This window comes from Pinus tabuliformis, chromosome 5_2 (assembly GCF_031772625.1).
Source record: "Pinus tabuliformis cultivar Carrire ecotype Pingquan chromosome 5_2, CPIR1, whole genome shotgun sequence".
Classification (NCBI taxonomy): domain Eukaryota; kingdom Viridiplantae; phylum Streptophyta; class Pinopsida; order Pinales; family Pinaceae; genus Pinus; species Pinus tabuliformis.
Genome location: NC_142306.1, coordinates 405,431,184 through 405,503,272, shown reverse-complemented (window position 1 = coordinate 405,503,272; position 72,089 = coordinate 405,431,184).

Here is a 72,089-nt window from a genome sequence, read left to right as displayed (position 1 = left end):
CAAGGGGAAATGAGACAACAAACTTAAATAGAAGGTGAGCAAATTGTTTGGGACTTTTGACAATTTTACTTTTGAACCTAAGTGTTTGCTTTAACTGTTCAACTGGGTGAAAAAGTTTTGTTTACCACCAAAGATTCCAAACGGAAATCTCAGCTCTTGCTTCGGTGGACCTAAAGTGCCACCCTAGGGAAGTCAATTACCAATTTGGGGGCTTTTCTGAAGTAGGGAATTGGAGGCTTTTCTCACTATTGTGCAGTACAGGACGCTGGAGGAGAAATTCATACCACTTGTGGGCTTCACATGTGAGCAACTTCATTTCCGGGTATTTTGAGGCTGATTTTGCATATAATTTGCAGGAATTTTGAGGAAGTTTGGTGGGTTGGAATTGAGGGAGTTTACTGGAGGAAACTCTCACATTATAGGGCCTGCGTAGTTCCTGGGCAAGCAATTCGTGGGAATTTTAGGCAACACACTTGGTGGGGTTTGGAGGTTGGAGAAATTTTGGGGAGGATTTGTGAGGAATTAGTAACAATTTTGGGAGTTCCATTGGAGGATTGGAGTTACAAAAGAAAAATTCCAAGCAGTGCGTGGAGCCAGCTGGGTAGGAAATTTGCACTTTTGGTGGGTTTTTCAATGGAAAGGCTTGCGACCAATCCCTTTCTGGGTCCTGTGGCTACATCAACAATTTCAGGCCATTCCGACCATACCAATGGGAGATTCGAACCATTCTCTGATAGAAATAGTTGCCCAATTTTTGGTTCAGCGCAGAGGCAATCTGGGGTCGAAGTTGTTACTCATTGGTGGAATTTCTCTCACCCAGGTTTCCTTCAAATTGCTTATGCAAGCCCAGGTGCACTTATTCCTTTCTATTGTACTCCCATATATTCTAGATTTTTAATAAAATGGCTCAGCTGTTGTTCTGAAATAATGTTGGGTGTTTTGTGCTTGTATTGTTTATAATTTCTCTATCATTGTCTAGTGCAAGCTTTTGTTATTCACTGCATAATTCCATTAGGAATATTACAATGGTATCAAAGCATGTTCTTAGCCAGTGTGGGGTGACAGGAGCAGGTGATTCCACCCAGGTACCAAGGAGTTGTCTTTCAGAGAGACCATGGGAGAGGAAGAGGTAGTGGTCATGGTAGAGAAGGAGTACAAGAACCATTTTTAGATACAGAGTTGGAGAACATCAGAGGGGGCATGGAGAACCAAGAAAACCAAGAGGACAATGAACAACTCAGATAGGGAGGAAAAAATCAAATCCCACAGGAGTTTTTGAGGACAAAGCAATAGGTGTTGAGACAAGGGCAGCTTATGATGGAGACGATGCAACAGGTGATGGGATTACAGGTAAATGGGAGGCCAAAGGTAGAACCCTAAGGTGATGGGGGTTCTAGAGCTGGGAAAGTCGTACATTTCATCCCCCTCACACCCCTCTATGTGGCTAGACAGACCATCCTACAATGCCTCATTTTGTGGACGAGCCAGAGCAGAAGAGGGAGCCTGACCCAGCTGCAGATTTGGTCAGCTCATTTGCCTCAGGTATTGATGAATATGAGGGACTAGACCCTAGGATTAGGAGAGCGATGTCCATTGGGAGTACATTCACCTCAAGGAGAGGCGTGCTACTGGGGCTGGGACTCACTACAAAGGGAGCAGTCTAGTCAAGAGATGCAGAAGATAGCAGGGAAGGTTACACTTCCCAATTATGATGGGTCGGCTAAGAGCTCAACCAGGGCATGGGTTTAGAAGCTAGACACTTACTTCCACCTGAACCCCATGCGAGAGATAAATGTTATCTGATTGGCCATGCTCCATCTAGAGGGGGACACACAATAGTGGTGGTACCACTGTCTGATCACACTAGGGCATATCCACATTACATCCTACACCAAGTTCACCAAGCGATTGAATGAACAGTTTGATTGGAAAGACCCAGAGCTACATTTCACGGAGTTGGCCCATTTGAGACGGGCAAGCAACGCAAAGGCCTTCATCTCCAAAGTTCAAAGGTTGGTCGTGATGGTATAAGACATTTCAGAGGCCCAACTGATTATGTTGTTTGTAGAGGGGTTAGTTGAGCCCTTGCGTGGTTGGGTGAGGGCCTACAAGCCCACTACTCCGCTAGATGTTATTTCGAGGGCCCTATTACCGCTCAAACTAGTAAGGGTCCTAGGAGGTGATCCTAAAGGGAAGCTACTAGGTCAAGGGCAAAAATGGAGCGATAACTCACTCTCACCTCAGCTAAGGCTCCTTGCTCTTTACAGACTTTCATCGATGGGAGGAGACCCAGTATAAAGGGGAATCACTATATGAGTAGGTTAATGAGAGGATAAGGAGTGTTTCCTAAGGCCTATTCACAAGAAAGACTCAATTGAATGGTTTTCTTGCTCGGGAAGCAAGGTGATAGGCTCTCTAGGAAGGGATAAAAGGGTTCTAGAGGTTAGGGTTTGAGAGTATATCTTGTAAAGATGATTCCCAAGCCTAGAAATCCTTATGGAGAATTGGTTTTTGTATGATCTTTATGGGATTAGAGTTTTTAGGTTATGGGACCACATGAGACCAAGTGGCCCAAAATTAGGTCAAGGAAGTGGAATTGATCACTTAAGAAGGGGATTGACCTAATTTTGGAAGATAAGAGGATCAATGGACAAATATTCTTGGAATAAAGTGCAATGATTCAAGTGAGGTCACTAGCCAAGGGAAACCTAGGGTATGAAACGATCCTTGAGCTAGGGCTTCCAATATCTCGAGATCCTTTCGTCGGAATTTCGTGAAATTTAGAGTGCCTCTAGAGAAAACCCCAGCTCAGTAGTGGGAAAGAGATCGAAGTCTTTTGATGGATAGCATGTGAGATAATTGATTCCCTAGATGACCTATGGAGGCTAGGACTACAAAAATGAGAGGTGAGAAAAATAAGCTTTGAATGTGACCACCTACGGAGGATTAGTGCCTTGTCCTTTGGGAGAGATGGAGTCGAGGATAATTTATTATTCGGAAAGAATTCACCAAATCAAGGAGGCCGACAAGCAACTTCGCATGGCATTAGGGCACGAGAGCAGCTACTTTAAGGACTTTATACTTCGATTTGCAATAATTGATGACTTATCGAGATGTATTTAGTATAAATTATCTCTAGGAACATTCACCCATTCATACATGGCCCATGACATGATGCAATGCTATAAAAGATCAAAATTTCCACCCATTCATATAAGAAAGCAACAAATTTCAAACTTGTATAGCGAAAATCCCATCAACATTCATGTGACAATGTAAATAACAAGAATAAGCATGAAAAGAGCACTTACATGTACAAAAGAGTATATCTAATCATCATATTATGCCAATAATGAAGCTCCAAGACAAGATAGAGATCCAAACATCAAAATTCATCTATATCCTCCAAACTCATCCTCCAAAAGGGATAGTGAAAATCTCACAAGAGCTAATAACCCAATCCAAGCGATGATGATGAAAATGAATCACCTCACTTGTATTTATACAATCTCTAATGACTTTGAATGGCCTAATCTGAACTAATGATGCCCCTAAAATAAAATAACGTGCATAATAACAATACTTTTGGTGACAAGTCTGTTACCGCTCAAACTAGCAGGGGACCTAAGGGGGATCCCTAAAGGGAAAATGCTAGGCCAAGGGCAACAAATGGAGACTTAGCCCATTGTCACCTTAGCTAAGGCTCCCTTCTATTTACGGACTTTCACCGATGTAAGGCTCCCTTCTATTTACGGACTTTCACCAATGGGAGGAGACTCGATATGTATATGAATGATAAGTCAATGGATATGAGTGACCCAAACAGACCCTTTCCCAAAAAAGTTTGAAAGATGGAGCTTGCTTGCTCACTAAGCAAGGTATTATGTATTCTAGGGAAAGGAAGAGAGGATTTTGAGGGTTAGGCTTATGGGAATAGGCTTGTGAAATAGTTCCCCAATCACTAAAATCCTTGTTAGAATTAGTATCCCGGATGGTTCTTGAAGAATGATATTTTTAAAGGAGCGGGACCATACGAGGCCAGGTGGACCCAGTTTAGGGTATAAGGAAAGTATGTAGCAACCAATGATATTCTTACCCTAGACAAGGTGGGAAGAGATCAAAGAAAGTATTTTCACTCAAAGATATAGTTTTGACCCTGTGAGGTACTAGCCTTGGGGATGGCAGGGCAAGTTTGATCTCGGAGCTAGGGCTTGTATTTACTCCCAACTCTACCATCTCAATGTCTTCAAAATTGGAGGGCTACAAGAAAGGCTAGCATAGGAGACCCTAGGAGAATGAATTCTTTTGATGGCTAGCTTGTCGGGAAATTGATGCCCTAGGTACCCCAATGTGGCTAGTCCTGGAAGGATGTGAGAGATTATGAGTTTTAGAGACCACCCATGGTAGATCAGTGTCTTAATCTTTGGTAGAATGGAGTCTATGTTGAGTATGAGTCATATTTCTTGGTTCCCAGTCAATGAGGCCTCAAGATTACATTGTTTGCCTTCTAGGTCAAAAAGAAGAAACCTTGCAGCTTTTATACTTCGATGTGCAAGAAAAATCGCTTTTCAAGGTCAAATTTTACCCCTAGGAGATTTCGCTCACATTACATGGCCCATACATTGAAGGAATGCTATAATAGAGACAAATTCTACAATATTAAGCGGTAAATGCATGCATCAATTAGCCCTAGAACAACGAAAATCCTAGTCCAACATATATGACAAAAGTAAACAAGAATAACATCAAAAGTACATACTTACATGTAATAGAGTATATCCAACCATTCACAATTGACAATAAAGAAGCTCCAAGAGAAGATAAACCAATATCCATACATCAAAACTCATCCATAAAGCTCCAATTCATCTTTAGAAAAAGTGTGAAAAGCTCAAGAGAGATAAGAGATCCCAACCAAAGTGATGATGAAAAAATGAGCTTATCTCACTTGTATTTATACACAACTTAGGAGTTCGATTTAGCTTCCTTGGCCTACATAAGCCCCAAAAATAAAATAATGTTCTAATAATACAACTTTTGGTGACAAGCCCACCAAATTAGCTCATAAATGAAAAAGTAAGCCTCTTAAGAGGTCAAATAATAATCTATGCATGTTTCTTGATTTGAGGTAGCATCAGATGTGCTATAGCCATGAAAATTGGTGGAGAGGCTAAAGCACATGAGATCTCCAAGACCCAGAAATGGTTTGGCAGATTCTAACCGGTTTGGGAGATATTAAAATAATTAATATTTTTAATGGAGTTTCTAAGTCTAAACTTGGGAAAAATAAAATATTAATGGGTATTAATGTAAAACTGGGTTAGAAGGATCCAAAAGTCATGGATCAAGCCAAACCTAATCTTAGCCGTTGATTAGAGATTTAATTTCGGCTGTTGAAGGACTAACATGAAAAGTATAAGAAGAGGCTTGAGGGTCAGTTGGAGAACACACTGAGGGAGACCAGTCAATTCAATTTCTGGAGCAGGGTTAGCTGAGAAATTCGAACTAGTGATCTGGAGAGCAGCAGAAGGCAACAAGTATGGAATAGAGAGTCGGGAACAACCCCAGGAGAACAACGCAGAGGTTGGAGAGGCAGACACAGAGGTCGTAGATTGCACAGTCACTGGAGGGCTTGCGTGGGTGACGCAGAGAGGCCCAGTGCTGACGCAGAGAGGCAGGGGTTGACGCAGAGGGCCTGGGAGCTACACAAAGGTCAGCGAGGCTGATGCTGAGACTGGGGGAAGTGCTGAAGAATTTTCTTTTTGTTGGGTAAGCCAGAGTGGCACCCAATTGTACTGAAGAATTGCTGAATAATAAAATCCTCCCTTGCTGCACTGTTTTCCCACATTGGGTTTTTTCGGGGACTGATTGTCCAAAATATTTGTGTCGATGTGTTAATTCTTGTTCATGTGTTTGTTTCTGTATTATGATGTGATATCTGCAGCAGAATTTATTTTAATGTTCACTGAAGGATTTTCATAAATAACTTATCGGAAAATAAGTAGGTAAAATAAATCAGTTGTTGTAGAGATAGAATTTTCACATGGTATCAAAGAAAGTAATCAGAGACAGAAAGGGAAAATCAATTATGGGTCGAGACCATGATACAGAGGCATCTACGTCAGGAGACTCGCACATATTTTTAGAAAATTGCACAAGAGAAAGTGATTTCAATTTCTCTATGTTGGCTTCTAGGCTGAAAGAAGAAGTGGCTTGTGTGACTAGCTCTGCATCATCAGAGGTATGGTATTAGACAGTGGGGCCTCTTGGCATATGACGGGAATCCAGGAATGTTTCTCAGATTATCAGGAGGAGAAGATGAACTTTTAAATCACCCTGGGGAACAAGGCAAAATGTACTCCAGTAGGGAGAGGTACCATAGTTTTTCAAACAGAAACGGGAGAGCGGTTCCGTGCTACCAATGTGCTGCATGTACCAGGATTGGGGATGAACTTACTTTCCGTGTCGCAACTTCAAGGCAAAGGCTATGACATTTTCCACATTAAGGAGAAAGTATACGTCATACCCCCGAGTTGGAAAAAGAAAGGGAAGATCGGGATCAAAAGTAACAAGGTGTACAGACTACAACTAGAATCACCAATGGCACTAATAGGCAGTCATGGAGACAAGGATTTGAACGAACTATGGCACAGAAGAATGGGAAATTTGCACCATGGGGCTCTGAGAATTCTTAGAAGCACTGTAACAGGAGTTCCGGATCTTAGTACGGAACGAGATGATGTATGTAGAAGATGTGCTCTAGGAAAGTATGCCAAGGCAACATTTCCTAGAAGTAAAAACAGGGCCAAGAGTGTACTAGGATTGATACACTCAGATATCTGTGGACCCATGTCCACTAAAGCTCTTAGTGGTGTCGAGTACTTCCTTACCTTCATTGATGACCACTCAAGGAAAACTTGGATTTATTTTCTGAAAACTAAGGACGAGGTTTTTTGTCGATTCAAATAGTCGATGCTCTGGTGGAGAATCTGTCTGGGAAGAAAATAAAAGTTTTGAGCTTAGATAATGGTGGAGAATATGTCGATAAGGACTTCACTAATTTTTGCACTAAGGAGGGCATCAAAAGAGAGTGGACAGCTCCATACAATCCGAAGCAGAATGGAATGGCAAAAAGAAAGAACAAGGATCCCAGTCCTCTAGCAGGCCCTGTGTTGCCTCTATGCAGTCCCTGCGTCAGCCCCTCAAGGCACTGCGTCACCCAGCCAACTAATAAATTCGCTGCCTGGAGTCACTACTCTCAGCCTCCTGGTCACAAACCCCGGTTCCTGGCTTCTCAAACTGACTCTACTGCAAAATTTCAGACTCTCCCTCACCCTTTGCGCAGCCTCTGCGTGGCCCTGCGTCAGCCTCTGCGTGAGAGTTGTTGCATCACTCTCTGCATCTTTCTGCTGCTGATTATCTGGCTGAGAAAATCTCTCTCTTTCCAGATGCCATCTTTGCCCCTCAACTACAAGAAATCTACTCGATCAAAATTTCCTCTTGAGAACTTCTCACTTCAAAAATTCGATCTCTTGATCTCTCGGTGTGTTTTCCAAATGACCCTCAAGCTTCCTTAAATAATCTTCTCGTTGACATTCAACAACCCAGATTAAAAATTAATCCATGGCTAAGATCATTTTGGCTTGATCCTCGTCTTCTTCTAGAAGTTACACCCACAATTAAATTAATACCCATTAATATTTTTAACTTCCTAAGTTTAGACACAGGGGCTCATTAAAAAATATTAATTATTTTAATAAAATTGTTTATGGGTGGAATTTCCCAAAACGCTTTCCGGGTTCTTTGGAATACATGTGCCTAAGCCTCCCCGCAAAATTTTAGGCCTAGATCACATCTGATGCTACCCCAAATCAACAATTTTGTCCTGCTAGAGGCAGCAGCGTAGAGATTCAGCGTGAGGTAACAGCTGGTAGGACGCAATTTTCCAGTAGGCAGATTGTTGGGCTGAAAATCGTCAGAAGAGAGAGAAGAAGCATAGTGAGGGAATTTTTTCCTCAGTAGACTTCCCGCCAAGAAGTTTGTTTTCTTATTGCTTGAGTAGCAGTAGTAAGACAGAGAGGAGCAGTTTAACATTTTTCGTGGCAGAGATGGTAGCCAATGGACTGAGAGATCAGGATAGGTTGGATGGGCCATCCAACTATGTGATCTGGAAGGCAAGGATGTCATGTCTTCTAGATGAGCATTTTTTTAAGGTCTATGTTGACAGCGTGGTGGTTGAGCCTATGGATCCAGATCAGTTGAAGTACAAGAGAGAAATAGCGAAGGCCAAGAGGATGATCCTTGATGGAGTAAAGGATCATGTAGTGTGTCACATCGCTAGCAGAGGGACTGCTAAGGAGATGTGCGATGCCTTGGAAACGTTGTATCAAGGATCTTCCGAGTAGTGCAAGATGTACTTAGAGTAGAAACTGAGATCTGCATAGTTACATAAGGGAGAGCGCACTGATCCGTTCCTCATGAAGCTTTAGGAGATTCGAGATGAGTCGGTCACTGTGGGGTCTACACCTCAATGTTCCCAGATGGTGAGACTGGCCCTAAACTCAATCTCATAAGAGTGGCAAGTCTTTGTACAGAGTATCTTGGGCAGGGCAGCGTTGCTATACTAGGATAGTATATGGGCAGCTCTCAAGCAGGAAGAGCTGAGGAGAGATCTAGTCAAGTGTAATCTTGACGGAAGTAGCAGCAGTGGGTCGAAGCCCAAGGAGGAAGAGAATGTAACCATTGCATCCAAGGCGCAGTAGGAGCAGCAAAGGTGGAAGAAGGATGTCTCGAAGATAAAATGCTTCAGGTGTGGTGAAATGGGTCACTACGCAACGCAGTGTCCTCTCAGGAAGAAGCACAAAGATGAGAAGCAAGATGCAAAGGTTGCACCCGCGAAGATCGAGGAGGAGTTTGCCATGACAGCCGAGATACCTCCAGGAGGGAGGTGGGCTGATTTAGAGTTGTAGTTTGAAAGAGCTACAGATGGGCAGGTTCCTTGGGGAGCCCACCTCTCGGATCAATCCTTTGCTACGGGAGCCCAAATCAAAAGTAGCAAGATAGACCAATGTCGGTTGGTGCAGAGGAGTATTGGAGCAACAGATGTAGTGGCCAGAACGCCAAGTCTAAGCAAGGTAGTGCAGAGTTGCAGCAATGCAGGGAGGCACAATGTAGTAGCAACAACAACAAATTGGCTTCAGAGGGATAGTGTGGGACTAGCAGCAGTCATATCTTCAGCATCAAGATGCATCATACTGAACACCAGTTCAGTGATTTGGGATTCTTTTCTGTTGTTGAGACAGTAGAAGCAGCATTTTGTAGTGCAGTGGCAGTACCAGCAGCAACATAGATGCAGAAATTAAAAGGGAGTTGTAGTACGGATGCAGTGTTTACAGTGGCAGTGTCAGTAGTAGTACAGTTGTAGCAGCAACTCAGTAGTTGGTGGACAGCATGTCAGACATTAGCAACGCAGAGGACGATGTTATGAAGTCAGGGTGATGCTTGAGTTGGACATTGCTAGAGCACATTCCTCACAAAGAGGGAGTGTTGATTTCTGGTAGCAGCAGATGTGCTCTAAGTCTCAAATTTTGCAGGGAGGCTTGGGCACATGTATTCCAAAGAACCCAAAAAGTGTTTTGGGAAATTCCATCCAGAGACAATTTTATTCAAATAATTAATTATTTTTATTGGATCCCTAAGTCTAAACTTAGGAAATTAAAATAATTAATTGGTATTAATCTAATTGTGGGTGTAACTTCTAGACGAAGACGAGGATCAAGCAGAAATGATCTTAGCCATTGACTAGCTTCAATTCTTGGTTGTTGAATGTCATTGAGAATATTATTTAAGAAGGCTTGAGGGCCATTTGGAAAAAGCATCGAGAGAGATCAAGAGGATCGGATTTCTTAGAGAGGGCGGCGCAACAGTTCCTAGAGGAGTGATCGAAGTGATCTTTTGTAGTGAGGGGCGGAGATAGTATCTATAAGAGTTGAGCAGTCCTGGGCCGGAGAGTACAAGGCAGAGAGGGCAGAACGACGTCTGGAGAGAGGCAGGCGCTGGCCCACGTAGAGCTGACGCAGTGGCAGCATAGGCCTTAGAGGGAGATCGAATTCCTGTTGAGGAAATCAAGTTTCAGAAGCCAGGAGCCGAGGGGTGAGACCAGGAGGCAGAAATTCGGAATTTCCAGCTAGCAAAGGATCCGAAGGAGGAGTAATGTGATTCCCAGCAGGGGTGACGCAGAGACTGCGTGACGCTTACATAGTTCTACATAGAGGCCACTTAGAGGGGACGGAAAGGCTCCAGTCCAGCGTGATCAAACTCAGATTCTTCCAGTGACAGGGTGAAGGCATATCACTATTTATTTTGTCCAGTTTCTCTCTGTATCAGAGTGCTAGTTGAGCATCCAATGAATTGTACTCAGAATTACTACTGCATAATAATAAAACCCTCAAATCAGTTGCACCGGCTTTCTCACATTGGGTTTTTCCAGGGACATTTGTCCAAAAATAACGGTGTCAATGTGTTGTACCTTCTATTTCCTGTTTAGTTTCTTGTTTCTGCATATTATTTTAAATAGTGATTTATGCAGTTGTATTTACTTCGTTATTTACTGTAGAGCATAGTAAATAACTTGTATGGATTAACAAGTAGAACTAACATCAATTTGTTGCAGTAGCAATTCTGCGTTTAGGAATTTTCACATAATCCTGGTTGTTGAAGCCTCAACGAGAGATTATAAGAAGAACTTCGATGGGGGTAGGACAATACACTTGAGACACCAAGGAATTCGATTTTGCTGGGAAATCAATCTTCAGAGTAGCAACAGTGTGTTGTCGGAGGCGATTCAATAAGATCGAAGCAGTGAGAGAGGGGCAGGGATAGTAAGGTTAGAGGAAGATTTTCCAGTCCGGTGAGTGCATAGCAGAGAGACAATGTACTCCACAGAGAGACTGACGCAGTGCAGAGAAGCAGCGCAAAGCTTTATAGGGAGATCCGGATTTGCTGAGGAGAGGTCAAGTTTCAGAGCCAGGAGCTGGAGTGGGAGCCCGCGAGCCATAAGATCGAGTTTCCAGAGCAACAGCTAATCAACAGAGTGAGAGAGACGCTGGTCCTAGCAGGGCGACGCAGAGGTAGCGCAAAGGCAGCTCATCTTGAGCTAAGGTCAGTGTCGGATCACCGGTGGACCTGAGATTTTTCTCACTAGACATTTGTCAATCATTTTCTCTATATGGAAAGCTAGATTTGAACTTCCATAGATTTGTACTCAGATTTATCACTGCATAATAATCAAACCCTCAGCTGCTACACCGGTTTTCCCAAGTTGGGTTTTTCCAAGGACATTTGTCCAAAAATAACTGTCTATATGTGTGTGTGCATCTATTCTTCAACGTTATTTTTCTTCTGCATTATTTTTTATTTGTGAAGACTGCAATGTATGTATTTCGATATTTGTCGTAGAAAACTGCAAATAATTTGTTCGAGTAATTTAACAAATAGGAGAAACATTATCAATTGTTACAGTAGGAATCGCTATCACCGAATTTTCACATGGTATGAGAGCACAGATCGTAAGCCGAAGAGCTTAGTAGTAGAAGGGAGGAGGAATTTTGAATCTCTACAGATGGCAGTAGTTTGAAACCCTCAGAAGCAGCGCAGTCCCTTGGGCTAGGAGGGTCAGTTTCTGAAGAAAATTTATTTCTCTGAGAGAGTTGACAGAGAATATATTTTCCAGATCAGAGGTTACCAAAGGCAGAGGGAGACGCAGTATTTTTCCTTGTAGAGAAGATATTAAGCTAGGACGCAATTATTTTGCAGCAGTTTTCTAGTGCAAAATAACGTCAAAGGAAGGAAGAGCACACACTGAGGGAATTCTTTCCTCAGGGAACTTCTAATCTAGAAGTTCGATTTCTCCTAGCAAAGCCACAGTAGTTGTCAGCAGATATTCCCACTCTAGCAGGGAGTGCGTAGAGCCAATTAGCAGTTGCGCAGATGAGAAGAAGGAATTCGACATTTTGTAGAGATGGCTACAGATGGGTAGGATCCATGGAAGAGTAGTAGATTAGATCCGGTTGCTGCAAATTTCTCACATGGATCAATATCCTTGCTACGGGAGCCCAACAGAATTAGTAGCAAGAGGATCATAGTGTCAGCAGATGTAGCTAGTCATTCAAATGACAATTGCATAGCTAGTTGCAGTGACACAGGCAGTGTGAATTGCCCAGTTGCAGTATGTAAGTGCAGTTCCAGCCAAGAGATTCCCAGCGTAGAGCTTCGCAATCCAGTTTCGAATGCAGGAGGACTGTGTGAGCTATCAAGAGGGAGTAGAGAGATTTCCCATAGGTAGATCAAGACTCAGAGGGAGTCTAGTTTCAAAGGGAGCAGCCCTATGGAAGCTAGTACTTCATGAAGAAAACTAATAAACAAATAATACACACTCACACTCATAAAATAAATATCAGACATATAGAAAAACCAGACATGGCAGAAAAGGCATGAGAAACTTTCCTGTAGTCTCTCATTCTCATGAATTTCATTATTAAAATAATGTTTATGATACATATAAATACGTGAGGAAGTTGTTTCAAGATAGTGCATCTATCTTGAGCAAACTTGGTTGAGAAAATATCTCAACAACACACTAATCTAGGAGCCTAACTAGTTGGAGAGAATCTCTCAACCAACTAAGCCTAAACTGACTCCTAACCATGAGGAACAAACTCAATCTAGAAAGGTAGGATTAAATCCTAACTTCCATGATTTTAATTAATTTAATTATTTGGACTTAGAATTGTTTTTAATGTGAGAGTGAGACTAACACTTCAGGATCTGGGGAGATCAGACTCATTATTGCAGTAGTTGCAGCAGCATTGCAAAAGCATCAGTAGAGCAATAACAACAACAATATGAGTAGATCAGATTTCGCGATGATGAAAACAATACCTTCAGGAGTGAGGTGGGGTGATTTGGTTTTGTAGCCCTAGAGAGCTACAAGATGGGCAAGATTCTTGAGGAGGTCCACCTCATGAATCAATACCTTGTTACAGGAGCCCAAAACATACAGTAGCAGGATGGACCAGCGGCGGATAGTGTAGTTGGCATAGAGAAGAGTCAACAAAAGTGCAGAGGCTTCAGTGACAGCGCAAAGTCTAGCAGTAGTCAAGACTCAGGTGACATATGCATCATACTGACTACAATTGGTTCAGTATTTTGGATGCTTTTTCATTGTAGTTGCAGCAACAACAGATGCAGAGGGAATTGTAGTGAAGATGAAGTGTTGGCAGTAGTTCAGCAAGGCCACCAGCAGCACAGATGCAACGTTTATCAGAATTGCGCATTAGTTGGTGGGCAACAACAGCCAGACATCAATAGCATAACAGGAGGTGGTGCAAAGATAGGGTGTTGCTTCAGTGGATTGTAGCGTTAGAACACATTTCCCGCCAAAAGGGAGTGTTCATTTTTGTAGCATCGACTGTGTTCTAGCCACAAAATTTGGTGGAGAGGCTAGACTACATGTATTCTCCACCAGAAATTGTATATGGAAATTCCACCTAGAGACGACTTAATTAAAATAATTCATCTTTTTTTAAAGGTGCCTAAGTCTAAACTTAGGAAAACTGATTAACTAAAGGGTATTAATTACGTCATGGTGAAATCTTCTAGAAGAAGACATGGATCGAGTTCTAGTTAATCTTAGACACCGATTATGTTTTAATCTTTGCCGTTGAAGCCTCAACGAGAGATTCTAAGAAGAATTTCGATGGGGGTAGGAGAACACACTTGAGACACCAAGGAATTTGATTTTGTTGGGAAATCGATCTTCAGCGTAGCAGCAGTGTGTTGCCAGAGGTGATTCAGTAAGATCGAAGCAGTGAGAGAGGGGCAGGGATAGTAAGGCCGGAGGGATATTTTCCAGTCCGGTGAGTGCATAGAAAAGAGACAATGTACTCCACAGAGAGACTGACGCAGTGCAAAGAGGCAGCGCAAAGTTTCAAAGGGAGATCTGTATTTGCTGAGGAGAAGTCGAGTTTGTAACATCCCTAGTGAAAATTTCATGTAATAAGAGTTAATGAAGGCAAAATAAGACCATAGTTAAGAGACACTTATTCGAAGCTGAATGTTGGGCAAAGATATCCTAGTGTGCATCACTGGATGTGTGTTTTGGCTAAGGAAATTTGGCAAAAGCTCAAGAAAAGGCATTAAAAGGCAAAAGGGCATTTTTAGCACATTTATTTATGAAAATAAAGGAAATTAGGAGAAAAATAAAGTGAAAGGTCACAGGTTGCATGTGAGGAAGAAACTGAAGGAAAATAATGGAAAATGAAGAAAATAGAGGCCTCACTAATAAAAAGGCTTTTGAGGATCAGTTGGTAACCTTTTGTCAATTCAAATTTGAAGCTCTCTCATTATACTCTCTCTCTCTCTCTCTCTCTCTCTCTCTTGGTCACTTAGAGTTTTCTTGGAGCACTCTAGCTTTGGAGCAAGGAAGGAAAAGCAAGCAAAGGGAAAGGAAGGAAAGCAAGGAGCAAGGAAGGAAAAGTAGGATCAAGCAGTTTCAGCAAGAATACTTGCAGGTAGCCTTTGCATGTGTGAATTCCTAGCTGGTTTGGACATGCATGGCTTTGCATGTTGGTGTATGGTTCTTTTGTTTCAAGTGGCATGATTTTGTCGGGTTATGACAGTGGTTTTCAGCCTAGCCTTTATTTTTTCCAGATGCCATGGTATGTTGGGATGTTTATCTTAGTTTTGAGCTTTGGTTTCCAAGATGGATTTTAGAATTCGGGACAGAGGTGGTCTCAAGTTTCATTCCCAAAGGCCTTGGAATCCCTTGACCGATTTGGCACTTGCAGATGATGATGACTCAGGGCTGGAAGGAAATGTAGATGAACTGTTAATTAGCGCCATTGAAGAAAATGAAAAACTACAGAACAAACTCATTTATCTCAAAGTGGAAAACGAGGAAATAAGAAGGAGAGAAGATTTCTTGGAAGCAAAGCTTAAAGAAAAAGAAGAGACTTGTGAAGAACGTGAGGCCAAAATAGTGTCTCTGAGAAAGGAGTTGGAGCAAATTAAAAAGGGCTATAAAAGCTCTCAAATACTTGAAACTATTATGAAAAATCAAAAACCTCAACATGACAAGTCTGGAATAGGTTTTGAAGGAGAATCCTCAAGCATTAAGAATAGTGCGAAAAGCTATGTCGATGCACTTTCCTGCAATCCAAAAGATGAAAATGTATGTTATCAAAAGTGCATCCCAGATCCCAAGAATGAAGAGAGAATTACTCCAAAGAAGAATGTGGAGTCGAATCATGGACACTGTAGCAAATACAAACCTGTACTCCACCAAGGGCCCATCGCAAATCCAAAGAACGAGGGAGGAGTAATTCCCAGTAAGGAAATCAACTCAAACCGTGGTTGCTTCAACAAGTACAAAACCATCTTTCTTGGACACTGCTTTCACTGTAAAAACTTCGATCATCAAGCCAGACATTGTATGGCTCGCAGAAACAAAAAGACAAAGCTAAAGGACCGAATAATCAACTCATATGCCCCCAAAAGGCAGGGACAAATCAAAACCTTCAATTCATTTGATCCCTTGACCAAATTTGATCTGATTTGCTCTTTCTGCTACAATAATGGACACTATGAACAAGACTGCCCACTCAAAGGAAGAAAGATGAGTAGCAAGAACTCCAGCATGGACAAGTGCGGCCTGGCTCTATATGCTCAAAATAATGAAAACTAGTGGTTTGTAGATAGTGGGTGCTCCAGACACATGACAAGAGACAGAAGGAAGTTTGTCTCACTGAGCAAAAAGGAAGGAAATGTGTCCTTTGGAAGCGGATCTGGCAGAATTGCAGGAAAAGGAACAGTTACTCTGATCAATGGAAAAGGAAAAGCTCAAGATGCTCTGCTGGTTAACGGACTCAAACACAACCTCTTGAGTGTCAGCCAAATCTGTGATAAAGGACATAAGGTTGTTTTTAGCACCAAACACTGTGAAATAAGGAACTCTGCCTCAGGGAAACTTGTGGCAAAAGGGGTGAGAACACCAGACAACATTTACATCCTGAACAAGATTCAAGAAAATAAATGCTACTTGAGTCAGATAGATGAGAGTTGGTTGTGGCACAAGCGACTTGGACATACAAGCTTCGAAAATCTGATCAATATCAGCAAGATCAAAGCTGTACGAGACATCCCAAGGTTGTTCAAACCAAATCAAACAGTATGTGGTCCATGTCAACATGGAAAGCAGACCAGAATCAGCCACAAGACAAAGGAGCTCTCTACATTGAAGCCCTTGGAGATCATCCATGTTGATGTGTGTGGGCCAACTAGAAACCAAGCACTCCAAGGAGAAAGGTACTTTGTGTTATTTGTTGATGATTATACTAGAATGATGTGGATATATTTCATAAAGTATAAATCTGAAACTTTTGAGTGTTTTAAGAATCTAAAAGCCCTTGTAGAAAATGAAAAAGATTCAAAATTAAGTGCCTCAGAACAGACAGAGGAGGAGAATTCACATCAAACGAGTTTAGTGAGTTCTGTAATATTCATGGAATTAAAAGGGAATTCTCGGCTGCCAGAACACCTCAACAAAATGGGGTAGTTGAAAGAAGAAACCGAACAGTCCAAGAAATGGCAAGAACTATGCTATTAGCAGCAGACTTACCACCTAAATTTTGGAGAGAAGCAGTAGGGACAGCTGTGTATACACTGAATCGAACTCAATTAAGACCAAATTGTGAAAAAACTCCTTATGAGCTATGGAAAGGAAGACCCGCTTCGGTGAAGTACTTCAAGATCTTTGGAAGCAAGTGCTTCATAAAAATAAATGATGGCTCACCCGGAAAGTTTGATTCTCAGGTTGATGAAGGGATATTTCTTGGATACTCTACACGGAGCAAGGCTTACAAGTGCTACAATTATCGATTGAAGAAAATAGTGGAAAGCATTGATGTAAAGGTTGATGAAGATCTTCCAGAAAGGGAAATTGAAGAACATGAAGATGACTCCCTCATTGAAGAAGAAGAACCTAAAGAAGAAGTAATAGATGAGGAAGAAGAAGAAGAAGAAGAGGAAAGAGAACCACCTAATACCGCTTCAAAGATGAAGTATGTCCAAAGACATCATCCAGAAGAGCAGATCATTGGCGATAAAGATGAAGGTGTGCAGACCCGAAGAAGGATAACAATCACACCCAAGAGAAAAGTCATTTCCCTCCTATCTATGATAGAACCAGAAACATTTGCAGAAGCAAGTAAGGATCCTCATTGGGTAAAAGCCATGGAAGAAGAAATGTCCCAAATTGAGAAGAACAAGACATGGGAGTTGGTACCTCGTCCAAAGGACAAAAACATAATAGGAACCAAATGGGTGTTCAAAAATAAAATGAATGAGGAAGGACAAGTTATCAGAAACAAGGCAAGACTTGTCTGCAAAGGCTATTCACAAATTGAAGGAATTGACTTTGAAGAGACATTTGCACCAGTGGCCCGTATGGAAGCTATCAAGATGTTCTTGGCATTTGCTTGTTCAAAAGGATTCAAAATCTATCAAATGGACGTGAAATCAGCATTTCTAAATGAGGAACTCAAGGAGGAAGTCTACATGGAGCAGCCAGAAGGTTTTGATCTAACAGCAGGAAAGGACTTAGTTTGTAAGTTGAAAAAGGCTTTATATGGGTTGAAACAAGCTCCTAGAGCTTGGTATGCAAGACTGGATCACTATCTACAACAACAAGGCTTCAAAAAAGGAGTGGTTGGAAGCAATCTATACATAAAGACAGATCAAGGTAAGTTACTAGTTGCTCTTGTTTATGTCGATGATCTGATTTTTGCTAGTGATAATGATGAAATGAGCCATGAATTTTCTCAAAGCATGTCAAAAGAGTTTGAGATGTCAATGATAGGAGAGCTATCCCACTTCCTTGGACTTCAAGTATCTCAAACCAGAGCAGGATTGTGTATATCTCAAACCAAATATCTAAAAGACATGCTCAAAAAATATGGAATGGAGGACTGTGCACCCGTGAGCACACCTATGACCACAAACTGCAAATTGAGCAAAGATGATGACTCCCCTCTAGTAGATGCAACTCATTACAGGTCAATGATTGGAGCCCTTCTATACTTAACAGCTACACGACCAGACATAATGCAAGCAGTAGGAATGGTGGGAAGATTTCAATCTGCTCCCAAACTATAAGAACCAATAAACTAAAATACAGGAACCGTAAAGGATTTTGAATACCTACTTGAACTGCTCCCTGCTCTGGTGTAGTTGATGATGCTGCGGCTACTCTAATCCAATTACCGGGAGACCAATTCCACCCAGCCAGACTGAGCAGAGCCTGGCTGCTCAATCCAGTAAGCTTCTCCACAGAAGCTCACTGTCCCCCGTGCCCAGAACCTTAGAATATTTAAAGCTCTTCCAATGGTCAATTTTCTTCCTCTGGTTTGTCCTCCTGGTTTTCTCCTCCTTTCTCTTCCCCCCCTTCTCAGCCCATTATCTGTGGTTTATAGCTTGGGCTTAGAGGTGGCCGCCCTGTACAGCAGCGACTCCACCGCTTTCTCCCGCGGTGACAGCTTGCCCATTAGTGTGAGTCACCCTCCCGTTACAGGTGTTTCTGCCTTACTTAGGGTTCAGTTTAATTTTAAATATGATGGTGTTCATATGTAGCGTTAAGGTATTATAATGTTTAAACTTTATATATGTGTTATTGTTATTATAACACTATCACGCCTCCATATAACCATATAATGTATCCTTTATAACTTTATAACATTTATATGTACTTTATCATATTCGTTTATCTTTTGACTTTATGATATTCATGTATACTTTTATTTTATTCATGTTTGTTTTTAATATGAACTTTATTTATATTTGTTTTTAATATAAACTTTATAACTTTATATTAATTAATTATTGATACTAATACTTAATCTTTATTCTATTTTATTAATATGATTTTTTTTTAATATTCTGGAGCGTATATTATATGTATTTAGAGATGGGTCGTTACACAAACAACCCCATTTATTAGCTGTAAAAAGAATTCTCAGATATCTGAAGGGAACTTCTGATTTCGGTCTTTGGTACCCAAAGAACTCAACACTGATTGTAATTGCATACACTGATGCTGATTGGGCTGGAAGTATAGATGATCGGAAAAGTACGAGTGGAAATGCATTCTTCCTAGGAGACTGTTTGGTATCCTGGCTCAGCAAAAAACAGTCATCCATATCATTATCCACAATCGAAGTAGAGTATATTGCTGCAACAAACTGTTGTATTCAGATACTATGGATGAAGGAAGCTCTAAAAGATGTCAACATATGTACAGATCAACCGATTACCATCTATTGTGACAACACAAGTGCCATCAGTCTCAGCAAAAATCCTATGATGCACTCAAGAACCAAACACATAGCAATCAAGTATCATTTCCTCCGTGAGCAAGTAGCTGAACAAAACATCGTCCTGAAATATATCAGTACTAAGGAGCGATAGTTGATATTTTCACGAAACCTCTTCCTCGAGAAGCATTCGAACATCTGCGTCAAAAGATGGGGGTTATTTCTTTATCATCACTCAAGTTCATTCATAGAGATGTAGCAGGACAGGGGGGAGTAGCTTGACAGGGGGATTCCATATGCATTCCTTTGCCATTGATGTCAAAGGGGGGAGAGCAGAAGAATATTGCCATCAATAACAAAGGGGGAGATTGTTAGACACAGATTGTCATTGATGTCAATATGGCAATATTAGAGGAGCAGACGGAGCCAAGAGGAGCCAAGAGGAGTAGACGGAGCCAAGAGGAACAGCAGAACAGAGCCATCGGAGCAGATGGAGACGAGAGGAGCAAATATTAATATTACAAATAACACTATTGGGAGCCATCAAAGGAGAAAACACATATATATGCATGCATTTAAACACTATCGGGAGTCCATAACACTATCGGAGGCAGAAAGCCAACCTGAATTTTTTATGAACAGGAGCGTTGAGTCCTATCGGGTCCGGCACACTATATCGCATCGGCACTTTGGGAGCAGGCGCTACAATACGTCAAGTGGACCATTGCGATCGCCGATAGCGATTATCGCATTGGGAATTCGGAGCAGAAGTCATACAGTGGTAAGCGACCCCTTTGCGATCGCCGATAGTGATATCGCATCAGACCTCCGCCAAGGGCAACCCCCGATTGCGATGAATTGTTGCGGACCCGACGAGTATATCAACTACTGCTTAATATCATATCGCATCTGCAGTGATCGCAAGTCCTAAAGGGATGGCGCGGAAGATGCATAAGGTTTATCGGGCGGGGAGAGCAGGCTTAAGCGGTAAGCGGTAATGCTCGCACCACCCTTGGGAGTCAAGTGGTATTCATACATGGGCTCGCAATTCCATTAGAACTGTGACGCGTGGCGGCAGGGAACAATTGAAAACCCCTTTATCACGAGTTAACGCGCGGGTGGTTCGCGGGATCAGGAGCGAACGTCGTCGGATTGCCTAATGAATGATCGGACGACAGGTTTAACTTCACGTTTTTTTTTACTAATGTGACATGAGAACGGTGGACTAAGGATTATGCGAAGGAACGCGGTTATATGGGTTTAATACTTAGCGCCTAGGGGCTTGACGGAATAGAGGTCTATGCTGAGTTATGGAGGAAAAAACCAGAGAAGGCGAGGGTTAATAGAGTATAAGAACAATAAAGGAGAAAGAACAAACAGACTGCTACGGGTTGCCTCAGTGCCTATCACACGGCCAAGCTTGCGTCTGGTCCTCCAAATGTCAAGACATGTAGCAGAGCTAACAAGGACCTCTCTGATATTTTTTTAATAAGCATCATTTCTATTGTAATTCGGCCCCTCTTCCTCTTGAACGTGTCCCGTGAAGCATTGGTTAATTCGAGCGCAAAGGAAGCTAAAGCGAACGGAGGAGGGAAGCCAGAAGGTCAAGCGAGTGTTGAGGAAGCCGAAGCTTAAGCGAGCGAGAAGGAAGCCAAAGAGCCAGCGAGTAAGCGGAAACGAATGGACAAAGGCATGAGAATGTATAAAACAATAAAAACAGAGAGTTGTTGGTGCTGTTGTGATGGTGAAGAACCAGAGTGTGAGGTAGTAGAAGCAGCAGAGGCAGAAGAGGCAGCAGAAGCAGCGGAGGTTGTAGAAGCAGTAGAGGCAGGAGAGTAGGAGTGAGAGAACCTCTGTTATGCTCTTAACCTGCAAAGCGATACCCAAACATAGAATTTGCGAAGAAAAGATACCGAGAACACAAAATATGCGAAGAAAATATACCCAGAGCACAGAATAGCAATGATTTTATTATCCAGAGAGAAATGTTCACAGGCCTCTTCGAGGGGGCAACCTCCAATAGAGCAGAGCTCGATTACAAAACAAGACACAATACTCCTCGCAGGGAGTCTCTATCCTTTATATATGACTCATACATGCAATACCACAAGCCAATATCGTGGATTTTATTAATACCATCTATCTAATACTACCGCCCATTTACCATCTAACTAATACTACCACCCATTTGCAACTACTGTGGTCCCGTCATTAATTGCGGGTTAACCACTTACAATTATTAATATGGGCTTTATTGACTCTTGACTATGACGTGATCCCATGACATAAATAAGGGGGTTAGGGTGGGACCCTAACATGCCCTCCCCCTTAAGACTAGCCTTGTCCTCAAGGCTGAAGCTGCGGAAACTGCTGAAGAATAGCGGCTGGTTCCCAAGTTGCATCTTCCGGCGAGGTGTCTTTCCATTTGACTAGGACCTCCTTAATCACGCGGCCACGCAGGTGCTTGTCTCGTGTGTCTAGAACCTGTTCAGGTTGAAGCCAGATTGATCCTTCTTCATCCAATTCAGGTAGACTGGTTTGAACTCGGCAATTGTTCCCAATCACTTTCTTGAGGCACGATACATGGAAAACTGGGTGGATTTTTGCTGTAGGTGGCAAAGCCAGCTTGTAAGCCACTTCTCCAATGCGCTGAAGTACTTGATATGGTCCGTAGAATTTTGGAGAGAGCTTTTGACAGCCCTTGTCTTTGAGTGATGTTTGCTTATATGGTTGCAGCTTCAAAAAGACCTGATCCCCTTCTTGAAATTGGCACTCTGAGCGATGTTGGTCAGCCTGTTGCTTCATACGGTTCTGAGCTTGATGAAGATTCTCGCGCAAGTGGGCCAGCATGGTTGCACGGTGTTGTAAGAGTTGATCCACTGCTTGTACTTTGGAGCACCCCATGAGATAAGAAGTAGGGGACGGCGGAAGTTGTCCATAGACTGCTTCATAGGGAGTCATTTTGGTGGTGGCATGATAGTTGGTGTTATACCACCATTCCGCCAGAGATAACCACTATGCCCAAAGGTGTTGTTTTTCTGAAGTGAAACACCTAAGGTAGGTTTCTAGACATTTGTTGACGGCTTCGGTTTGACCATCTGTTTGCGGATGATATGAAGTACTGAGTTTGAGTTGAGTGCCTTGTATTCTGAAGAGCTCCTGCCAAAAATTACTGGTGAAGATTGGGTCGCGGTCGGACACAATCGAAGTGGGCATGCCATGCAATTTGAAGATTTGATCCATGAAAGTTTGAGCAACCAAAGTGGGTGTGAATGGTTGGGGTAGAGCGCAGAAATGAGCATACTTCGATAGTCGGTCCACAACCACCATGATGACTGATTTGTTCCCAGACTTTGGAAGACCTGTAATGAAATCCATGGAGACCTCCATCCAAATTGACGCCGGAATGGGCAATGGTTGTAATGTGCCTGGTGTGTTGACGGTTTCCCCCTTGTGGCGTTGACAGACGTCACATTCTGCTACAAAAGTAATGATGTCCTGTTTCATGCCGTTCCAAAAAAATGATCTTCTGGTGCGAGCGTATGTCTTCTGAAAGCCCGAATGTCCTGCAATGGGAGAGGAGTGCAATTCTGCCAAAATGCGACTTTTGAGGGTGGATGTTGGTGATATGACGACTCTGTCCTTGTAGCGAAGAATATCATTCTGCCACGAGTAGCCCTTGCTGGAATTAGGATCTGCCTGTAATTGAGAAATGAGTTGGGAGAGCTCAGGATGTGAAAACCATTCCCCGCGAGCCTCTTCAATCCAGTCTGGAATGGGGAGGGATATTGCAAGCAGAGTACTTTCCTCCTCAAATTGGCGTGACAATGCATCTGCTACCCTGTTGTCTTTCCCTTTCTTGTAAATGATCTCATAATCATAACCCAGCATTTTGGCTAACCATTTATTTTGTTGGGGGGAAGATAGGCGTTGCTCCAAAAAATATTTAAGACTGTGATGATCTGTGCGGATTTGGAAACGTCGCCCCAACAAGTAAGGTCGCCAGGTCTCAACTGCATGTAAGATGGCCATCATTTCCTTCTCATAGGTAGATTGGCCCAAGTTCTTCCCACTTAGTTGTTGGCTGGTGAAGGCCAATGGTCGCCCTTCCTGCATTAAGACTGCTCCAATACCTGTTCCCGAAGCATCAGATTCAATGACAAATGTTTTGGTGAAGTCCGGTAGTGCTAAGACCGGAGTGGAACACATGGCGGTTTTGAGAGCGGTAAATGCCTGTTGTGCTTCTTCGTTCCAGAAGAAGGAATTTTTCTTGAGAAGTTGCGTCAGGGGCTTCGCTATGCGGCCATAGTTGCGGACAAATTTACGATAATAGCCTGTGAGACCCAAAAATCCTCTCAAGCTTTTCAAGGTCTTAGGTTGAGGCCATTCTTGCATTGCCTGGATCTTTTTGGGATCAACCTTGACACCTTCACGGCCCACAATGTGGCCTAAATACTCAACTTCTTCCATGCCAAACGCACACTTAGACATTTTGACAAATAGTTTATGCTTGCGGAGCAGTTGCAAGAGGATATCTACATGCTTAAGATGTGCCGCCCAAGTGCCACTATAGATGAGGATGTCATCGAAGAAGACCAGGACAAATTTTCTGAGATATGGTCTGAGGAGGTGATTCATAAGGCTCTGAAAAGTAGAAGGGGCATTACAGAGACCAAATGGCATGACCAAGAACTCATAATGGCCTTCATGAGTTCTGAAAGCTGTCTTGGGAATGTCAACTTCCTTCATGCGAATTTGGTGGTAGCCTGAGCGAAGATCCAATTTAGTGAAGAATTGAGCCCCATTGAGTTCGTCCAGCAAATCGTCAACCACTGGGATGGGAAATTTATCTTTGACTGTTAACTTATTGAGGGCCCTGAAGTCTGGACACATCCGCCACTCCCCATCTTTCTTGAGGACCATGACGACTGGAGATGAGTAAGGACTAATACTAGGACGAATGACACCTGCTTCCAACAATTCCTTGATGATTTTTTCTATTTCGTTCTTTTGGGTGAACGGATGTCTGTATGGCCGCACATTTGGGGGTTGGGCCCCTAGGACCAATGTGATGCTATGATCATGTTCCCCTCGCGAGGGTGGAAGTTCATGAGGTTTGTCAAAGACCGTCCGATGTTGATTCAAAATCTGTTGCATCTCAGGATGAATTGGCGAAGACATGGTATCTACTACCTGGATGGCATTAAATTGAGCTACTACTCCATGATGGCCCTTTTTTAACAATTTTTCCATACGATGCGAGCTTATGATAGAAGGGGCTCCTGCTTGTAGCCCACGGAGGGTATGTGTGTAGTCGTTCTGCTTAAAACTCATATATAACTCCTGGAAATCCATTGTGATTGGCCCAAGAGTGCGGAGCCATTCCGCACCTAGGACAATGTCGCAACCCCCCATGTGTATTGCAAACATGTGGGTTTTCAATTGATAATCCCTCATTTGAATTTTGACATTTTCACAGCGACCTTCACATTTCATTGTGCCTCCATCTGCAATCTGGACTTGGAAGTTAGAAACTGCTCGGACATAACAATGTGCTGCTTCAGCGATCTTTTGGTGGATGAAATTATGGGTACTTCCACTATCAATCAAAACTATTACTGGCCGATGTTTAAGAAAACCCCTGATTTTGAGAGTTTGAGGTGAAGAAATTCCTGCCAATGCATGTAGCGAAATCATTGGTTCATCAGATACCATCTCCTGTTGGTTATCTTCTTTGGTCGCCTCTGGTTCCTCAAGTGGTGGATCTTCCTCGGTGGAGCTGTAGTCAGTGGCATCTATTTGAAAAAACTTGTGCTCTTTGCATTTATGACCCGGGGAATATTTTTCATCACAGTAGTAACATAGTCCTTGCTTCCTTCTTTCGACCATTTCTGCAGGTGACACCTTTTGAATCTTAAGTGTTTGGGTCATATTGGGAGCCTGTGAGGGACGACCTTTAGCGGGAAAGTTGGGGCGGCTGGATTGAGCTGTTAATGCCCGTTCCACCTTACGAGCTACCTGGCAAGCCTCGTTCCATGTGGGGGGGTGGTGGAGTAGAACCTGAGCTTTGATGGCTTCTTTAAGACCGCTGATAAAGCATTCCATGTAGAATTCATCTGTGAGACCCTTAGTGCGGAAGGCTAAGGCTTCAAAAGCGGTAATATATTCATCCACTGTACCCGTCTGTCGGAGCTTAGTGAGACGCCCCAAAAAAGAGTCTTCCTGTTCAAAGCGATTTCGAAGAGCTTTGGTAAATTGGCCCCAATTCTGAAATTGTCCATTGCAACGCTGATACCATTCCTTCCATTGCCATCGTTCACTGTCCAAGTACATGGTGCCCACCATAAGCTTAGTCCCCTCATCTATGATATGATTCAATTGAAAATACTGCTCCATTTGTGCTAGCCATGCGGACGTGTGAGAACCGTCAAATTTATGCATATCCAACTTGGGAGGTCTCTGATTGGGTGGTGGATGGGTGTGCCAGACGTGAGGAGAGTGGCTAGACTCCCCCTCATGGTATTCATGACCCTTATATGCCTCCTCGTGGGCTGGCTCCTTGCCCTTGTCCTGTAGTAGGCAATCTAATCCTTTAAGATGATTTTCGATCCTTTCCACCGCAGAGTGGAGGGAGTGCACATCTTCTTCTATTTTTTCTATCCTTTCATTGGCCATTGCTTGAGCGCGAGTTTCTACCATACACCCGTCTGACGAAAATTTGGGACCGCCGAAATTTTTTTTACTAAGAATTGAATGGTACCACCTTGCTCAGCTCGTCGTCCTGATTCTGATGGGCTAGGTCACCAATAAGTGCCCTGGAAGATTTTTTTTTTTTTTTTTTTTTTAGAAAACTCCTAACAGAGTTTTACTCCTTTCTGATCAATACTGCAGTCGCCAAATCCTCAAAATGTCAATGCCACCAAAAGTCCTGCGAAAATTATATCCAGGTACAGGAACCCTTTCCAACTACTCCGATCTGGCGAATCTGGGAGATCTGAATGGTGGAACAACTGCTGCTGCTGATCTGGAATATCCGATCTGGTGGATCTGAGAGATCTGAATGGTGGAACAACTGCTGCTGCTGATCTGGAATAGATGATGTGTGATCCCTCGAGAGAAAGGGAACTATGGTCTTGGGGAGTGTCAGGTGCTACAGATCGCAATATACATAAGGGTCTGACAGTAGTACTCGGCCCAATGTTTCAGGGCTCTAACTAAGGAGGATCGACCGTACCCTTAGCCGTACAACCCGACTACCCTATCGTACGAGCGAGTAATCTCTCCGAGTGCTATTCTCGGTGTACTGTAGCCACAAGACGACCGAAGTTTTATCTATGACGAGGTTTCAAGGGAGCTAGGGGGCTTCCTATATACCCAGAGGGTACGTGGAAGACAGTCCGTGCGCGGTTCTGTCTAATGCGCTACTACTCGAAGGGGTACCCACAGGGGTTACAAGGGAGTCCAACAGACGTGACCACCTCTTGTATTTCCTGCGTGCATGCCTCCCCAAATCCGCAGGTTTATGCGCTTAACGACAGATCCCGTGGTTTAAAGACGCCGGAACACGTCTCTAGCCTAAAAAAATTTTGCTAAAATTTGGAGATCCCACCGAGCCCTGGAAAGTGCTCTGATACCACTTGTTATGCTCTTAACCTGCAAAGCGATACCCAAACATAGAATTTGCGAAGAAAAGATACCGAGAACACAAAATATGCGAAGAAAATATACCCAGAGCACAGAATAGCAATGATTTTATTATCCAGAGAGAAATGTTCACAGGCCTCTTCGAGGGGTCAACCTCCAATAGAGCAGAGCTCGATTACAAAACAAGACACAATACTCCTCGCAGGGAGTCTCTATCCTTTATATATGACTCATACATGCAATACCACGAGCCAATATCGTGGATTTTATTAATACCATCTATCTAATACTACCGCCCATTTACCATCTAACTAATACTACCACCCATTTGCAACTACTGTGGTCCCGTCATTAATTGCGGGTTAACCACTTACAATTATTAATATGGGCTTTATTGACTCTTGACTATGACGTGATCCCATGACATAAATAAGGGGGTTAGGGTGGGACCCTAACAACCTCAGTTGAATAGAGTGCAGCAACATACCAGTGTATACCAAGGTTGGGTTGGAGCCTCAGAACTGAACAAGACTAAAGTCATTAGGGGTAGGTGCTCTTAAGTGCAGAACCACTGCTAAACAGAGTTGGTGCTCTGGAGGTTGGAGCCTCACTGAAGTCCAAGTTGGAGCTTGGCAACTATTCACAGTCAGATATATACTTATATTGTATTTATTTCATTGCATTGTCTTGAGTTTTAATAAAAGCATTTATTCCAGCTGTTGATCTCTGTGTTCTGTGTATGCATATACATATCTATATATGCTTTTGGCAATCACTAGAACAATTAAAAAAAGAAAATACTAATTCACCCTCGCCTCAGTATTTCCAACAGTTTTATATTAAAACCCATTAATACTTTATTTTTCCTAAGTTTAGACTTAGGAACTCCATTAAAAATATTAATTATTTTAATATCTCCCAAACCGGTTAGAATCTGTCCAAACCATTTCTGGGTCTTGGAGATCTCATGTGCTTTAGCCTCTCCACCAATTTTCATGGCTAGAGCACATCCGATGCTACCTCAAATCAACACTCCCTCTTAGCGAGGACTATGCTCTAGTAGTACTCCACACTGAGCATTACTCTGATCATACGACATCTGTACCTGTGCTGAAGATAAGCCTCCCTGCTCAACATCCTCTGCACTATTGCATCTTTTATTGCTGCCCATGGCTCTATCACTGCCTGTGCTACATCTGTACTACAACTCCCTCTACATCTGTGCCATTGTTGATCCATCTTCACAACACTGCATCTGCACTGCAAACTCCTTCTCATCATGTTGCATTGTGCTACTGTTGACTGCTACTGCACTGCAACATCATAGCCATTTCTACTACTGAAATGGATTCTTTATCATCCCCATATTCTCCCTGAAATAATCAAACTTGGTTCTTCCAAGGGCCTTGGTAAGGATGTCTACCACCTGTTCTCCTATAGGAGTGTAGCTCAACTGTATAGCTCCTCGTTGGACAGTCTCTGAAAAAGTCACACCGAATATCAATATGCTTTGGCCGATCGTGAAACACTGGATTCTCAGAGAGCTTGATGCAACTTTGATTATCACACATGATCCTGGTCACCTCCATCTTTCTTCTAAATAGGTTCACAAGTAGTTTTATGAGCCATATGGCCTCGCACGAAGCTGTGCTTGCGGCCATGTATTCTACCTCAGCGGAGCTCAGAACCATGGATTTCTGTTTCCTACTGCACCAGGAGGTCATTCCTGATCCAATGTTGAAACAATACCCAGAGGTACTTTTCCAATCCACTGAACTTCCTGCCCAATCTGCATTAGTAAAACCCACTCAGTCTGATATCTTTACCTTGGTGTACAAGGGTCCATAATTGATTATTCCCTATAAATACCTGAGAACATGTTTGGTCACTGCCCAGTGCGCCCTCTTTGGCTCCACCATGAACTGACTGAGGGTGTTGACAGCGTAGCAAATGTCTGGCCTAGTATTGACCAGATACATCAGGGACCCTATGCGCTGCCTATATAAGGTGGGATCAACATCTTTGTTTTTTGATGCATCAATCTTCTTCCAGTTGGTCATTTGAGTAGCCATGGGTCTACAGTCCTCCATCCTGAATCTCTTTAAGATTTCTGTAGCATATCTCCCTTGCCCAAAGAAGATCTCCCCCTTTTGTTTCCAAACTTCCAACCCCTGGAAATAATGCATTTGTCCCAAATCCTTCATGTTGAACTTCGTGGCTAGATTCTTCTTGAAGTTCCTTATGAGCCTGGATGATCATGTCAAGAAGAGATCATCCACATATAATACTAAGATTAGAGGCTCATTCTCTACAACCAGATAGTAGAGATTTGGATCTGTGTCACTCTTGACAAATCCCATTTCCTGCAAGTAGCTATCGATTCGCCCATACCACACTCTAGGTGCCTTTTTTAGTCCATACAAGGCTTTCTTCAATCTGCATACATGAGACTTCTTCTCATGTGTCTCAAAGCCCTCTGGTTGTTCAATGTATACCTCTTCTTCTATCACACCGTTCAGAAATGCTGTTTTGATATCCATTCGATGAATCTCCCACCCCATTTGTGCTGCAAGAGATATCACAGTTCTAATAGATGTATGCCTGGCTACTAGGGCGAAGGTCTCTTCGTAGTCAATTCCTTCCTTTTGAGCATACCCCTCAGCCACAAACCTGGCTTTGTATTTCTCAACACTGCCATCTGTAGCGTATTTGATCTTGTAGATCCATCTCGAACCTACCACTAATTTGTCTTGAGGCCTTGGCACTACCTCTCAGACATCCTTCACCATTATGGAGTTGTACTCCCCTACCATCACATCCAGCCAAACCTGATGTTGAGCTGCCTCCTGAAAACTGGCAGGCTCCCCATCCTGAGCTACTAATGCCTGATATCTATCTGGTTGTTTTCTCTCCCTCTTATTGTTCCTTGGCGCATCAATGAACTCCTTTGCATCTCACAGAATCTGATGAAGTTCTTTGCTTGTTCTTCCTTTGCCAATAGGTTCTGTTGGTTGAAGAGGTTTGACCAACGGTTCCTCTTTTGACTACTCGAAAGGCATTTCTTGAGATTTTCTGAAAGCCTCTTCTTCCATGAACTTCACATCTCGTCGAACTAATACCTTCCTGCTCCCTGGAAGATAGATTCTGTACGCCTTAGCGTTCTCACTATATCCGACTAGATATCCTTTCTTTGCAGTTTGATCTAGCTTCTTCCTCTTTTCCTCATGTATGCGGCAATATGCTAAGCTCCCAAATATCCTGAAATGACTAATTTCAGGCATCTTCCTTGTGAAGACTTTCTTTGGAGTAATCTTGCCCAATGCCCAATGAGGAGTTCTACTTTGAACATAGACTGTTGTGTTGCATGCTTCTGCCCACAGGAATTTTGGCATATCCCGATCATACATCATGGCCCTAGCTGCTTCTACAATAGTCCTGTTCTTTCTTTCTGCTACTCCATTCTGCTCTGGATTGTACGTAGCTTTCCACTCTCTTTTGGTGCCCTCCTTAGCACAAAAATCATTGAAGTCCTTATCGACATACTCTCCACCATTATCTGAGTGCAAAAATTTTATTTTCTTCCTAGTTAGATTCTCCACTAGAGCCTTGAACTCTTTGAATTGACAGAAAACCTCATCCTTGGTTTTCAGAAAATAAATCCAAGTTTTCCTTGAGTGGTCATCAATGAAGGTAAGGAAGTACTCAACACCACTAAGAGCTTTAGTGGACATGGGTCCGCAAATATCTAAGTGTATCAATCCTAATACACTCTTGGCCCCATTTTTACTTCTAGAAAACGTTGCCTTGGCATACTTTCCTAGAGCACATCCTCTGCATACAGCATCTCGTTCCGTACTAAGATTCGGAACTCCTGTTACAGTGCTCCTGAGGATTCTCAGAGCCCCATGCTGAAAATGTCCCATTCTTTTGTGCCATAGTTCGTTCAAATCCTTGTCTCCATGACTGCATATTAGTGCCATTGGTGATTCTAGTTGTAGTCTGTACAACCTGTTACTTTTGATTCCGATCTGCACTTTCTTTTTCCAGCTCAGGGGTTTGACATATACTTTCTCCTTGATGAAGAAAACGTCATAGCCTTTGCCTTGAAGTTGCGACACAGAATGTAAGTTCATCCCTAATCCTGGGACATGTAGCATAGAACCGCTCCCTTGTTTTTGTTTGAAAAACTATGGTACCCCTCCTTACTGGAGTACATTTTGCCTTGTTCCCCATGATGATTTGAAATTTCATCTTCTCCTCTCGATAATCTGAGAAACATTCTCGGATTCCTGTCATATGCCAAGAGGCCCCACTGTCTATATACCATACCTCTGAATGATGTAGAGCTAGTCACACAAGCCACTTTTTCTTCCAGCCTGGAAGCCAACATAGAGAAATCGAAATGCCTCTGCATCATGGTCTCGACCCATAATTGATTTTCCCTTCCTGTCTCTGATTACTTTCTCTAATACCATATTAAAATTCTATCAATGCAACAATTGATTTATTTTACCTACTTATTTCTCAATAAGTTATTTATGAAAATCCTTTAGTAAACATTAAAATAAATTCTGATGCAGATATCACATCATAATATAGAAGCAAACACACGCACAAGAATTAACATATCGACACAAATATTTTGGACAATCAGTGCCCAGGAAAAACCCAATGTGGGAAAACCGGTGCAGCAAGGGAGGATTTTATTATTCAACAATTCTTCAGTACAACTGGGTGCCAAACTGGCTTACCCAACAGAGAGAAAATTCTTCAGCACTTACCCCAGTCTCAGCGTCAGCTTGGATGACCTCTGCGTTGCTCCCAGACCCTCTGCGTCAGCCCCTGCCTCTATGCGTCAGCACTGCGCCTCTCTGCGTCACCCACGCAGGCCCTCCAGTGACTGCGCAGTCTACAACCTCTGCATCTGCCTCTCCAACCTCTGCGTTGTTCCCCTGATCCTATTCCCGACTCTCTGTTTTGTACTTGCTACCTCCTGCTGCTCTCCAAACCACTAGCTCAAATTTCTCAGCTAACCTCGCTCCAGAATCGAACTCACTAGTCTCCCTCAGTGTGTTCTCCAACTGACTCTTAAGCCTCTTCTTATACTTTTCATGTTTGTCCTCCAATGGCTGAGATTAAATCTCTAATCAACGGCTAAGATTAGATTTGGCTTGATCCATGACTTTTGGAACCTTCTAACCTAGTTTTATATTAATACCCATTAATATTTTATTTTTCCTAAGTCTGGACTTAGGAACTCCATTGAAAATATTAATTATTTTAATATCTCCCAAACCGGTTAGAATTTGCCAAAACCATTTCTGGGTCTTGGAGATCTCATGTGCTTTAGCCTCTCCACCAATTTTCTTGGCTAGAGCACATTCGATGATACCCCAAATCAATAGATAGATATGACACGATTAGAGATGACAGGCTGTTGGACACTCCGAGTAGGAGAGGTGATATACACAGATACTATTCCAGTTTTGTTTCTGATAGGCATCATGATCGTCATCGTTATCATCCTTACAAGAGGAGTGAAAGGGGATACTTTCTGAATGATTTTAAGAAGGCAAAGCCACCCACCTTTGATGGAGAAATGAAGAAATCACAGGATGCAGAAGCATGGTTGCTTGGTATGAAGAAATTCTTCCGATTGCTTGATTATTCAGAAAACATGAAAGCAAAGATAGCCACTCTCAATCTCAAAGGTAAAGTATATATTTGGTGGGAAGACGTGAAGAATGTTAAAGGTATACATGAAGAATATTCGACTTGGCATGCATTTGAAAGGCTCCTCAATAAGAAGTACTTGTCGGTGAGGTACTATGATCATAGGGCTCGGGAGTTTTATGAGTTGTGGATTGGCTCTATGACAGATGATGAATATACTAGCAGGTTTTTGGAGCTACTGAGGTATGTGCCTTACCTCAAGGAGGAGAAGGCCAAGGCTCAGAGATTCATGAGTGGATTTTCAGTTGCATACAAAGACCGAATTGAGTTTGATGAGCTTAGATCGTTGGAGGAGGCCATCTAAAAGTTGAACCATTGTTATGAGCAGTCGAAACGCAAAGTTGAGCCTAAGCATGACTGAAAAGAAATGAGAAAGCTAAAGTAAAATGGCCACCAAAGAGAGGAAGACCTCAAGATGCAAGTGAGAAAGAAAATGCAGTTCCTTACAAGAGGTTCAATACAACTGAGAAAGGATGTGGAGAGCAGCACGTTAGAGGCAGTGGTAGAGAACCATTGCAGTGTTGGATATGCGGTAAGGATCATCGTAAGAGGGATTGTTCGCAGTATCAGAGTGGTGGTAGAGCTCAAATCTACAGTGCTCAGGAGGCGCATATAGTTGATGATGTTGGTCATAACATTCCTCGGATCTATGCAGCTATGGACAACAGGAAGGCGAATCATCAGGCATCGATCATTGAGATGGATGATAAGCTTTGTGATCAAGTTGTTTCTATTTTGATTGATCCTGGATCTAACTATAGTTATATTAATCCTGACCTGGTGGATAAGTGCGGTTTGAGAAAAGAGCATGCAGAATCTTGGTTGGTACAGTGTGCTACAAGTACAAAGAAGCGAGTTCACCATTGGGTAAGAGCTTGTACATTTGAGTTAAATGGTATGCATACAGTAACACATCTGAATGTATTTCCATTGGGATCCTATAGTATGCTTTTGGGTATCGATCGGCTATACCTTCAGAGAACTAGGGTGGATTTCTTCGACAAGGCCATTGAGTGTGTGGATGATAGTGGGGAAAAGAGGAATTTGCAGGGAAAGAAGAAGCCTACATCAGTGAGGATGGTTACCGCTATGCAGGCTAAGCGCAATTGCAGAAAAGTTTGTGTGATGTACTTTTTTAGTGGCAAGGGTAAGGAGGTTGAGGTTGCCGATGTGTTAAGCAGATACCCAGTTTTGCAGCGATTTCAGGATGTATTTCCTGAGGACATTACAGATTTTCCACCTCACGGGGAGGTAGAATTTTCTATTGAGTTGGTGCTAGGGACATCTCTGGCATCAAAAGCACCTTACAAGATGAGCACACATGAGTTGGTTGAGTTAAAGTTGCACCTGAAGGAAATGTAGGACAAGGGTTGCATTAGGCTGAGTGTATCGCCTTGGGGTGCACTAGTGTTGTTCATGAAGAAGAAAGATGGTACTCTCAAATTGTGCATTGACTACAGGCAGTGGAACAAACTAACGATCAAGAACAGGGACCCATTGCCGAGGATTGATAATTTGTTTGATTAGTTGAAGGGAGCAGTGGTGTTCTCTAAGATCAACTTGAGATCGAGATACCATCAGGTACGCATCAAGGAAGAGGATATCTTCAAGACTGCATTCAGGACCAGGTATGGGCATTATGAGTTTGTTGTTGTTCCATTCAGTTTGACTAATGCTCCAGCTACATTTATGTGTTTGATGAATAGTGTGTTGTGTCCTTATCTGGACAAGTTTGTTATTGTATTCATTGATGACATACTGGTATATTCTAAGAATGAGGAAGAACATGCTAAGCATTTAGCAGCAGTGTTGAGATTGCTAAGAGAGCATCAATTGTATGCTAAACTTAGCAAGTAAACTTCTTTCAAACTGAGGTACATTACTTGGGGCATGTTGTCTCCAAGGACGACATAGCAGTAGATCCAGAAAATATAAGGGCTATCATAGAGTGGACAGCTCCTAAGAATGTGGCTGAGGTGAGATCATTTATGGGATTGGGAGGTTACTATAGGAGGTTCATCAGGAACTTCTCACGCATTGCATATCTTATCACATGATTGCAGCGGAAAGGTAAGACGTTCAAATGGGCAGAGGAGTGTGAGGCTAGTTTTGAGCAACTTAAGAAGTTGTTGACACATGCACTAGTGCTAAAGATTGCAGATCCGGACTAGGAGTTTGTAGTGTGTACAGAGGCTTGCAAGAGAGGACTTGGTGGAGTTCTCATGCAAGGACAGGTAGTGTGCTATGAATAACGGAAACTGAATGAGCACAAGCAGAACTACTCGATGCATGATCTTGAGCTAGCAGTGACTATACATGCATTAAAGATGTGGAGGCACTATCTTCTGGGCTCTAGGTTTACATTGATGAGCGATCATAGTGGGTTGAGATATTTGTTTGATCAGCCGAATCTAAATGCCAGGCAAGCTAGATGGTTGGCTACCCTTACTGAGTTCGACTTCAAGATCAGATACATAAAAGGGAAGGAGAACCAGGTTGCAGATGCTCTTAGTAGGAAGGTACATGTAAATCATATAGCAACTATGAGCTCTTATGGGGCAGAGTTACAGGGTGGGATCTTGCAGTCAGGACAAGGAGATGACAAATACATGGAGATTATGCACAGGTTACAATAGAGTACATGTATAGGTACAGGTACAAGTGATCGAGGTCCAGACTATCGTCTCACGGCAGATGGTTTGGTGAGGTTTAGAGACAAGATCTATGTGCCGAATTGCAGTGAGCTCAAGAAGCTTATCTTGAGGGACTTTCATGCCAAGCTATACTCGCGTCATCTAGGATATCAGAAAATGTTAAAGACAGTGAAAGAGTTCTACTATTGGCCGAATATGAAGGAGGAAGTCGCAGGCTTCGCAGCTAGATGCTTAGATTGTCAATAGGTAAAAGCGGAATGTAAGCATCCATGTGGTTTACTACAACCTATAGTGATTCCGAAATGGAAATGGGAGGTCATTTCTATGGATTTCATTACAAGTCTTTCGAGAACAGTGAGGCCGCATGACTCTATTATGGTTGTAGTTAACCTTTTGAGCAAGGTAGCTTACTTCATTCCAATAAAAACTACATATTCATCCAGTGAGGTAGCATAGGTGTTCATCAGAGAGATACTAAGACTGCATGGTGTTCCAAAGAAGATTGTGTTGGACAGGGATGCAAAGTTCACTTTCAAGTCTTGGAAGAAGCTATTTGCAGGCTTGGGCACAGAGTTAGCCTTCAGCGCAGCTTATCATCCGCAGACAGATCGACAGACAGAGAGGGTCAACAGGATCTTGGAGGATATGTTGAGGATGTATGTGATGCACCCGTAGAAGAAATGGGAAGAGTATCTTCCATTGGTTGAGTTCGCATACAACAATGGTTATCAGGAGTCGTTGAGGATGAGTCCTTTCGAGGCATTGTATGGGCGGAGTTGTAACACTCCCATTAGTTGGAGTGATCCAGTGAACAACGTACTTATTGGACCGATATGTTGGCGGGCATGGAGCAAGAAAAGCAAGCTAGAAAGAAGAATCTAAAAGCAGCACAAGATAGACAGAAGAGTTATGCGGATCAGCACAGGGTGTTCAAGGAGTTTCAGGTTAGGGGGCATGTGTATTTGTGCATCAAGCCAAAGAAAAGCTCTTTGAGGATTGGTTCATGTGCCAAGTTGGCACCACGGTATTGCGAGCCTTTCGAGATCCTTGAGAGGATTGGACCAACGACATATCAACTTGCATTGCCTCCACCAGTGAAAGTCCATGATGTTTTCCATATTTCATTGCTTAATAAGTATATAAAAGATGTTGATCATGTTATTGATTGGTTTGTATTAAAGGTGGAGCAAGAAGGAGAGTTTCAGCCGGAGCCTCAGTGCATATTGCAGCGGAAACATCTCATGCTCAGGAACAGACCCATAGAGCAAGTTAAAGTGCAGTGGAAACACTTTGGGGCTAAAGAAGCTACATGGGAGATGGCGGATCAGATGTGGGCCTTGTATCCTTCATTGTTTGTCGATTGAAGCAAAGCAATTTTGGTTTGATGTTGGTATATGTTTGGCATATGTTTTGCTGATGTATTGGTATATGTATGTATATGTATATGGATGTAAATGCTGCCATGAGCTAAGTTATAAAGCTCCAATAAGCAGTATGGGTATCATGTTATTATGGTTGTTATATTGTCATGTTGTCATAATGTTTTGCTTTTGAGCAAGTTTTTCATTGTAAATAGTGCAACGGGCTAAGTTATAAAGCTCCATGGGCAATATGTTTTATTTTCAACAGTTTTGCTGAGGTTTTGGTGTGGTTTAACACCGAGGACAGTGTTCCCCAAGGGGGAGGGTTCTGTAACAACGCTAGTGAAAATTTCATGTAATAAGATTTAATGAAGGAAAAATAAGACCACGGTTAAGGTACACTTATTCCAAGTTGAATGTTGGGCAAAGATATCCTAGTGGGCATCACTAGATGTGTGTTTTGGCTAAGGAAAATTGGCAAAGGCTAAGACAAAGGCATTAAAAGGCAAAAAGGCATTTTTGGCACATTTAGTTATGAGAATAAAAGAAATTAGGAGAGAAGTAAGGTGAAAGGTCATGGGTTGCATGTGAGGAGGAAATTGAAGGAAAATAATGGAAAATGAAGAAAATAGAGGCCTCATTAATAAAAAGGTTTTCGAGGATCAGTTGGTAACCTTTCGTTAGTTCAAGTTTGAAGCTCTTTTATTATCCTCTCTCTCTCTCACTCTTGGTCACTTAGAGTTTTCTTGGAGCACTCTAGCTTTGGAGCAAGGAAGGGAAACCAAGCAAAGGGAAAGGAAGAAAAGCAAGGATCAAGGAAGGAAAAGTAGGGTCAAGCAACTTCAGCGGCAATACTCGCAGGTAACCTTTTGCATGTGTGACTTCCTAGCTGGTTTGGACATGCATGGCTTTGCATGTTGGTGTATGGTTCTCTTGTTGTCGGTGGCATGGTTTTGCTAGGTTGTGACAGTGGTTTTCAGCTTAGCCTTGCTTTTTTTTCGGATGCCATGGTATGTTGGGATGTTTATCTCAGATTTGAGCTTTGGATTGTCGGATGGATTTCGGAATCCGGGGTGGAGGTGGTCTCAAGTTTCATTCCCAAAGGCCTTGGAATCCCTTGAACAGTTTTGGCGAGATACACGATAAAGCCTGAGGGAGAAGTCTCGGTTTAGGGCCTAGTGATCCGGGTTTGGATTGCAATAAAGCCTGGGAGACAGGTCTCGGTTTAAGGCCTAGTGATCCAGGATTGGATTGCGGTAAAGCCTGAAAGACAAGGAGACGGATAATTCCTCAAGGATAGTGATGCATTCTGGATTACATTCCAAGTTCGGTTCGGTCGTGATCGAAGCACCGGTTTTGGTGTGATCACGATTTGATGAGGGTGGAGGTGGTTTAACATCTAGATTACCCTGGTCTTTCATGGATTGGTTGTTCTATGCGATCCCACATTCATGCTTGGAATATGGCACGGGGGTGACTGGCTGAAAGAGAGATTTGGTTTAGTCATGTCTATGCTCGGGTGGTACGTGGAAGTCTCAAACTTGGTCAAATTGGCCTATGATTAATAAAAGCTAATTCTCTTACTTTTTCACTGGTTTATATGTGGATTTAATGGTTGTCATATCTTTGATATTTATATGGTTTTATGTTGGTTATAAGCATGGTTAAATGACTGCTTCATGTCATGGTTATTTCATGTATTTACTTATAATTGTTAAATGGATGGATGCAAGACCTAATTGATCATATAATAGTTCAATGGAGAAGGATGTGATCCTTCTGGTTATGTTTCATAAGTTCTTTCAGTCATTTATGCTTTGTCTTGCATCCTAGACTTGTAGGTTGCATTGATGATGCCAAATGTTTGACAGAACGTCAGTCTCAGTTGGGGATGCTCAGGCCTAGTCCTAAAGTTGATTTTTGGTTTGTTTATATTTTCATCATGTCTTTGATGGATTCTGAAGGTTATAACAAGTTCCGGGCAAAGGTTGGGATTCTAGGCTAGAAAAGTGGCTCAAATCTCAGGGACGCTAGCACAAGTCTGGTCAAAAAAGTTCAGGGACGCTGGCACATAGGCCTGCGAGAGTGACTTTGGCTTCTGGTCGTTGTCTTGCCTATAGCATGAGAGAAACTAGGGGTTAAAAGGCTTAAATCATTAGTGGGACTGAAGGAAAAAATGTCCGAGTGGCTGACATCTCTCCTCAGGGTGTTGTTGTTGATGTGGATGGGTTTGTTTGATATGTTTTGTCGGTTCCAGTTCCTTAAGGTCACCAAGGAAGTTGACTCCCTTATAGTAGCCTCTCTCGTTGCATGTGTTACCCCGGCTGACCGGTTGCTTGAGTGGACCTAGGAGGAGGGGGTGTTACAGAGTTTCAGAGGTAGGAGCCGGTGTGGGAGCCTGGAGAGCCAAAAGATCGAGTTTCCAAAGCAGCAGTTGATCAGCAGAGTGAGAGAAAGTCGGTCCCAGCAGGCTGACACAGATAAGCATAGGCTAGCGCAAAGGCAGCAAGGGGCAGCTCATCTTGAGCTATGTCAATGTCAGATCACCGATAGAACTGAGATTTTTCTCACTAGACGTTTGTCAGTGATTTTCTCTGTATGGAAAGCTAGATTTGAGCTTCCATAGATTTGTACTTAGATTTACTACTTCATAAGAATCAAACCCTCCGCTGTTGCACCGGTTTTCCCATGTTGGGTTTTTTCGAGGACATTTGTCCAAAAATAACTGTGTATACGTGTGTGTGCATCTATTCTTCAGTGTTATTTTTCTTCCGTGGCATTTTTTATTTGTGAAGGTTGCAGTGTATGTATTTCAATATTCGCCATAGAAAACTGCAAATAATTTGTTTAAGTAATTTAACAAATAGGAGAAATATTATCAGCTGCTACAGTAGGATTCAGGATCACCGAATTTTCACAAAGGGCAATTAAATTTTCTCGGACAGGAAGCTCTCCTTTATCTCCACTTTCTTTTCATTAATCCCGCCAATCAAGACATCATGGGTGATTTTTACAGGCCTTGAAACTTCACCAACATCCAAAGATATCTACATGATCTACCAAATAAGTCCACTATGGGAAAACTTCCAATATTCAAAGGAAATAATGCCATCAACATTGAGGCTCATATAAAGAAGATCAACTCCTTCATCCAGAGATATGCTCATTCCACTGCCTACAACCATGAAGTTGTCAGGATGAAATTATTTGTTTTGTCATTAGAAGATAACGCACTTGACTGATTTCATGACAAAGCGGATAATTCCTTTGACTCTTTAAGAACCCTCACTGATGCATTTAAAGATAAATATGGGGATAAGAGGTAAGGAAAGTACTTGGTCACATTGAATACTACAAAGAAAAAAAAATGAAACAGTGGAAGAATTCAACCAAAGATTTAATGGTCTTCTAAAAGATATGACTCGAGATTATAGGCCCCCTAACAAGACAGTTTATGAACATATCTAGAAGCTTTTAATGGTGACACTCAATATGAGATTAGACGTGCCAAGCCCGTTACCTTAGTCGTTGCCTAGAGTACAACTAAATATTTGGAAAAGGATAGAAAAGCTTCGGGTAAGTCAGAGGTCTCAGGTTTTGAGAGAGGTCCTGTTAAATCTAAAGGAAAGGAAATAAAAGAAGAAGATCCAGACTCAGTTAAAGAGTTAACTTGAGTTATTAAAGAAATGAAAATTGAGCATGCCAAACAAATGAGTGATATACAGGCTAGAATGATTCAAATGCAAAAGACGTAGCCTAGAAGTAACAATCTGTGGCCTAAAAGAAATCCTCCTACTAAGCAAAGGCCTCCTAATTCTCAAATCAATATGTTCAGAAGGGAGTTCCATTTTCCTTTAGATGATAGGATAGAGGTTATGAAAAATAGTCGTAGTTTTGAAACTCAAAATTTGAGAAGAAAATCCTGATATCCTAAAGATTAATCCAAATTTCAATTTAGGGGAATGGATCAGCCATGTAAAAATAGATGTGCCTATTAAGGAAATGATCAAGATTCTGGCTTAGGGGAGTGAAGTCAGAGAAACTATCAAGCCATATCAAGAAAATTGGCCTAAAATAGAATGTCAAGCTCCCCCACCATGTTCACCGTGCAAATATTTTTGGTAAATCTGAAAAGGTCCCATAAGGGGTCTCTCCACCCAATGATCCTTTAAGAGAGCCTGTTGTAATGCATTCTAGCATGGGGAATTATGTTGTCTTTTCTGATCCCATGGTATTGCCTGATAGTGATGAAGAATTGAAAGACCAAATATGGCACATGAGTTTTTGACGGTGCTTGCTCTAAACCCAGAAAAGGTGCTGGGATTGTTCTGACCTCACCTTCAGGACATATTTTTCAATTTTCTTTCCGGTTAGAGTTTGAGGCAACTAACAATATAGCTTAATATGAAGCTTTGTTGATGGGCCTTGAAATAGCCAGAGATCTCAAAATAAAATCTTTAATTGTGAAAGGAGATTCTGATATTGTCGTCAAATAGGTTAAGGGTATTTTCTCATGCAAAATTGACATACTTAAGTGTTTATTTGGGGTAGCATAAGATGTGATCTAGGCCTCAAATTTTGCAAGGAGGCTTGGGCACATGTATTCCAAATAACCCAGAAAGCGTTTTGGGAAATTCCACCCAGAAACGAATTTATTAAAATAATTAATATTTTTTAATGGCAACCTAAGTCTAAACTTAGGAAATTAAAAATATTAATGGGTATTAATCTAATTGTGGGTGTAACTTCTAGAATAAGACGAGGATCAAGCTAACATGATCTTAGCCATTGATTAGCTTTTAATTTGGGTCGTTGAATGTCAACGAGAAGATTATTTAAGGGAGCTTGAGGGTCATTTGGAAAACACACCGAAAGATCAAGAGATCGAATTTCTGAAGTGAGAAGTTCTCAGGAGGAAATTATAATCGGGTAGATTTCTTGCAGTTGAGGGCAGAGATAGCATCCGGAGAGAGAGAGAGATTTTCTCAGCCAGAGATAGGCAGAGAGTGATCCAACAGCTCTCATGTAGAGGTTGACAAAGGGCCACGCAAAGGCAATGCAAAGGGTGAGAGAGAGTCTAAAATTTTGCAGCAAAGTCAGTTTCAGAAGCCGGGAGCCGGGGTGTGAGACCGGGAGGCTGAAAGCAGTGACTCTGGACTACAAATCAATCAGTCGGTTGGGTGACACAGTGTCTAGAGGGGTTGATGTAGGGACTACGTGAGGACCGCGCAGAGGTAGCGCAAGGCCTGCCAAAGGCACCTCATCCAGTGTTCGGATCAGCCAAGATTTTTCTCAGTGATTGTGTGAGGTAATCTCACAAATCTTTCTACCAGTATTTCTTTTTCTGTAACTAAATAACCCTTGAGGTATTTAGAGATGTATTCAAAATTTTCTACTACTTAATAATAATAAACCCTCAAATATGCTGCACCGATTTCTCCGCATTGGATTTTTCTGGAGACCTTTGTACAAAAATAACAATGTCATTTGTGTTGTATTTTCTTTCTTGCTCAGTCTCTTGTTTCCGCATAATATTTAATTAAGTGAAGCCTACAATGTATGTATTTCGATATTTTTCGTAGGAAACTGCAAGTAATTTGTTTGAAGGAATTTAACAAATAGGAGAAATATCATCAGTTGTTGCAGTAGGAATTCCGGTTGAGGAATTCTCACATTAAGAAGTGGAGAAACATTGTATTGGATGCTATTGAATTATTTGATGCATTTGGTTTGAAGAACATCCCTAGAGAAGAAAATGGCCAAGTTGATGCGCTGGTCGTAGTTGCTTCTACCTTTCAATTTCCTAACAATCTAATCAAACATAAGGCCACGATAGAAGTTGTTTTCAGGCCCTTAATCCGAGATAATGTTGAGCATTCGCAAGTATTTGATGATGAAAAACAAATCATCCGATTTCTTAATCATTTGGATGAGTTTGAAGATTTTCAAGCTTGTTCCAAAGAAGAGGGATCTAATACCAAAAGTAAAGATAGGGTAAACCCCATTTTCGGGAATATGGTGGCCATGGAACAACTCTTTAATAAGAATGATGCCCCCAAAAGGTCTAATGATAGGAATATCAATCCTAGTGAATTCATTGAAGTTAACATTGGTTTTCTTAAAAATCCTAAAATGGTTAAAATAGGTAAAGGGGTTTCCAAAAAAGAGAGAATATTTGATTGATCTGCTTATTGAATACTGTGATGTCTTAGCTTTTTCATATGATGAGCTCAAAGGTTACAAAAAAGATGTTATAAAACATACTATTCCATTGAAAGATGAAGATGCTAAACCATTTAAGCAGAAACTTAGGAAAATTAATCCTAAGTTGGCTCCTCTTGTTTAGAAAGAATTACAGAAAATGTTCGTTGTAGGTATCATCAGACAAACTCAGCATTCTTCTTGGTGCTCCAATTTGGTGATTGTCAGAAAAAAAAATGGTACTATTAGATATTGCGTGGATTTCCGAAATCTTAACTTGGCTTGTAAAAAAGATAATTATCCTTTGCCTAATATGGAAAACATGCTTCAAAGGATAACGAGATTGTCTATGATGTCATTATTAGATGGATTTTTTGGTTACAATCAGGTTTGGGTTAAGGACGAAGATCGACATAAGGCTACCTTCACCACCCCTTGGGGTACTTTCGAATATCTCAGAATGCCCTTTGGGTTAACAAATGTAGGGGCTACTTTTCAGAGAGCTATGGATTATGCTTTTAAGGAATTAATTGGAAAAATCATAAAAATTTACCTAGATGATCTCACCGTTTTTTCAAAAGATGGTAAGGCTCAAATAAACCAGCAAAATCTCAAACTCTCTCTCACCCTATGTGTTGCCTCTGCATGGCCCTTCGTGGCCCTGCGTTAGCCTGTGTCTGGGTTGTTGGATCACTCACTGCCTCTCTCTGCTGATGGTTCATCGGGTGAGAAAATCTCTCTCTCCCTGGATGTTATCCCTGCCCCTCAACTGCAAGAAATCTACTTGATCAGAACTTCTTCCTGAGAAACTCTCACTTCATAAATTCGATCTCTTGATCTCTCAGTGTGTTTTCCAAATGACCCTCAAGCCCCTTCTTATATCTTTTTGTTGGACAACCAACGACGTAGATTACATCTTAATCCAAGGCTCAGATAGTTTTGGCTTGATTCCTGGCTTTTTCTAGAAGTTTCACCCCTGATTAGATTAATACCCATTAATATTTTAATTTTTCTAAGTTTATACTTAGGAACCCCATTAAAAATATTAATTATTTTAATAAAATCACTTTTGGGTGGAATTTCCCAAAACGCTTTATGGGTTCTTTGGAATACCTATGCCCAAAACTCCCTACAAAATTTGAGGCTTAGAGCACATCTGATGCTACCCCAAATCAACACTCCCTCTTAGCAAGGAATGTGCTTTAGCAATACACTACCACTGCATACTGCTCTGACGTTTAAGCATTATCCCTGGATGTTGATGCCTAACATGCTGTCCATCAACTACTGTGTTGTTGTTGCTACTGTACTGCTGCCTTTGACACTGCCACTGCCAATGCTACATCTGTACTGCAGCTCCCTCTCAAATGTTGCATTTTCTATGCTGTGAGCACTGCCACTGCTAACATTGCATCCGTACTGAAAACACCCAAAACTGGACAAGTATCAGTGGATACACCTCAGTGTTGAAATCTTGTCTGCTGCTAGTCCCACGCTATCCTTTGAAGCCACTGTGTTGCTGAAGCTCTGCACTGTGCCTCCATGCACTGCTGCCTCTCTGCTCTATGTTGCTCACGTTTTGGTGCTACAAATTAGTGCATTTGTCGAATCAACACTCCATGGCACCAACTGAAACTCCACCATTCTGCTACTACTGATCATGGGCTCCCGTAGCAAGGTGATGATCCAAGAGGTGGGCTCCTCAAGGATCCTGCCCATCTGTAGCTCTATCGAACTACAGTTCTATATCAGCCCACCTCCCTCCCGAAGGTATCTTGGCTGTCATGGCAAACTCCTCCTCCTGTTCAATATTTGCGACTGCAACCTTAGGATCATGCTTCTCATCCTTGTCCTTTTTCTTCAAAGGACAGTGCGATGCATAGTGGCCCATCTCACCACATCTGAAGCACTTCACCTTGGAGACGTCCTTCTTTCGTTTGTTGCCCCTGCTGGCCCTTCGATGCAAGGAGTGTGTTGTCCTCCTCCTCTACTTTGGGCTTCGACCCAAACAGCTGCTCCCATCAAGTTTGCCCTTGAGCGAATCTCTCCTCAACTCTTCTTGTTTCAGAGCTGCCCACATCTCGTCCCAATTTGGCAATGTTGCTCTGCCCAGGATACTCTGGACAAAGATTTGCCACTCATCCAAGACAGAATTTAGAGCCAGTCTCACTAACTCTGAATCTTGAGGTGTATGTCCCACAGCTAACAGCTCATCACGGGTATCCTTCAGTTTCGTGAGGAACGGATCCACACGTTCTCCCTTTTGCATCTGAGCAAATCTTAGCTTCTGCTCTAAGCACATCTTCTGCTGCTCAAAAGATCCCTGATACAATGTGGCCAAGGCATCCCACATCTCCTTAGCAATCCCTTTGCTAGCAACATGGCACACCACGTGATCCTTGACTCCATCCAAGATCATCCTCTTTGCCTTAGCCATCTCAGCTTTGTACTTCTTCAGCAGATCTGCATCCGCCGGGATAGCTACCACATTATCAACATACGTCTTGAGGGCATGCTCATCTAGAAGGAAAGTCATCCTAGCCTTCCAGATGGCATAGTTGGAAGCCCCATCCAACCTGTCTTGATCCCCCAATCCACTGGTTTCCATATCCTTCGAAAAATGTCAAATAACTCCCTCTTTCTCCCTACTACGTAGCTCCTAGGCTGACTTACTCACTACCTAATGGCGCTGATAAGCTACTGCTCCTCTATTTCTCAGCAAATGAGAAATACTGATTTCCTCGGCAATAAATAACTAAGGAAGTATTCCCTCACTATGTGATCTACTTCTTCCTTCTTATGGATTTTCTGCCCAACACTCAGCTTGCAGAAATTGTGTCCCTCTAGTTCTGCATAGCTCCCTCTTCCTCAGCAAATTCTCAATCTGACAGTCTTTCTTCTCTGTCGGCTCACTCAGAGAGAGACACTTATGAAATTATAGCCCTCCTAGCTAGAACTGCGCAATCCCTCAGGGGATTCGAACTGTTGCTTACTGCAACAAGTTGGCCCTTGCTTCAGTGCTAGATTTGCTCTTCTTGTTTCACATCAAACACTCTGATACCATGTGAAAATTCCTCAACCGGAATCCCTACTGCAGTAACTAATGATATTACTCCTATTGTTAAATTCCTTTAAACAAATTACTTGCAGTTTCCTATGGCAAATATCGTAATACATACATTGCAGCCTTCACTTAATTATATATTATGCAGAAACAAGAGACTGAGCAAGAAGGAAACTATAACACAAATGACACTGTTGTTTTTGGACAAATGTCCTCGGAAAAACCCAATACGAGAAAACCGGTGCAGCAGCTCTGAGGGTTTATTATTATTAAGCAGTAGAAAATCTTGAATACATCTTTGAATACCTCAGGGGTTATTCAGTTACAGAGAGAAATACTGGTAGAAATATTTGTGAGTTTACCGCACACAATTACTAAGAAAAATCCCAGCTGATTCGGTCACTGGATGAGGTGCCTCTGGTAGGCCCTATGATGCCTCTGCGTAGTCCTCACACAGTCCCTGCGTCAACTCCTCTAGACACTACGTCACCCAACATACTGATCAATTTGTTGCCCTGAGTCTCTGTTCTCAGCCTCTCGGTCTCACATCCCAACTCCCGGCTTCTGAAATTGACTCTGCCCACCAAAATATCGGACTCTCTCCCACCCTCTACGCTACCTCTTTGTGGCCCTTTGTGGCCCTGCATCAGCCTCTGTGTCTAAGTTGTTGGAACACTCTCTACCTCTCTCTGCTGATGATTCTTCGACTGAGAAAATCTCTCTCTCTGGATGATATCCCTACCCCTCAACTGCAAGAAACCTACTCGATCAGAACTTCCTCCTAAGAACTTCTCACTTCATAAATTCGAGCTCTTGATCTCTCAGTGTGTTTTCCAAATGACCCTCAAGCCCCTTGTTATATATTCCCGTTGGACAACCAACGACCTAGATTACATCTTAATCAAAGGCTCAGATCATTTTGGCTTGATCCGTGACTTTTTCTAGAAGTTTCACCCCTGATTAGATTAATACCCATTAATATTTTAATTTTCCTAAGTTTAGACTTAGGAACCCCATCAAAAATATTAATTATTTTAATAAAAGCACTTCTGGGTGGAATTTCCTAAAACACTTTTTGGGTTCTTTGGAATACCTGTGCCCAAGGCTCCCTGCAAAGTTTGAGGCTTAGAGCACATCAGATGCTACCCCAAATCAACACGACGACCAAGACCAACTTCCCTAATAGGAAAAGGAGAGGCATGGTGATTGGTCCCATTTAAGGAGAAGACATCTAAGGTCGGGCCCTACCTGAGAAGATGACTTGGAGAGACCCATTAGTGGTGATGTAACCTAGCAAAGGGGAAAACAAAAGAAACAAAGTGAGAGGATATAGCAGGAGGTATTCCCCAAGTTTAATACGAAGTAAAGAAGTATAAAGGAGAAAGGGTTCATGAGTAAAAGTATGAATTGGGGTGTTGTTAGTTATTTAACTTATTTTAGAAACCCTCAATAAATGAGGCCTAGGTTTCTCTCACAATGTTCCCTCCCAAAACAAAGTATCACTCAACTTGGTAGAGCATATTAATTATGGAAGCCTTATGAGGCTAGTATAATCGACAAGCCATTAGAGAAAGGTAAGTACTAGAAGAAAAGGATTTCATTCAACATTTGATGGGTAAGGAAAAGAGAAGAAGAGTATGGGAAAGAAAGCATCATGTAACATTCTTATCTCCTATGATGATATGCGCACATCAAGAAGTGGATCTACTACAACATCAAGAAGTGGATTTACCACAACTTATGATTTATGGGAGCACTTGTTGAGTAGCCCTATAAGGGTGATCGCTTATTGTTCTTTTCCCCTCGCTTTCCCATTATCTCAATGCACTCTTTGTTCCCCAGATCAACCATATCCCTATGTATGAACACCACTTTGGCCATGGCCATCATTCTTCATGGAAGTCTCATAGTTTGCGATGCATCTAGGCTCCCTAAGGCAGTGTCCCACATCCTCCAAGAAAGTGAAATGATCTCTTGCGACCTCCAAGTCAAGATTAATTGGCTCCAAGTCAAGGCACTCTTAATGCCCCCTTTAAAGTCCCTTTTTCATCTTTGAGGTGCCTTCCAAACAGGGTGAATTCTCCTTTTAGGCATGAGGTTAAAAGACGTAACATGGTAAATGTGTTGAGTAAGCAAGATGTCAAAGCAAGTCAAGGATACATCATGGACCAAGGACAACTCATATACAATAAAGTTCAAGCCTTAAATCAAACAAAAAGCAAGCAAATGGACCAAGACAAGGAGTGTCGTCCACACTTTCTACCCATTGGATCATGTAAAAGTCAATTCGGAGGAATATTGAGGCAAAAGTGAAGGCCATTTAGGTCTCCAAGCAATCCAAGGGACATTTCAAGTCAAAATCGAGCAAGGAGGAGCCTAAAAGTATGGTTTGAATCATCTTTCGACCTAGAAAATGGGGGTCGTCCGCATTATACTAGCAATTGTAAAGGTCAACATCCTCATTCAAGAAATGTTGTGCAAACAAAGTGGAATTTTTTACTACCTAAGAACTCAACTTAATTTTTCAAGGAATGTCAAGCAATTCCTTCATGTAACATTGTACTTGTTACCCACCAAAAGTAGGTGACCCCATAAGAGAATTTTTCTCATATGATTTGTCTTCAGTCGGCAGCCAACAGCCCCTGACAGTGACCAATGTAGATGATGTGTTGTGCCATTTGATCTCTACTCCTTAGTCCAATCATATGTCCCCTCACCCATATGTTGAGAGCATATATTTGAAGGTGGGCCATCCATTGATCCAACCCTAAAGATATGTTTTTCATTGTGCAATCAAGTGCTTATGATTGTTTTTCCTTGGGCACATTGGCCATAGATTATTGGCTTACTTTGAAGGAGGACGAGTTTTGACTGTAGTTTTTGTTCCCTCACCTTAAATGGGGGGCTAACACTCAATCATAGTCTCATGGGATCTCCCCTTTTGGCTTATACCTTCAGGAAGGGCACTACTTTGGAAACCTCGATCTTGGTAGCGCAAACCTGTTTTCCCATTTCACATTTTTCACTCCCCTCCATGCATTATAAGCCTTATCTAATTGTCTTCCCTCTTTGGGTCCACATGACCACTGGGTCAACAAGGCATTGGTACACCCCTCCACTTGTCGACATGTTTTGATCATGCCTAGAAATGTTGCCCCAGAGGTTGATGTAGCAAAAAAAATAAGTTAAACGCATATCATGGCCACAAGCAAGAAACAAAAGGAAAGAAAATTATAAAATGCAAAATATGGTTGGGACTTTATATGAGCGGGTGGGAAAAAGCCAAACGTGAGCTCTACCCCTTCATTATGGCCATTACGTTGGTTCATAGGGCCCCATGAGTGCCCCCACATCATTAAGGAACCCATGCACATCCCAACCCCTGGTGGGCAATGAACTTCCCCACCTTAAGGGGGTAATAACTACTTATATCATACACAACATGCTCTCATCTCCTGGAGACCCAAGCAGTAATACAAAGAAAAAATCAAGAAAATGCGAAAGGAAAATTAAAAAGGGTGGAAAAACAAAGGTTGGGGTAACTCATGTATCCATGATTTCTCCACCCCTACATTTATACACCTAAATATGTGGACATCCCTCATCATTACCATCCTTGAACCCATGGCATTTGGCTTTGAGACCCCTGTGTCCCTATCCATCTCATCATTATTCATATGACCCATATCAATTCATGGATGTACCTTGGACCTATCTTTCCCCTTAGGGCTAGGAACACCTAATAGGGTTGTTTATTAGCCACTCCTACATAGGGAGGTAACACTATTACATGGTTAAAGCCACAAATTTGGAAGGGAATCCCATTATGAAGTCTCATTTGTTCCCTTGATTAATAATCTTGGTTCACTTGGAGGCACTAATGAATTATTGTACCTAATGGTGAGGAAGTGCTTTGGATATTATATGTAATTGGCAAGTGGTTTCATCATGGGACAGGCAACTTAATTGGGGCTCAAGCCCACCAGAGGATCATATTGACATTTATTGGGGATGCATTGAGATCCATGAGACTCCATCATGTGTTTGAAAATCATTTCATGCCATGGGAACTCTCAACACCTTCAGCAGCTTGTTCGATGCCCACACGAGATGACACACTTGGACTAACATGACCCATTTGGCTTAGCATGATCAGTGCAGTTGATCCCTGGCCCAAAGGATTTTTGTCTCAACTTTGAGACTTGGGAGGGAAAGCACCATCATCAAAACCCTCATTTGGAGAAGTCTACAAGCTTATCTTTCATCAGGAGACCCATGAGACCAACATTTGTGCCCCAAACCCACTATGGGGCACCACATCATGAATTGCATGGAAAATTGGGGGCCATCCCCTAATTCATCTTTATTGGAGCCCTCTCTCGCATCATGGCACTTAGAGGACTCAACGTGGCCCTCCAACGACCCTACATCATCATTACATCATCAACTCGGCTTGAGATCCTATTCTATAAATATAGAAATATCCCTCCTTTGCAGATCGTTGTGAATTGTTGTGATCGTCTTTCCATAATGTAAAACATTTTCATGAAATCTTTGGTGTTCATCATGAATTATCTTTCTTGGTTGATTTCAGATATTTCTTAAGGTGATTTGTGGATAACTAAATGATACTAGAAAAACTGACTATATCAATCCATTTGAAAGGAAGCTTTGTCACTTGCTTAGGGATGTCTAGGGTTTTACTAGCAAATCTCTCTTGTTGGTGTAAGATAGAATTTGTTTCTTCTTGTTGGGCCATGCCTTAGTGCTCCTCACCAAGGGCTTCAACTTACTTTGCATCATAGTAGAGCTATTTGTTGAAGGCCTTTCCCCTAAGTATAATCCTTTCTAGTAGGGCTTGGTTTCAAAACTTGTTCTTGATTAGGCGCAAGCTCATTTAACTTTTTGGGTTCCACGTTTGGTCATAATCCACAAGCATCAATCAACCAACTTAAGAGGGGCATCAATTTGACCCCGTAGCCCTAGTGGGAATAAGTCACACTCCTTATTCCACCAAACAACCATCTCTTTTCATGAAATTCTGCAATTGTCCTTAATTTTATTATTAAAAAAACCCTAAGAATAGAAAAATATATACATAAATTAATATATGGCAAAATATAACCATCAAAAATAAAAAGTAAACTAGTGAATTTCTTCACTTTAATTTTTATATAAGATTTGACCAGTTACATTTTGATTCTAGACTAGTTTCTATGAAAGCATGCCACATCGTTTCAACCTTCCTTGTTGAATATACTCTAGGTGATCGACATACAAGGAATTCTTTCTTTGGTGAAATATACCACTATATATCTATACAGTGATGTGTGGTTTACCAGTAAAGTCTCCCTGGGTGAAGCCCACGAGACTGCGGTTCAAATCTCATTGAGTATAGTGTCTTGCTATGACCTCGGCTCAAGGAGTAGACTCCCCATATCCGTGAGTCTTGACTCTTGCTAAATCATAAGAATTTGGTATATCTGGCTTGCAGGTGTTGGATATACTCTCGGTGTTATAGTGGCAGCAACAAGGGTTGATCTTGTGTCTCCCTTAGATTAGTCCAAACAGTTACTGATTCACCATGTGGTAAAAAAATTAAACCACTATATATCTGGAGAAAGGCTATTGAGGTGATAGTGGTGCCCAATCTCATGTTTCCATGAGGTTTGGATCTTCCTAGTGAGGATTTGCACTAGGCCTGCAAAATTTTGCAGTAACAGGCCCTTTCAAAGAAATTTTTTGCATCAATTGATAACAAGAAAGGGTTGGAGACAATATGAAATTTGCAACTTTGTTGGTCCCAATCATTATTTGTTGAAAATGCAGCAAGAAAGTCTCAATTTCGATTTTTGCCTTAATCAAATTGAGGAAATTCGAAATTCCACATCAGCACACAACTTGGAAGAGTTAACTGAGGTGACATGTCTCTTGTAACTCAGTTAAGAACACCCAATTCGAGTTAATGTAGGTTCAATTTACTTGAGTTGATCCCTAAAAAAATAGGATTCTAGCTTGGTTAATTCGAGTTAGGGGCATGAACTTCAATTGTTTGAAGTGATTCCTAAGTTTTAGGAGCCTAGGTTGAGTTAGTTAATTTCAGTTCTAGCAATGTAATTCAGTTAAATTGAATTATGGTCAATTAAACTAATTCTAACTGTTGGATGAAATAGTGAAAAGTCAAGTTGTGGAAGTGTAACTTCAACCAAACTCACTGATCATCTAGATAACTAATCAATCAACCTAAAGTAGCTCATGCATGCAGAGAATTTGATTTACGCAATTGAGATGGAGATTTCAAGGCAGTGTATTATCAATTGTAGACTATTCCGAAGTGTACAGGTGGTGCATGCAGTCAAAGGAAGGACCTATAGGAATTGCGCAATATAGATGAGGGAATTTCCTAATTAATAGGGGCCAATTTCCCAGAGGAACAACAAAAGGAATTAGGAGCTTGGAGGTCTTGAAAATTGGCTAAGTGTTGGCGAAATTCAGTTAGTCAGGCAGAGAGATAGACTATACACTTGCAGGGTGTGCTCAAGCTTGAGAAAGCATATGTATTTCTTCTTTATTCTTAGATTAATGCAATATAGATAGTAAGGGGTTCTGAGCAGTTGCTTTCCCCTAGATAAATATTTGTGCATGTGTGATTTTTCCTTTTGCGTGTCTATGGTTTTTGCTATAGATGGTGAATTAACTTTCACAGATCAGTAGAGTAGCTTCAAGTCTTGTGATTTAGTAATTTTCATGAGCAGTAATGAATCTACACATTAATTTCTACATGGTATTAAATCTGGAATCACTATGGATTTAAATGGAATAAGGATCGAGTATGCTCTTGAGGGAAGCTCGAATTATGTTGCATGGCAGGACCACATGGAGGCAATGCTGGAAGATAATAGGTTGAACGAATTCATTGATAATGATATTTCGAAACTAACAGTATATGATGCCAAGGATCTAGCAAAATGGAAGAAGTGTGTAGCCAAGGTGAGGAGAATCATATTGGAGGGAGTACGAGACCATATTGTCTCAAATCTCCATGGGAAAGAGACTTTGTATGCAATGTGGCAAGCATTGACAAATCTGTTCCAGAATAGTAGTGACCACAAGAAGCTGACGCTCAAGGACAAACTTTGAAATATCAAGATGCAGAAGAACGAGACTATTTTGTAGTACCTGAGCAGGTTCACACAATGTCATGATGAACTTGGTCAAGTTGGTGTTACGGTTGCAGAAGATGATTTGGTAAGCCTAGCCCTTCTAGGCCTTCCCAAGAGTTGGCACAACTACCAAGATTCAGTGAATGGGAGGGAGAAACTACCAAATTGGGAGCGCCTATGGTCCGACTTGGTACAGGAGGAAATAAGGCGGAATACCAGAGATGGGACCTCATCCAAAGAAGAGGAAGAGGACTTTGTATTAGTTAGCAAAGGAAGCAAGGCCAAGGGGAATAAGTCCCAAGAGGCTAATTCCAGCCAAGAGGGCAAGAAGAAAGACTTGTCCAAAATCAAGTGTTTCAACTGTCATAAATTCGAGCACTATGCCACGAAGTGTCCACAAAAGAAGGCAAGCAAGAAGGAGCCTGCAGTAGTTGAAGCTTTGGCTTCACAGTTCGAGTTGACTCCACTCTCATCACATGCATGGCGAGCACAGTGATGGGGAGCATGTGGTACCTGGATAGTGGTGCCTCGTTCCATATGATAGGGAATAGAGAATTTTTCAGTGACTTGGAGGAGAAAGATCTCTAGATGAACATTGAGTTTGGAGATGGCAGAAGGTACAATACGATCGAGATTGGTACTGTCACCTTTCAGAGGGAATCGAGCTCCCCTCTCAAACTCAAGGATGTGATGTTTGTTCCGAGTCTAAAGAAGAATCTTGTCTTTGTTGCAGTTTTGGAAGACTTTGGTTATGATGTGATCTTCAACATAGGAAAGGCATTCCTGAGACACATAGCCACGGTACAGGTGAATTAGATCGAGGTTCGAGTCAAGAACCTGTATGCACCTGAGGTAGAAGACACATGCAAAGCCTTGAGGAGAAAAGCAAAGACTAGAGATGTGGTGGTTGAGAGGGAGCATGATTTACCTCTCAACATGCAGTCTCACAAGGAGCCTCAGGAAATTGTGGAGCAACCACAAATGGAGAAGCAAACAAGAGGCAGAGTGGAGACATCCACTCAAGCAGAGACCTCTAGTAGGGGGAGAGTTCAAGCTAACATGGTAGAGGGAGCACATGTAGCCATACCTCTAGGTGTGAGGTGGGGCAATGTGAAGCCCTAGACCAAGAGTTGCAGAAATTTGGAAAGGGTCCATTGAGGCATTCTCCTCATGGATCATTACCTTGCTACGGGGGGCCCACAGTATTCAGTAGCAGGAGGATCAGTTTTAGTCAGATACTAAGGAGTGCAGAGGAGTGTTGACAACAGAGTAGGAGGCTCAATAGCAGAGTCAATAGTAGCACAGTGTTTCCCAGTAGATGATTGCAAACACAGTTAGTTCAATTTTTTTTGGATGCTTCTCAGTTGCACGTGTTGCAGGAGTAGCAACAACAGGGAGAGGTTTTGCATGCAGTACATTCCACAAATGCAAAATAGGGGTGGTTGATAATCCCTTTCTTGCGGAGAGGGAGTGTTGAAAATGCAGTAAGAAAGTTTCAATTTTGATTTTTTCCTTAATCAAATTGAGGAAATTTGAAATTCCACATCAATAGAATACTTGGAGGTGTTAACTGAGGTGACATGGCTCATGTCACTCAATTAAGAACACTTAATTTGTGTTAATGAGTTGAAGTTCAGTTTACTTGAGTTGATTCCTAAAAAAATAGGAGTCTAGTTCAACTAATTCGAGTTAGGGGCATGAAGTTCAGTTGTGTGCAGTGATTCCTAAATTTTAGGAGCCTGGGTTGAGTTAATTTTAGTTGTAGCAATTTAGTTCATTTAAATTGAGTTATGGTCAGTTAAACTAGTTCTAACTGTTGGAGGAACTAGTGCAAGGTCAAGATGTGCAATTGGAACTTCAACCACACTTAGTGATCATCCAGATAACTAATCAATAAACCTAAATTAGCTCATGCATGTGAAGAATTCGGGTTACCCGGTTGAGATGGAGATTTCTAGGCAGTGTACTATCAATTGTAGATTATTCTGAAATGTACAAGTGGTGCATGCAATCTGGGGAAGGAACTAAACGAATTGCGCAATCCAGATGCGGGAATTTCCTGATTAATAGGGGCCAATTTCCCAGAGGAACAACACAAGGAATTAGGAGCTTGGAGGGCTTGAAAATTGGCTAAGTGTTGGCCAGAGTCAGTCAGTCAGGCAAAGGGATAGAATATACACTTACAGGGTGTGCTCAAGCCTGAGAAAGCATATGTATTTCTTCTCTATTCTCTAATTAATGCAATATAGATAGTTAGGGGTTTTGATCAGTTGGTTTCCCCTAGATAAATCTTTGTGCATGTGTGATGTTTCTTTTTGCATGTCTATGATTTGTGCTCTAGATGGCGAATTCACTTCCATAGAACAGTAGAGTTGCAACAAGTCTTGTGATTTAGTAAATTTCATAACCAGTATTGAATCTAGACATTAATTTCTACATTCTTAAACAAATAGCCCTCCAAATCTGGATTTTAGACCTCATAGTCGTAATTCTAGTTTAAACATTATTGTTTCCTTTCAACTACTCTCAAAAATTAAAAAAATCCCATCCTTTTATTTTCTATTTTCCTAAATATGCAATATTGATCATGAAATATCACAAATTATATTAATCATAAGTCTACAACACTTTGAAATTATTGTCATTCATTAGACTTAGTTTCTTTTATGTATTTCCCCTATGTTAGAGAACAATTGACCTACAACATGTGAAGAAGATACTAAGGTTACACTAGGTATCACTCTTCCGTTATCCCTAGGGTCTATCTTGTAACTTCCATTAGCCCTAAGGTCTCACATGTACATATAAGGCATTGTCATTTAAAGGGAGAGTTGTGGCTGGTAATACAAAGCCATAACTAGAATGCAAAATATCAAAAATATAAATGAAATAGAAAGGAAAGCGAGAAGAATTAAAATATCCATACTTGTACTTGATGGTAGTTGATGATGTAGGAGCTTGTTGCGACACACAAAAGATGTGAGTGCGGTAATCTCAGTACCAAAAATTCATGTTACCCACCCAGAGTGGGTGACCTCATAGGAGAGAAATTTCTCTAGATCTCTCTTCAACCAACAGCTAACAACCCCTCATAGCCACCAATGTAGTTGATACATTGTGCCATTTGATCTTCGCTCACTGCATCAGTCATATGCCCCCTTGCCCATCTTCAGAGAACATATGTTTGAAGGTAGGATATCCAAACCAAAAGGCATGTTCTTCATTGTGCAATTGGGTGCTTATGCTTGTTTTTCCTTTGGCATCCTCGGAATGGATTATTGAGTGACCTGGAAAAAAGGAAGGGATTTGACCGTAGTTTTGTCCCCTCACCTAAAATGGGGAAAGTTAATCCTATATCCTAGTCCTTTGGAATCTCACCTATTGGCCTATGGCTTTAGGAAGGGAACCACTTGGGAAACCCTGATTTTGGTAGCACGGACCCATTTTCCCCATCCACATTTTTCACTTCCCTCAGCACATTACAACGCCTATTTCATCATATTCCTTCTTTGGGTCCATAAGGCACTAGCACACCCCCTCCACTTGTCCACATGTTTAGGCCAGCCTGGAAATGTTTCCCGGGAGGGTGATGCAACTAAAAGAATGTTAAAATCATATCATGGCCACAAGAAAGAAACAAAAGAAAAAGAATATTATAAAATGCAAAAGATGGTCGAGGCATTCTATATAGCACATGGGCAAAATCCAAGCTTGAGCTCTACCCCTTATTATGGCCATCACCCTAGTTCCTAAGGCCCTATGAGTGCGCCCAAATCATTGAGGAACCCATGCACATCCCATTTCATGGAGCCCTAACCAGTGATACAAAGAAAAATAAAGACAAGGAAAAAGGAAAGTAAAGAAGGATGGTAAAACAAAGGACGGGGTAACTCATGTATCCACGATTGCTCCCTACTACATCTATACACCGAAATAATCATCATTTCCATCCTTGAACCCATGGCATTTGGCCTTGAGACCCTAGTGTCCCCATCCATTCATCATCATTCACATGACACCTATCAATTAAAGGATGTACCAAGGACCTGTCTTTCCCCTTAGGGACTGGGAACATCTAATAGGGTTGTTTATTACCCACTCCTACCTAGGGAGGTAACACTAAATTTGGAAAGGAAGCCCACTATGAAGTCTCAATGTGCCCTTGATAAACAAGCTTTGTTCACTTAGATGTACTAATGAATTATTGTACCTAATTGTGAGGATGCATATTGGATATTATATGCGATTGGTAGGTAGTTTCATCATGGGTTGGGCAACTTAAGCAGGGCCCAGGTCCACTAGAGGATCATATTGACACCCCTAGGTGAAGCGTTGAGAGCCATCAAACTCTCATCATGTGTAGAGAAACATTACATGCAATGGGCACACTCAACACCTTCAGCAGTCTGCTCATTGCCCTACATTATTCACGAGATGATGTGCTTGGACCAATGTGCCCCGACAAGCTTAACATTATATGGCAGTTGATCCAAGGCCCAGAGGAGGTTTGTCTCATCCATTGAGACATGGGAGGGCAGGCACCATCGCTAGAGCCCTAAATATTGGAGCATCACAGGCTATTTTATAATCAGGAGACCGATGAGACCATCTTTTGTGCCCCAAACACACTTTGGAGCCCCACATGATGACTTGCATGGAGAGTAAGGAGCCACCCTGTTGTTCATGATTTATGGAGTTCTCTCACACGTTTTGGCACCAAGATGACACTACGTGGCCCTAAAATGTCCCTACATCAACATGATGTCATCAATTTGGCTAGCATTTGGAAGGTTATTTCTTAATTTGTAAAAGCTACTTGGTCGGCTTGTGACAAAGGCATGTATTTTGCACATTTTTATAATGTTAGGGGCCTTGAGCTAATAATTCGACCTACTAGGTCTCATGTAAATAAAACTCAACTTCATTTGTTTTGGATCATCATCACACTTGGGAACTTCGGCCTTCTTGGAAAATCCAAACTTTTTCTTTGGATTAGCTATTGGATGTCTTGGATGCATTTTGATATTTGTAGCTGAAATTTGATTTTGTTTGGAGCTATCTCTTCATTTTTGGATGGATATATCATATTTTCATCTTCTAAGTGCTACTTGTTGAAGTTTCATTCTTGAAAAATGTCTAAGGTATGGAATTGTTGCAACTAGATTAGTGTTATATTGTGCCCTAATTGTTGAAGAATTATTTTGAAAGTTGTTTGGTTGGAAATTGCACATGTTACTCATAGCATGACATGTAATGAATGTTCCTAGTGGATGAAATTTTGTTTTACCTCCATAAAGCTCCATAAATTTTGAGTGGGTAATTATTGAGGTTTGGTAGCTATGGCATCAATTTTTGACCTCCTTAAAGACAATTATGGAAAATCCGAAGCATCTAGGACTCCATAAGCCCAAAGGAGAAGAAATTGGTCAAAACCATTTCGTGATCAAATCCTTCTTTCTTCATATTTCCTTCTCCCAAAGTTCTAGTCCCCTCTTCTTCGATGTCTATCTTAGGGCATCGAGCGTAATTCTCTAGAGTGAAACGGTGGATTCCGAAATCATAGACTTGAAGCTTAGGGTCTTAGCAAGAAGTTCTGAAATTTTGACAAGCATCTCTTGTGCTTTCATCCATAAAAGCTCTTTCCCGAGGTGTGCCCTAGGAGGGAAAACCTAGTTTGTGTTTCCTTGGTTTGGGGAATTCTTCGATGGTTGTATGAGCTTAGTATTCATTGGAACAAATCATAAGAAGCCCTTTCTTCTACTTGCCTTATTATCGGGATTACCTTTAACCACGATAATTCACAAAACCCTAAATCTCATGCAATTTTCTTCTATGTCTCTAATAGAGAACGAAAACCCTTTTGAAAACCCATACCATCACATAGAGCTTCCCTTAAGAAGTCCTACCTCATGATGTAGTACCTCAAACCCTAAAAAAACAATTAAAGGTAATTGTTTATCTAGCGAGACTCCTCCCATCGGTGAAAGTCTGTAAAGAACAAGGGATACTTATTGTGGTGACGGTGGGACATTGTCCCATTGTTATATCTTAGTCTATCTCTTTGACCCTTAGGCTTTCCCTCCTTAGGGCCTGCTAGATTGTGTGGTAACACAACCTACTTTTATGGATTGCCACATACAAGGAGATAGTAACAATAGAAAATTTCAATGAAGGCTGAGAAGCGAGTAAAGGTAAGAAGAGAAGAAGGAAGGAGAGGTGGCAAAGGTAGGGATGAACGAGTGGAGGTAAGAGAGATCAAAGTTACTAAATCCAGGTCCAAAAAAATGAACCAAATATGCAAGAGGGGACAACAATAGAGATGAACAACTGAATTCAAGAAATAAGAGGTGGCAACACTAGTTGAGATAACAAATGAAAGAGGTGAGAATTGACAACTCTGGACCACAAATAGTGAAGGAAACAAGAAAAAGTTGGCAATGCTAGTGTTGAACTGGGGAATGCAATAGACGAGTGGAAGCAAGCATTGGAGCAATGGTTGGAGATGTGATCCCATAGCTGCAGTCTATAGGATGTAACCACCAAGACCAAAGTCCCTAATAGGCAAAGGAGAGGCATGGTGATTAGTCCCATCTAAGGAGAAGCCATCTCAGGTCGAACCCTGCCTGAGAAGACAGCCTAGACAGACATGTTACCGCTCAAACTCGCAGGGGTCCTAGGAGGGTATCCTATAGAGAAACTACTAGGTCGAGGGCAACAATGGAGCAGTATCCCACAGTCACCTCAGCTAAGACTCGCTACTCTTTATGGACTTTCACCGATGGAAGGAGTCCCGATATGTGAGTAATTACTACATGAATGAGTCAATGAAAAAGGAGTGATTCCTAAGGCCTATTCACAAGAGAGACTCAATTATATGCCTTTCTTGATCGAGAAGCAAGGCGATATGCTCTCTAGGAAGGGTTAAGAGGATTCTTAAGGCTAGGGTTTGGGAATAAATCATGCAAAGATGATTCCTAGGGCTAGAAATCCTTATGGAGAATTGGTCTTTGTGCTATCTTTATGGAATTGGCATCAATAACTTGTGGTACCACACGGGACCAAGCAGACCCAAAGTTAAGTCAAGGGTATGGAGTTGATCACCTAATGAGGGGCTTGACCTAATTAGGGAGTAGAAGAGGATCAAAGGACAAATTTTCTTTGAGGTTTGAATTCAATGATCCTAATGAGGACACCATCAAAGAGGAAACTAGGGCAAGAAATGGTCCTTTAGCAAGGGCTTGCTATATCTCGAGATCCCACCGTTGGATTTGCTTCTAATTTGGAGGGCCTCTAGAGCAAACCTCAACGTAGTTGTGGACCAAAAATCGAAGTATTTGGATGGTTAGATTGTGAGATAATTTATGCCCTAGGTGACCTATGTAGGCTAGGCCTAGAAAAAGAGGGACGTGAAAAGAATAAGCATTGAAAATGATCACCAATGGAGGATTAGTGCCTTATCCTTTGGGAGAGACGGAGTCAAGGAGATTTTAATATTTGGAATGGATTCACTTAATCAAGAAGGCCTTAAGAAACAACTTCGCATGGCATTAGGGCATGAGAACAGTTGCTTCAATGTCTTTATACTTCAATTTGCAATATTTAATGACATATCAAGATAAAATTTTGACACAAAATATCTCTAGGAATATTCACTCATTCATACATGGCCCATGACATGATGCAACACTATAAAAGATCAAATTTCCATAATTTCGCATTAGAAAAGCAATAAATTTCAGCCTAGTATAGCGAAAATCCCAACAACATGCATGTGACAAAAGAAAATAACAAGTATAGCATTAAAAGAGTACTTACATGTAAGAAAGAGTATATCCAATCATCAACATATGCCAATAGTGAAGCTCCAAGACAAAATGAAAGAGATCCAAACATCAAAATTCATCCATTCATCCAAACTCGTCCTCCAAGAAGGATAGCGAAAATCTCACAAGAGAAGATAACCCAATCCAAGTGATGATGATCAAAATGAATCATCTCACTTCTATTTATACACTCTCTAATGAATTCAATTTAGCTAAATTGGCCTAATTGAACCCCTAAAATAAAATAATGTGCATAATAGCAATACTTTTGGTGACAAGCCTACCAAATAGCTCAATAACATAATAAGAAGTCTCTCAAGAGGGTCAAATGATAAACAAAGTGAGTCGTTGGGCCTTTGAGGAGGCCTAATGAAGCCCAAGGGGTTCCATGATGTAGAAGTGGACTTCAAACATAGTGGACAAGGGTTTGGACCCTTGTTTTCCAAGCAAGAAGCCATAGTGCCCCACAAGTGGGTGTGGGGGCATAAAGGATATCATCATGGGTCTCCAAAAGGATCGAAAATGCTTATAAATCATCTGCATGGGCTAGAATGATGAAATAAGCCCTCCCTTTGCAGCGGGAGAGATCATCTGGACCTTGGAACATCTACCAAGTGTATGGTGCAAGTGTCGAGTCGGTTGGGCATGGTGAACCAGGTGCATCATCCTCATCCAAAAAGGTGGAATATGAGCAATCAATGAGCATTATTGGGGATCTATGAAGTAATCCCTACTATGGTTGAGGCCCATGGATCTCAACGCTCACCCTACAAATGCCAATGTGGTCCTCTATACACTACCCACAGGTGGTGGGTAACAAGACCCATTAGTGGTGTTGTAACCTATGAAAGGGGAAAACAAATGAAACAAAAAGAGAGGATATAGGAGGACTTCCCCAAGTTGATTAAGAAGTAAAGAAGCATAAAGGAGAAAGGGTTCATGAGTTAAAGTATGAATGGGGGTGATATTGCATGAAAGAGTCGAGCTATCACAGGTACCAGCGCAAGAGAATAAAGGTCTGTTAGGCCATGTTCAGGGACGCTATTGGACTAATAAGCTAGGCCACAAGTCTCTCTGAAGTAACTAAAGTGATACATAGAGGCCAAGATGTTTAGGTGTGTGGTAGAGTTGTGAAAGACGCTGACGTTTGTGGAGATAAGCTCCTAGGTGATGGAAGGGTTGTTTAAGGGTTTGAACAATAGTCTTTGTGCCCTAGTTAGCGCTTCCCTCTATGGTACGTTGCCCTTAAGAGTCTGCTCAAAATTATAATAAGTTTCACTCTGATATTTTGTCCATGGGGGAGAGGAAAGAAACCCTAAGAAGGAGACATATGGATTGTGATTTGGGCCACAAATTCTGGGTGTATTATGCAAATATTCTAAGCGTATGTCTCTCTTGAAGTGGGTCACATCTAGCCTCAGGTAGTTGTAAAAAAGTGCGATCTTATGCGCAAAGTATAGGACTAATACAATGAAGGAAAATAGGGCTTAACGTGGAGTAGATTCATTGGAAGGGAGAGTTGCACTGGAGTGGTTGGATAAGACTGTCCTAAAGGCCTTAGGACAATATATTTGAGATGCCCTAGTGCTATCAACAAGAAGCAGAAGTGTAACATTAAGAGGGAAATTTTCTAGAGCCCTAGTACAGTGATAAAGGTACAAGCTTGGTACTGTTAAGAGGGAAGTTTGATGGAGCCCTAGAAGACCTCATGTACTGTGTTCATTGGAGAAGCTAATGAATTGTTAGAAGGCAGATTTGTGAGCCCTAGTTTAGTGGGTTGCGGGATGGAAAACTCAGTTATAAGAGGGCGGATTGTAAAGACCCTAAGAACGTGATCCTTTGGAGCAATATGTTGATTTCTGGTAGCATCAAATGTGCTCTAAGTCTCAAATTTTGCAGGCGGGCTTGGGCACGTGTATTCCGAAGAACCCATAAAGTGTTTTGGGAAATTCCACCTGGAGACAGTTTTATTAAAAATGTTATTTATTGTTAATGGGTCCCTAAGTCTAAACTTACGAAATTAAAATTATTAATGGGTATTAATCTAACTATGGTTGTAACTTCTAGAAGAAGACGAGGATTGAGCAGAAATTATCTTATCCATTTGATTAGCTTCTAATCTGGGCCGTTGAATGTCAACGAGGAGATTATTTGAGGAGGATTGAGGGTCATTTGGAAGACACACAGAGAGTTGATCAGTGGGATCGAATTGTTGAAGCTAGAGGCAACGCAATAATTTGTAGTGATCACAGAGAGAGGGACAGAGGGAGTTTTGGTTGGAGGATCTTCTCCGGAGCCAAGAATACTTAGTAAAGAGGCAGAGAGACACACAGAGGAGGCAACGCATAGGCCAGAGAGGGTGACGCGGAGCCAGGAAGGGCTCATGCAAGCCCCACGCAGAGCAACGCAGAAGCCATCCACGCAAAAGTCCGAATTTCCTAAGGAAGTTGACATTTTTGAGCCGGGAGGGCTAGAATCATCTCTAGAGGGAAAATTGACTCCCAGTAGAGGTGACGATGCAGGGCCTTCAAGGCTGACGCAGGCCCACGCAGGGGCAACATAGAAGTAGTCATGGAACTCGTTGGTTCTGTTAGCGCTTGAAATTTCACCTCAGGCTGAAAAAGGTAAACTCCAAGGCAACATCAAACCACTTAGCCTCATAGCTAGCCCTACGGGGCAGGAGAGGGCTCTCTCCGATCTATCTCGGTAAAGATCTTCAACGGGCAAGATAACCAATAAGGAAACACTGATTTTAGGCTAGTAAACTGATAAAAAGAGTTTGTTTTGGGATTTTTTGGATTTTGGTGGAAAATCAGGGAAAGGCAATTTTGGGTGCGGGGATTGGACACAGTTTTTGCAGGGGGTTCTTTGGGGCAAGGTAGGAGACTGTATTGATGCCTTTAAATTAAGTGAATGGGTAGGAATGACCGGTGAGGAGCTAAGGAGAGCAAGCAATCACCTTGAGTTCTCCTTAAACAGATGAAAACATTGATATTAAGCAAATTTAAAAGCAGAGCATGGAAATCATGAATTCTACTTTAACACTTCATTTGCCTAATTTCAGAAGAAAAAGAAAGAGGATGATTTCACATAACACACTTACAAGTACAAAGAGAAGCACACCATCAATACATGTAACCACAGGAATCCCAAAAAGGACTGCAAAACCCTGGTCTTTCTTCCTTTGCCAAAATTGCAGAGGTACAATGAATAATACAATAGAGCTTTCTCCCTCAAGAGTCCAACCTCTCCAACCTCTGAAAATGACTAAGAAAATACATAATATAGGCAAGATAACACCTTTCCTTGCCTCTAGGGGTCGAGCTCATCCTTCTAGGAGCTGTTTCAACCAATTCTAAACTGAGCACTAAAATCTAGGCAGTCAAAACAACTTGCCTCTATAAGCTAGGAAACCAATTCATTCATTAAATGTTTGCTATTTCATGAATGAATCTTCTAGAATAGGTAAATAAGTGTCATATCAACATGAAAATACATTAATTACATCAAAGAGGGTGAAAAATCTCATCCCAAGTCAAAACTGGCCAAAGCTGGGCGAATTCCTGAGCTGTAGGTGAAAAATTATGAAAATTGCCTGATAGGTCGCGCCCTAATCCTGATAGGTCGCGCTTCTTTGGAGCTCCGTTTGAGGCACTTCCAGGTGTCCAAATGAGGCAAAAGTGGGCTTGTTGGAAAGGTCTGGATGTCTACTTTCCAACCCAACTGGAATTTCTGAATTTGGTGGCCATTTGCCCCTCCAAAATTGCAATCTCCCAAGACTGCTCCCTGTTTGTCAAAAAGGTGGCAGAAAGTCAATTTTTGCATGTTTTTTTACCTTCTGGAGGCTCAAAACTTGATGAAATCTCTTGGTAATTGTTGAGCAGGTGTATCTTTGCATGACAAATCCAGAAATGCTGAGTTTTCCCAAAATGAAGTTGCCCATCGAATAGGTCGCGCGCGGCGCGCGACCTATCAGGGAGAAAAACCTGTTTTTTGCCCAAAAATTCATAAGTGACCAAAAATGCTCAAAATTTTTTGAAATTTGTGCTGTAGTGAGATCATTTAATATCATGCTCCTTCAAGGAAGCCTCAGCCAAGATGTGGAGGGGATCGGGCCTTTTTCGTCGTTTTAGTGCCTTGGCCAACCGCCCTTGAATCACTTTCATTTTTGCCTTGCATACGTGCATTCGGGCCCAATAGTGGTTTTTCATGTTCCGGAGCAGGTCCTTATCTTTGTTGGCCTTGGTAGCAAGCAATAAACCTTGATGATTAGAGGCCTACCTGCAACCTTGAAGAGATTTGGGGTCGTTTGGGAGTTTACTGACGGTTTTTGTAGATGAATTTCCCAACAAGTCGCGCGCAGGTGCTGATAGGTCGCGCGCGCTTGATAGGTCGCGCCAGTGTAATTTTTCAACTGGAGGAACCCCCGTGATAGGTCGCGCGCACCCAACAGGTCACGCGCTTTTGCAGGAGGCTTTTGGAGGCCTTCCCAGTGTCGGAATCGGGTGCAGGATAGCTTGTTGGAAAGGTCTTTGAGTCTACTTATAATTTTACCCATCAAGCAAATCATTTGGCCAACCAAGCTAGGAGAAAACTTGATTTTCTCAAGGTCACTTCAGAGGTGTCTTTGATTCTCCTGAGGCAACGATATTCTTGACATTTCTCTCAAACCATGACACCTGTGCAAAAAGTGAAGGAGGATTTTCTTCTTTGGCATGTTGTGGACAAAAACCTCTCTCAGTTTCCCAAAATTCATCTTTGATTTCTCTAAAACATCTTTTGAGTGAAACTTATCCCGATGTGTGAAACAAAGAATTTTTTCGAAATGAAGCGAAATGAAGGGGATAAGGGGCTTCTAAATTCTTGGGGAAATTTTTGGGAGTGGGGAGGGATGTTAGGAAGCAGGGGAAAGTGGAATCGCGGAGATCGAGTGAGGGGAAGGGGTCCAAAAGGGCAAAACACAGGTCAAACCTAGAAAATTGCCAAGTTGTGGCAAGAAACTAGGGTTTGTGCAAAAATGAGGATTTTGGGGGACCTCAGTGATGGGAAGCATTTGATAAGGTATATGAAGGATAGGGGAAGGTGTATGAATATCTGGATACAAGTTTTGCCGATGATTTGACCGTCCAAGAGAAATTGCCTTCAAAACCCTAGGAGAGGGAAATGAACCTTGCCAAGGCACAACTGAAGCATGAACAAGGTGTAACATGACTCATTAGACACTCACATGATAATGAAAACCCTATGAATGATGATAGACTCAGCTGAATAGTGACATAGATTGGCATTTGGGCAATTTTGAAAAGAGTGAAATCAAACCCTAGACCTAATGCCTAGTGACCAAATTTTGCTTGAAGACTCACTGAAATGACAAAATTTGACCTTGACACTTCAAAATCACTTTGTAAGAGCATGTTTGATCACTGGAGGAAGGCTGGAAAGACTGACACTAACAGGTTCAATTGTCGAATCAACCGGGACTTGCAGTGTAGAATGAGGTAATCTCACTAGTTTCTTCTGCCAAGTGATATTCTGTGTACTAGATTGTCAACAAAGCATCCAGAGGTTGTATTCATAAATACTTCAGCTTAATAATAAAAACCCTCAGATCTGTTGCATTGGTTTTCCCGCATTGGGTTTTTCTAGGGACGTTTGTCCAAAAATAACTGTGTCATTTGCATTGTATCTTTCTCTATTGTTCAGTTTCTTGTTTCAGCATATTATTTAAACGGTGTACGCTGCAATGTATGTATTTCGATGTTTGCCATAGGAAACTGCAAATAACTTGTTCATGTAAATCTAACAAGTAGGAAAAATATCATCAGTTGTTGCAGTAGGGATTCCTGGGTTTAAGGAATTTTCACACGTTATCAAAGGGATGGAGGTGAGACAAGAAGAACAATGCTAGAGAACCCAGCTCTGAGCAGAAAAGGAGATCGAAATAGCTGCAGGAGGCAACAGTTCGAACCCTAGAGGGTTTGCACAGTCCAAGCCAGGAGAGCTGAATTTTCGATGCAGTGTCTCTCTGAGTGAGTTGAGAAATAGGAAGGGCTTCCAGATCGAAATCTTGTAGTGGCAGAGACAGCAACGCTAAGCCTAAGCGTGAGGAAGAGCTAGTGGAACGCAGTTTTTCTGCGGGTCGTTTTGCTGGGCAGAAAGATGTCAAAACTCAGAAGAGAGAGTAGAAGCACCGTGAGGGAATTTTTCCTCAGTAGACTTCCTTCCAAGAAGGCTGCCTTCTTATTGGCTAAGCCACAGCAATAAGAGCAGAGAGGAGAACTTCAACATTTTCATGGCAGAGATGGAAACCAGTGCGCTGAGAGATCAGGACAGGTTGGATGGGGCATCCAACTATGTCATTCGGAAGGCAAGGATGTAATTCCTTCTAGATGAGCATTCTCTCAAGACCTATGTTTATGGCGTGGTGGTTGTGCCTGCAGATCTAGATTTGCTGAAGAAGTATCGAGCAGAAATGGCAACGGCCAAGAGGATGATCCTAGATGGAGTTTGAGGATCACGTGGTTTGTCAAATCGCTAGCAGAGGGACTGCTAAGGAGATGTGGGATTCCTTGGCAACTCTATATCAAGGATCTTCCCAACAGCGAAAGATGTACTTAGAGCAGAAAATGAGATTTGCACAGATGCAGAAGGGGGAGCACATAGATCCATTCCTCACGAAGCTTCAGGAGACCCATGACAAGTTAGCAACTGTGGGGTCTACACCTCAAGGGTTTGAGTTGGTTGACTAGCCCTCAATTCAGTCTCCGATGAGTGGCAAGTCTTTCTCCAAAGTATCCTGGGTAGGGTGACTTTTTCAAACTGGGATGAGATGTGGGCAGCTCTTAAGAAACAGGAGCTAAGGAGAGATCTAGTCAAGTGAAAGCTCGACGGAAGCAACAACAGTGGGTCGAAGCCCAAGGAGGAGGATGAGAATGCAACCCTTGCATCCAAGGGGCAGCTAGAGTAGCGGAGATGAAAGAAGGACGTCTCGAAGATCAAATGCTTCAAGTGTGGTGAAATGGGTCACTACACAACACAGTGTCCTCTCCGGAAGAAGGACAAATATGAGAAGCACGATCCTAAGGCTGCACCCACGAAGATCGAGGAGGAGTTCACCATGACACCCGAGATACCTCCAGGAGGGAGGTGGGCTGATTTAGAGTTGTAGTTCGAAAGAGCTACAGATGGGTAGGATCCTTGAGGAGCCCACCTCTTGGATCAATTCCCTGGTACGGGAGCCCAAGTCAAAAGTAGCAAGATGGACTAGTGTCAGTGGTGCAGAGGCGTGTTGGAGCGATAGATGGAGTGGCTAGAGCGCCAAAGACTGAGTAGCGCAGAGCAGATTTGACAACAGTGCAGATGGCACAAAGCATGTTGAAGTTTTTAAGTTTACTTAGTTAGAAACCCTCCATGCACTTTATCTGATTTATTCCTACCTACTTGTTATTTTCCTTAACAAGTTATTTACAATGTAAATACTGAAAATAAACACTAGTGCATGCTCAACATATTACAGATCAGCAACTAAAAGAAACAGAAACAAACACACCATATGACACCATTATTTTTAGACTGATGTCCCTGGAAAAACCCAATGTGGGAAAATCGGTGCAGCTATGTGAGGGTTTTCTTATTAAGCAATATCAGAGTACAATCTGGGTGTCGAAACTGGCCTACCCAATAGAGAATTTCCTTGGCAGTAATACCTTTCAGTTTCTGAGAAATCTCTTAGCTGAAACCCCGGATAATCCTTCCGGCAGCTCCTCAACACCAATCTGCCCCAGAAACCCCAGTTTCAACCCCTCTCTATCCCACGATGTCCCTACGTCACCCCGGATGGGTCTGTGTCAGCATTAGGAGGCCCTACATCAGCCCTCTGTCCCTCTGCGTCATCAACGTTGGCCTCTCTGAGGCTCTGCGCAGCTCCGTGCTGCCTCTGCATGGCCCTGTGTGAGCCTTGGCTGGCTCTGCGTCACTCTCCCTGGCTACTGCACTGCTTTCCTAGCACTATCTCTGCCGCTCTGTCTCTCTATACTCAAATGCCCCTCAGCTGCATCTCCCGATCACTAATTCTATCTGTCTTAGCAAACCCTGCTCTAGAGAATAGAATGACTGATCACTCTGGTGTCTTCTCCAAGTGACCCTCAAGCCTCCTCTTATACTTTTCATGTTGACATATCAATGGCCAAGATTAAGTCCCTAATCAATAGCTAAGATTAGATCTGGCTTGATCCATGTTTTCTGGACCATTCTAACACAGATTCATATTAATACACATTAATATTTTATTTTCCCTAAGTTTAGACTTAGGGACTCCATTAAAAATAATAATTATTTTAATATCTCTTGATCTATTTAGAATCTGCACAAACCCTTTCTGGGTATTGGAGATCTCATGTGCCCCAACCTCTCCACCGAATTTCGTGGCTAGAGCACATTCGATGCTACCCCAAATCAACGCTCCCTCTTAGCGAGGATTGTGCTCTAGCAATACTCCTTACTGAGTATTACTCTGATCATCTGACATCGGTACCTGTGCTGATGCTGGGCCTTTCTGCACAACATCCTTTCCACTGCTGCATTTTGTACTGCTGCCCATGGTTCTGCTACTGCCACTGCTACATCTGTACGACAGCTCCCTCTGCATCCATGCTACTACTGGTCCTTTCTCTCAGCACTACACCTCCTCTCATCAAGTTGCATCGTGCTGCCCACTGCTGCACTGCAACTCAGTTACTAAGAAGTAACTAATCTCCCAATCTGAACTCCTGTTGGGCTAGAGACACCCACTGATGCTGAAGCTCCCTCTGCCGCTGACAAGTGCTCCCTCTCTGACCTCTGCGTTGCTGCAACAACTCCCTGCATCTCGCACTGTTGCACACCTCTCTATGCCATCTTGCACTGGTGCAACACTCTTGTGCCTCTCGCACTGCTGCAACCTGCTAGCCTCGCACTGTCTTGGGACTCCTGCACTGTAGCTCTCTCTGTCGCTCCATCTGCATCCATCTCTACCCGACTCAGCCAGTCCTACTACTCCTCTTCGGGGCTCCCGTAGCAAGGTCTAATCCAAGAGGTTGGGTACCTCAAGGATCCTGCCCCTCATCGCCTGTAGTCCACCTGACTACAGCTTGATGTCTCCCCACTTCCGCTCAAGTGGTGCGTGTGCACTCATGGCACAGTCATCGTCTGTCAAAACTTCCTTCTCTGCCCGTGCTGGCGCTGCCTTAGTCTCGGAAGACTCTCCCTTACTCTTCTTCCTTGGACATTGGGTCGCATAATGACCCAGCTCCCGACAGTGGAAGCACTTGATCTTGGAGAGATCTTTCTTCTTCCGCTTTTCCTGCTTTCTCTCAAATGCTAGGGCCACATATTCCTCGTCCTGCTTGACTTTGATCCCCTTGCTGTTGCTACCCGTCTTCGACTGTCGTCTGATCTCTTCCTAGTGAAGAACTGCCCACATCTCGTCCCAAGGTGGGAGAGTCCCTGTGCCCAAAATACTCTGGAAAAATACCTCCCAGTCTTCTGAGATAGCATTCAAGGTTGTCTTCACCATCAGCTCCTGATCCGATGTCGCCTCTATAGCAGTCAACTAATCTCGGATCTCATTCAGTCCTCCGAGGAAGGTGTCAATCGGTTCTCCCTTCTTCATCTGATACAACCTTAACTGATTCTCAAGAAGCATTCTTATCTGCACAGAAGTATGCTAGTACAGCTTCTTGAGAGCCTCCCACATCTCAAATGTCGTTTCGTTCTCGGCTATGTGTGGTACTACATGATCCTTGACCCCGTCAAGGATAATTCTCTTGGCCCTCGCCATCGCCTCCTCGTACTTGTCATTATCATGAGGCTTAACTAGGATAGCTATTACCTTCAAGTCGAAGTCATTGACATGATTCCTGTCAAGTCCGGATAAGATTCTGGCCTTCCAGATTGTGAAGTTTGACGCTCCGTCCAGTCTATGCTGGTCTCTTACTCCGTGTAGTGCCACGATGCTCCTCTACTTCCCTCCTGGAAGTTCTCCGTTCAACTCCTCTGAGTCTCTACTTCCCATCTGGAAGTTCTCTTCTGGACTCCCTCTGAGTCCTGATTTCCCTCCTGGAAATCCTTCTGCCACTGTCGAGATGCCCCCTACTCTGATCATCTTGTGTAACTGCACCACTGATTCGGATTCCTCGGCTAGAAACCCTCGGTAGCAACTCCTCTGACCTTGCTCTGTCAAGTACTATTCTGACTACAGTGCCTCACCAGCTCCACTCTGCAATATTCCCGCAACCTTCTAAACCCCAGCAACCTAAAGGTGAGAGCTCCTAGGCTTTGTGCAATCCCAGCACCAGCAACCCAGCCTCCTCAGCCAACTGCGTCAGCCCTCCCATCTACTGTGTGGCTCTGCGTGAGGCTTCTTTTGTCGTCCTTAGCCTTTGTGCTGCCTCTTCCCGGCTCACCCTTGATGACGCAGGCACTGTGTCACCTTTCCTTGTTGCTGCTCTGCTAGAAACAACTTCTGTCACCTCGAGACAGCTGTTTTCTGCTCCTATTGCTCCGCTCGGCTGATGTCCTTTAGTCCTCCTGTGATCTGCAACCTCGCTTCGATACCATGTTGAAGTTTCTAAGTCTAACTGTTAGAAACCCTTCATGTACTTCCCTGATTTATTCCTACCTACTTGTTCTGTTAATTAACAAGTTATTTACCATGTAAATACTGAAAATAAACACTAGTGCATGCTCAACATATTACAAATCAGCAACTAAAAGAAACAAAAACAAACACACCATATGACACCATTATTTTTGGACTAATGTCGCCGGAAAAACCCAATGTGGGAAAACCGGTGCAGCTATCTAAGGTTTTTCTTATTAAGCAATATCAAAGTACAATTTGAGTGCCGAAACTAGCCTACCCAACAGAGAATTTCCTTGGCAGTAATACCTCTCAATTTCTGATAAATCTCCTCGCTGAAACCCCGAATAATCCTTCCGGCAGCTCCTCAACACCAATCTGCCCCAGAAACCCCAGCGTCAGCCTCTCTTTGGACTACATCAGCCCCGTTCTGTCCCACGTTGGCCCTGCGTCACCCCGGATGA